The sequence below is a fragment of the Thamnophis elegans genome, unplaced genomic scaffold, assembly GCF_009769535.1.
Source record: "Thamnophis elegans isolate rThaEle1 unplaced genomic scaffold, rThaEle1.pri scaffold_178_arrow_ctg1, whole genome shotgun sequence".
In the NCBI taxonomy this organism is placed as follows: Eukaryota; Metazoa; Chordata; class Lepidosauria; order Squamata; family Colubridae; genus Thamnophis; species Thamnophis elegans.
The window spans coordinates 1-58,844 of record NW_022473648.1 but is presented as its reverse complement, the minus strand read 5'-3'; the positions used below and the strand labels follow the sequence as shown (position 1 = coordinate 58,844).

The window sequence follows — 58,844 nt, the reverse complement described above, 5'->3', positions numbered from 1 at the left end:
TGGGAGATTGGGCCACGGGATGGAGTGGTGGGTGCGGGGGCAAGTTCTTGATCTTTCAGCTGGGGTGGGGGGGAAACCAGAAAGCTTTCAGATTCGGGTTTCCCCAGATGTGCCAACGTGGCTCTCTTCATCAATGGGAACTTTGGGCAATCCTTTGCCTCGGACTCTGATTTACCTTTTGGGTGCTGTTTGGGACCCTGACACCCAAATCTGGGCATCTTCCTTGCAGGAACACCTTTCAGAGATTCCTGCCTTGAGTTTGAATTGCCACACAGTCTTGCAAAACAGCCTTGCTCTTCTTACGGTGACTTCCTTTGCAAGCAGCCCTCTCAGGAACTCAGGAGAAGCTTCTGCAAATGGGGTGTGGAGCCCCAGGGCCACAAGTGGGGCCTTTGCAGGCCACGTGAGCCACAGGGCTGAGTGGGAGCTTCCTGGGATGAGGGTGGCGTGGGTTTTACGGGGGGGGGGGTCTCTGCCCCGGGGAATAATCCATTGAAGCAAAGGGGTGAGTTCAGCTTACCACTCCTATATAGAGTGACCACCAGCAGGAGGGAGGCTCTCTGAGCATATGCAGAGTTATTTCTGCTGCATTGCTGCAGCCAGTGAAAAATTACAGGTACTTCTCAACTTACAGTAGCTGCCCCAACCCTGTGGAATGATCTCCCCGCAGAGATCCGGACCCTTCCCACCCTCTCGGCCTTCCGAAAAGCCACTAAAACCTGGCTGTTCCGGCAGGCCTGGGGCTGTTCACCCTTGAATGAGGTCCAGCCCCCATCTAGGTTTGAGTGCGTGGTGTGTTGTTTTTTAAAAATCTGTTTTTGTTTTTTCCCCTATATTTTATTTTAATTTTACTCTTGTATTTGTAAGCCGCCCGGAGTCCTACGGGATTGGGCGGCGTATAAATTTATTAAATTACTAATTAATTACTAATTACAGAGCCGTGGGGCACAGTGGTTAGATTGCAACATTGGAGGCTGATTCTGCCGACTGCCGGCAGTTTGATTCTGACTGGCTCAAGGTTGACTCAGCCTTCCATGCTTCCGAGGTGGGTAAAATGAGGATCTGGATTTTCGGAGGCGAGAGGCTGACTGCATAGAAAGGGGCTGTAAAGCACCGTAAAGCGGCATCTAAGTCTATTGCTAAGTGCGATTGTTATTACAAGCACAACTGAGCACCGATGAACCTCCAAGCGGCCGCAACGACTGTCAGAGAGAGCACTGAGGACCAGTTGACCAGGCAAGGAATATAAATCCTTCCATGCTCCGCCCTTCAGTCAGAACTGAAGAAGCTTCTTGGGTGAGGAGCGAAACGCCTTCAAAGAGAAACAAGGAAGTCCAGCTGCCTTTTGGAAGAAAGACCTGGTTGATGATGGAGAATCTCCGTGTACATAAACTTATTTTGTTGTTTTAACCATTTCAGTCTCACCGGTCAGTCGTGTCCGATCTTCGGTGACTTTAAGGGGCAGGGGTGTGTGTGTGTGTGGCACCTTGCCCCGCACAGCTTCCTTCCGTTGTGGGCCTCAGCCTTGGCGTTCTCAACCCAGCAGGATCTCATGGTATTGGACCTGGGTACTTGAGAGACCGCCTGCTGCCAATTACCTCCACCAGACCGATTAGATCGCACAGATTAGGCCTCCTCCGAATTCCATCCGCCGGCCAATGCCGACTGGCGACTACCCGGAGGAGAGCCTTCTCGGTGGCTGCTCCGACCCTCTGGAACGAACTCCCCGTGGAGATTCGCACCCTCACCACCCTCCAGGCCTTCTGCAAAGCCCTTAAAACCTGGCTGTTCCGACAGGCCTGGGGCTAAAGATTCTCTGCCCCTATCTCGAATGGTATGATTGTTGCGTTTTTAATTATGTATTGTTTTGTGTTGTTGTCAACGGTCTGTATCCCCCTTCCCTTGTTTGAGTTGTGAGCTGCCCTGAGTCCCTTTAGGGAAAAGGGCGGCATACAAATGAAATAAAACTCTAAACTCTAAACTCTTTCTTCACTTCTTCTTCTGAGAGAGAAAACCTACAACAAACCTTTCAACGGGCTTCTGTGGGTTAATTGCAGAAAGCTTTTCTCAATCTCCCTCAAAGGATTGTGCAACACGGGTTGCTGGCATCTTAACCACAGTTGCCTCACCAAGGGAGGGAGGGAGGCTGTGTGTGTGTGTGTGTGTGTGTGTGTGTATACTACTGGTGCAATTGTGCACCTTGGATGCCAGCTGCATGACTGCTTGCTTCACACCTGAGGGGAGGACATTCTCTCCATCTGGGCTCCTAACTTTTCCCCCACGGAGACTCTTACAGATACAGAAGGGGAGAGTTAGAAGGGACCTTGTAGGTCATCTAGTTCAACCCCCCCCCCGCCGCCTACACCATTTGTGACAGATGGCAGCCTTCACTAGCTCTGCCAGGGAGGTGGGCCAAGGGTCTTTTGTTGGCCAGAGGTGGCCAGAGATGGACAAGCAGCCCTCGACTTCCCTGGTGCCATGTGACCAAACTTCGGTTGCTTGGTAACTGGCATGCGCTGATGATGGTTTTAGTCTCCTGGGGTCCCTTTTGCAACCTTCTGACAAGCAAAGCCAAATTCACTTAACAACCTTAACAATTGCAGTGATTCATCTAACAACTGTGGCAAGAAACGTCATAAAACAGGGCAAGCGTCACTTAACAAGAGTCTCACTTAGCAACAGAACTGTTGGGCTCAGTTGTGGCCATAAATCAAGCAATACCTGTGTTAACTATCCCAGCCATCTTTGCATGCCTTCCCACTATGGCAGTGTTTCTCAACCTTGGCAACTTGAAGATGTCCGGACTTCAACTCCCAGAATTCCCCAGCCAGCGAATGCATAGGCCCAAAAAATTCAGCCATGCAGTCAATGGTCTTTTTGGACCTGAGAAAGCCATTTGTCCCTCTCAAGAAACTTAAACTCCCTCCAAGTACCAAAATATGGGGATCTTGGCACACTCCGAAGTTGGTGGTTTTCTTGCAGACATTTCCAAACAAGGCATCATGTTACTAGTTTCGTAATGAAACTTATGCAAGAAAACCACCAAGCTCAGAGAGCATCGAACCCCACAGTCCTCCTCCTCCTCCTGCTCTTCCTCCCCCCCTCACAAATCCCACTCTCTCCTAGCACTTTCGTAGTTAGATAAGGAAACATCTGGAAGAAAACAACCAAGGTCAGCAATCATTAAGGTTCCCATAGTCCTCCTCTTCCTCCTCCCTGCAAACCCCACTCATTTCTAGCACTGATGACATTCCCTAGTTGGGTAAGGAAACTCTCTATCAAAACCAAGTTCAGAGAGCACCAAGAACCCCACCGTCCTCCTCCTTCCTTCCTTCCTTCCTTCCTTCCTTCCTTCCTTCCTTCCTTCCTTCTTTCCTCCTCCTCCTCCTCCTCCTCCTCCTCCTCCTCTCAGCACACCCCACTCCCTTCCAGCACTGATGAAATTCCCTAGTTGGGTAATGGGTAACATTTCCAACAAAACCGCCAAGCTCTGAGGGCCCCAAGGACCCCACAGTTCACCCCTGAGCTGCAAATGTTCTATTGGTCACTAAATATTTCTTGTTTCTATCTTTCTCAAACTTCATTCCTGCCTCATCATCCTGTTTTCACAATTTCCTCTTGGGACACGTTTCCTCTTGTGGGAGAAGACTTGGCCCAACCATCTGAGCCAGTCTCGCTAATTTCTGGTAGATTTAGACTTCTTAGAGTTGAAGCCCACCAGTCTTAAAGTTCCAAGGCTGGACACCCCTGGTTTATGGTCTCCTGCTTGAGAAAGGGGTTGGACTAGAAGACCTCCAAGGTCCCTTCCAACTCTGTCCTTCTGTATTCTCTGATGGCTCTCTTATCCTTGCTCAGGGCTTCTAAAATCCACATTGTTTCCAATCCAAGAGACCTCTGTTCAGATTTATGTTCCAATAATGTTGGATACATGGGAAAGAATATGGGTAACAAATGTGAAATTTACACAAGCTCAAAACCTGAGAGAAAATTTTTATAAGATGTTCTATAGATGGCATTTAGATCCTAAAAAGTTGGCTTCTATGTATCCGAATTTACAACCCAAATGTTGGAGGTGTGGTTCTCTCGATGCTACCTATTTCCATATATGGTGGACTTGCCAAAAGGTTAAGGCATTCTGGATAAAAATATGGTGGATTATGCAAAATATCTTTAAAAGAAGGATAAAGTTTACTCCTCAGTTATTTTTGCTAGGTATAAGTACTGACTTTACAGCGGTAGAGACTAACTTGGTTCTGCACCTAATAACGGCAGCAAGACTGTTGATGGCGCAATACTGGAAGAAGGAAGACATGCCTACAACTCAAGAATGGACATTGAAAGTCACAAACTTAGCCGAGATGGCTAAAATATCGGCATATCTTAAAGATCACTCAAATGAGAGATATAAACGAGACTGGAAAAAATGGATTGACTATATACAAAATAAATACGGGACCAAGAAATTCCAGTTAGCCTAGGCTTAGGATCAGAAATGATTTAAATTGTTTAAAGTTAGTTCAGCAAGAAGAAGCTAAGGTCAATGTAGAATGTCATTAATTTCTTTATTTCTTTTTTTCAATAGATTTTAGACTGTGTTTATTAAAAATCCATACCGTGTACGGGTTCTGGGAAGTTGGGGGGGGGAAGGAGGAGGGGGGTTGGGGGGGGTGGAGGGAGGGCGGGGTATACATTAGGCTAGACAAGAATTTGGTGGTAAACTAGAACTATTTTGACATACAAAAAATTGTACTTCGATGTCTCACTGATTGAGGAATGATGAAATGTTTGTTTTAAAAGAAATAAAACTTTTGAACAAGATTTATGTTCCTTTAACGTCAAAGCCTCCAGCGTGACCAGGCAGATTTCTCTGACGATTCACTTCCTTAATTCAACCTTCTTTTATCAGTTAGGATCTGGTCAAGGTCAGCTGATTCTCTTGGAAGGAGAAAGTGATCAGCAAAGCAAGCCAAGAACTTCCTGGAGGGGCTTCTTGTGGGTTGAACGTCACTCTTGACCGATGGGCTTCCGGTCACTCTGCCCCCCAAGATATTAAGCTAGCTTTTGGGGAACTCACATATACTGTTTTCCCAGTTCCAGAATTAAAACTCTAAAGACAGAATAATAAGGAACTGGCTACAGCCAGTCTAGAAAAAAGGAGGACTAGGGGTGACATGATATAGCAGCCTTCCAGTATTTGAGGGGCTGCCCCAAAGAAGAGGGGTGTTTGTGTGTCAACCTATTGTCTGAAGTACCTGAAGGGCAGGACAAGAAGCAACGGATGGAAACTAATCAAAGGGAGAAGCCACCTGGAATTAAGGAGAAACTTCCTAACAGTGAGGACAATTAACCAGAGGAACCGAAGTTGCCTCCAAAAATTGTAGCTGCTCCAACACTGGAGGTTTTTAAGAAGAAACCAGACACTTGTCTGGAATGGTCTGGGGTCTCCTCCTTGAGCAGGGGGCTTGGACTAGAAGACTTCCAATGCCCCTTTCAGCTCTATTCTGATTGATTGATTGATTGATTGATTGATTGATTGATTGATTGATTGAATAGAGTGGCTGGTAGAGAGGCCTGCCTGGCCTGGACACCCTCCAACCCAGATCTCAGCCATGGGTGTGAAGCTGCATCTCTGTCCAGAGTCTGAGTTGGCACAATGTGTACATTCCTGCCCAGCACAGATAGTTCTGGACATGCAACTATAATGGAGATCGGAATGTCCGTTGCTAAGTGCTCTGGTTGTTAAGTGAGTCACGCCCATGTTTATGACCCCTTTTAAACCATGGTTGTCAAGTGAATTGCATGGAGTTGTTATCTGTGTTTGACATCCTTCACTGACTTTGCTTGTTTTGCACACACAGACACACACACAAACACACACACACACACACACACACACACAGACAAACTGAGAATTAAACATAGAGATCACATGGCCCTGGGATGCCGCAACCATCCTAACACATGCCGTTGCCCAGTGACTGAATTTGGATCACGTGACTGTGGGGGTGCTGCAAGGGACACGAGTGTGGAAATTGGTTGCACACCCGTTTTTTTTCCCAGGCCCATCACAGTTGCTAATTGCACGGTCGTAAAAGCCGAGGAGTGCCTGTAAGAACCAGAGTTTCTCCTGCCTGAAGAGAATCCACCTGGGGCCCCTTTTCTGGTCCCTGGCAAAGGTTGTTGGCTATGGGAGAAGGGGGGCATGGAATTATGGAAGTCCATAGTCATCCCTCACACTTAACTAGGGCATGTCTGTCTGTCCATCCTTGTATCCAAGCTGTGCATCCATCTATGCACTCATCCATCCATGCCTGCATTCCAACCATGCATCCATGCGTCCATGCGTCCATCCATCCATCCATCCATGCATCCAAGCCAGTGGTAGGATTCAATTTTTTTACTACTGGTTCTGTGGGTGTGGCTTGGTGGGCGTGGCAGGAGGAGGTTACTGCAAAATCCCCATTCCCTCCTGATCAGCTGGGACTCAGGAGGCAGAGAATAGATGGGGCGTGGCCAGCCAGAGGTGGTATTTACCGGTTCTCCGAACTACTCAAAATTTCTGCTGCTGGGTCTTCAGAACTGGTCAGAACCTGCTGAATCCCACCTCTGGTCCAAGCCGTTCATCCACCCACCCACCCAATAACACAAGCCAAATCAAAATGGAGCAGACCCAAATGGCTCTTAACCGGATTGCGCCTTTACAGCCGATCTGAGGCAGTGGATCCAGGAGGGCCCCTTGGTTTACTGAGGAACTCCGGGAGATGAAGCGCCGAAAGAGACGCCTAGAGCAATGATGGAGATCCAGTAAATCCGAGTCAGACCGAGCACTTTTAACATCTAGCATCAGAGCTTACCTCCGGGCAATTAGGACGACTAAAAGAACACACATTGCCTCTCTGATTGCTTCCGCTGAGTCGCGCCCAGCCGCCTTGTTCAGGATAATCCGTTCCCTCCTAAATAGGAGGGATACGAGCGATCCTTTGCAAGGCAGAGCTGAGGATTACGTCCAATTCCTCGCGGATAAAGTTGCTCGGCTTCGGGCGGACCTGGACTCCAATTGCGCAGAACCAGCTGAGGCACCAGGGGATAATCTGGCAGGACATCACTGGATTGATTTTCAAGCTGTTACCCCTGAGGACGTGGACAAGGCCATGGGAGCTGTAAGTACCTCCACATGTGTACTGGACCCGTGCCCCTCCTGGCTGGTTGCTAACAGCAGGGAGGTGACACGGGGCTGGATCCAGGCGGTTGTTACCACCTCCCTTCGGGAGGGGTTCTTTCCCCCCACTCTAAAGGCAGCGGTGGTGAGACCCCTTCTGAAGAAGCCATCTTTGGATCCAGCCATTTTAAACAACTATCGTCCAGTCTCCAACCTCCCCTTTGTGGGGAAGGTTGTTGAGAAGGTGGTAGCCTTTCAGCTCCGGCGGTCCTTGGAGGAAACCGATTATCTAGATCCCTTCCAGTCGGGATTTAGGCCTGGCTACAGCACGGAAACCGCTTTGGTCGCATTGATCGATGATCTCTGGAGAGCCAGGGATGGAGGTTATGCCTCCGTCCTAGTGCTCCTTGACCTCTCAGCGACTTTCGATACCATCGACCATGGTATCCTTCTGCGACGACTGCGGGAGGTGGGGGTGGGAGGCACTGTTCTACGGTGGTTCTCCTCTTACCTCTCAGACAGGTCGCAGTCGGTGTTGGTCGGAGGGCAGAGATTGACCCCTAGGCCCCTGATGTATGGGGTACCGCAGGGTTCAGTCCTGTCCCCCCTCCTGTTTAATATCTACATGAAACCGCTGGGTGAGATCATTCGATGGCACGGGATAAAATACCACCAGTATGAGGACAATACGCAGCTGTATCTGTCCGCCCCGTGCCAACTCAATGAAGCGGTTGACGTGATGTGCCAGGGCCTCGAGGCTGTTAGGGACTGGATGGGGGCTAACAAGCTTGTACTCAATCCAGATAAGACCGAGTGGCTGGTGTGTTTCCCTCCTACTAATTGGCCAAGTGTTCCATCTCTCAGGCTGGGGGGGGTCAAACAGTACGCCCCTCAGACAGGGTCCACAATTTGGGAGTCCTCCTGGACCCACAGCTGACTTTTGAACACCACTTGTCAGCTGTGACCAGGGGGGTATTTGCCCAGGTTCGCCTGGTGCACCAGTTGCGTCCCTACCTGAACAGGGAGGCCCTCACAACAGTCACTCGCGCCCTTGTGACCTCTAGACTGGACTACTGCAACGTGCTCTACATGGGGCAGCCCTTGAAGAGCATTCGGCGACTTCAGCTTGTCCAGAATGCAGCCGCGCGAGCGATCGTGGGTGCACCTCGGTTCATCCACGTAACACCTATCCTCCACGAGCTGCACTGGCTGCCTATTGGTCTCCGGATACGCTTCAAGGTGCTAGTCGTTACTTATAATGCCCTTCATGGTATTGGACCTGGGTACTTGAGAGACCGCCTGCTGCCAATTACCTCCACCAGACCGATTAGATCCCACAGAGTAGGCCTCCTCCGAATTCCATCCACTGGCCAGTGTCGACTGGCGACTACCCGGAGGAGAGCCTTCTCTGTGGCTGCTCCGACCCTCTGGAACGTGGAGATTCGCACCCTCACCACCCTCCAGGCCTTCGCTGGCTGGGGAATTCTGGGAGTTGAAGTCCGGACATCTTCAAGTTGCCAAGGTTGAGAAACACTGGTATAAGGTCTCCTGCCTTGGGGAAAGAGTTGGAGTAGAAGACCTCCAAAGTCCTTTCTGGCCCTAGGAGTCTAGGAGACTGCTGAATTTTCCTTCAAGGTTGGACAGTGGCCGGAGGGGATCCTGGGCTCAGAGCTGGAGCCATCAAACCACAAAGCCAGGAGTGACTCAATGTTTGTTGCCCTGGCAACAGTTAATCTTTACAAGAACCTGGTGACTGCTTCCCCCTCCACTCCCCGGCCCCCTCCTCCTGCTCCTGTCCCACCACATTCCTCAGCCAGCCCCAGGGAGGAGGGGGTCATTGAGGACAAAAGGAGGGGACACTCAATGGGCACCTTTGCTTTCCAAGCAAGCCAGAATCCCAGCCTTTCTCCCTGCAAGTCACTCATGGCTTCTGCAAGAGAATGTGGGACCCAAAGCTGCCACAGGAGAGACTCAGGGAGGCCCCAGGAATAAGCCTGCTTGGACTAGATACTCCAGGAAGCCCTTCTCTAGTGCTCCAGGACCCATGGTGCCCAGCTCCTTCTCTGTCTGGAGTGAGCTTAAATCCCCCTGGTTCCCACCAGCTCAACCTCTTCCACCCACGGAGGCTGTATGCAATGTGGTTCCCCCCTCCCAAAGTTTGAAGATACCAGGTTTGAATCCTAACTTTTAGTGGGACAATGTGGAAGCGATGAGATACTCCTATTATTATTATCAACATTTAGTACAGAGACAACGCATTTTCATTGTCTTGGCTCACCAACTGCTTTCTGCAGGGGGGGGCTTCTGCCAGTGGCCAAGCTGAGCCTCATCCAGTCCAGAAAAGCCCAGATCCCCTTGAGATGGTTCAATTGCTACCACACCAAGGAATTCCATACACTCCCAGTCCTCCCTCTGGCCTCTCTGCTGGTGACCGGATGGATCCTGGAAGCGGAAGGATTTCCCAGCTACTCTACTTCCATCTGAGCAACCATGGAAGGTTGATCCAGGAGGTTTGACTGGCTGCAGTGGTAGATCCCCTGAATCCAGTCCCTGAGACTGCTGGCTGAAAGGATCAGAGGAGCAGGTGATGGGCACAAAGATCGCCCCAGATCCTACATGGGAATGGTGTCTTGCCCTGAAGCCACCAATGTGGTCTTCTGTGGGACTCTAGTTCTCACTGGGGCTGTTGGCCACTGGGGATGGAAAGGATGAGGGTTTGGTCCCTCAAGGCGGCCTGGAAGGGGCCAGGCAGAGAGAGAGAGACCACTCTGGAGCCATTGCTGCCCCCATCCTCAATTTTATAGTTCTCAGGTGGCTTCCAAGGTGCCCTTTGGTGCCACCATCCCCTTGGAGGAGCAGGAAGGGGACTGAGATGGAGAGGAAGAGGAGGACATGCAGAAGCTTCGCCTACAAGCAGCCAAGAAGGACCCAGACGGCCAAGGACTCAGGGACAGACGCTCCTCACCTGAGGGATGGAAGGCTCTGTCCAGAAAATGGTGATCCTGACCGAGTGGCATGGGATAACCCAGGTCTCCTCTGCTTTTGGCAAACCACTGAAACCCCTTTCCCCCCACTCTGTCCTTCAGGCCGTTCCCTGGGTCTCAGGGCAGGGCAGAAGCTCTGGTTAAGGAGCTCAAGAGGAATGAAGCCATGAAGGTGTGATTGGAGGTCCACCTGAGAAACAGCTGGAGCTTTGATCTCCTCCTTCGGACCATCTTCTTCTCTGACCATGTCCTGCAAAGCCTACCCCTGCTGATGCAACGTGGCAGCCAAAGGGGGCTGGCTGTGGGTCAAGCACAGGAAACCCCCCTCCCTTCCCCAGACCAGGTCCCTCATGCCAGATCCCCTGCCTCACCTGCACCCAGAGGGAGGTGGGGGTATCTGCCCTGCACTTCAGTGACCTGACTCTCCATCGGTCAGATGTCCTCCAGATGTTCTGGGGGCTGCGACTCCCAGAATCCACAGACTGAATGGGATGGGGGCCTTGAGTGTGCTGGAACAAGCATGCCCAGACATGGATGGGGAGCCCCTTCCGGCCTTCATTCGTTGCTTGCAGAGGCTCCCCCCGATCCAGGGGCTATTAAAGAGCTTAGAACTTGGTGGTTTTCTTGCAGATTAGGACCCAAACTAAGTAATATCATCATCACCATCAGCTAACACTGTTGATGTTCCCTAGTTGGGTCATGAAATGCCTGCCAGAAAACAGTCCAGCTCAGAGAGCACCAAGGACCCCACAATTCAAACCTGAGCTACAAATGTTCCCCTTCGTTCACAAAGGAGCTCCTGGCAGCTTCGTCCAAGACCCCTGTCCCCCCCTATACTCACCCAGGCCTCTTGCACCCCCTTGGGCATTCTGCACTCACCTTGAGCTGAGACCATGGGCCCCATCATCCCCAGCAGGATCACGCCGAGCAGGAGGAGGAAGAGGCTGGCCTTCATGGTGCTGCTCAAGAATTCAGCTTCTTTCCAGGACTGGCAGAGCAGGAATATAAAGGGCTCCTTCAGGGTGGGGGGGGGAGGGAGGGAGGGGCGAGACCAAGGTGCGCTTTGCTAATGACTCAGGCTTCACCCCCCCCCTCCCAGGAGCAAATGCGTGGGGCTGGCATCCTTGCCCGAGGCATTCAGGCCCCAGACACGCAACCTCCTCCTCCTCCATACACAGCTGCAGCCCAGCCCGTTCTGCGTCCCCCGCCACCTTCGCCACCTGATGGGTCTGCAGAGTTTGTGTCAATAAAGTTCTCCCGCTGGCAGGCTGCCCGTTGCAGGAATCGAGGCACATCCTGCTTCCTCCCTCTGCAGAGAATCCCTGGGGGAGCCTCCCTGCCCCACCTGCCCAGAAGACGGGCTATCTCCCCTGGCTGAGCCCAGCTCGGAGAGCTTTCCCTGGCTTGCATCCTCTCCATTCTGCAGATGGACAGAGTTGGAAGGGACCTTGGAGGTCAACTAGTCCAACCCCCCCCCCAAGCAGGGCTCCAGGGGGGCATCATAGCTGCGTGCCGCAAAAGGGCTTTTCAAAACACAGCTGGACTTTCTTGGTTTTTTCCCCTTGCAGACATTTGGCTTCTCATCCAAGAAGCTTCTCCGGTTGAGAAGTTCTGAAGTGAAGAAGCTTCTTGGATGAGGAGCCAAATGTCTTCAAAAAACCAATTTAGCCTTTGAAAAGCACTTTTGGGGCAACCATGACTGAGAATCCTTAAGAGCCGAGGTGGCGCAGTGGTTAAATGCAGCACTGCAGGCCACTTCAGCTGACTGTTATCTGCAGTTCAGCGGTTCAAATCTCACGGGCTCAGGGTTGACTCAGCCTTCCATCCTTCCGAGGTGGGTAAAATGAGGACCCGGATTGTTGTTGGGGGCAATATGCTGACTCTCTGTAAACCGCTGAGAGAGGGCTGAAAGCCCTATGAAGCGGTATATAAGTCTAACTGCTATTGCTATTGCTATTGGTTGTGTAGTGGAAGTGTTGGGGTGAAGAGAGAGGGAGAGTGGGAGAGAAAGAGAAAGAGAGAGAAAGTCACAGGAAGGCTGAAAGAAAGAAGAAAAGGAAGGGAGGGAGGAGGGAAGGAGGAAACGAGAAGGGAATGAGAAAGGAATAAGAGGAAGGGAGGAAGAGAGCCGAGGTGGTTAAATGCAGCACTGCAGGCTACTTCAGCTGACTGCTAGTTCTGCAGCTCGGCTGTTCAAATCTCACCAGGCTCAGGGTTGACTCAGCCTTCCATCCTTCCGAGGTGGGTAAAATGAGGACCCGGATTGTTGTTGGGGGCGACATGCTGACTCTGTAAACCGCTTAGAGAGGGCTGGAAGCCCTATGAAGCGGTTTATAAGTCTAACTGCTATTGCTATTGCTAATCTCCATGGACACATAGCTGCATGTTGCAAGGATGGCAAGACCAGAGATGGCATAAGGGCACCCCAACATGCCTGTCTCCAGGCAACCCAAGAGGCCGAAAGGCAGCGGAGTCTGCGTGTGGTGGGAGAACTCTGAAAATTGGAAGACCTCAAACCTCGCCCTCTACAAAAACACTTCCTTTGGGCCCCATGCGTCCTTAGGCTGGATTTAGAGCACCACAGCTTGTGGTGGGAACACAGTTTATGAGCCTATGAGAAACCTGGCATGGCAGGTGTGAAATGTCCCTGAATATTTATGATCAGGAAAAGTAGAGGCAGCCCATCCTGGAGGCTGCATGGACATATCCGCACTGGCTTCCGGCAATAAAACCAATGTGGTTTATCGATTCTTTATAAGTCTCCTATAAAAGACCTGGGAAGTGTGCAGTTTACTATTAAGCCTTCTGTGCATGCGCAGAACATGAAAAGATTACTAAAAACCACTGGGGAACTGATTTTGGGGGGGGGGGGGGATTGACCAGCCTGGGTGGCTGCTGGTTCTGCAACCGAGGCCAAATTACTACCACTGGTTCGTCCGAACAGGTGCAAACTGGTAGCAACCCACCTCTGCTTACCATCATTTGTTTAATGCCCATTCGGAGGTACAACGGCACTGAAAAAAAGGACGTTTTTCACACTTACGACCGTAGCAGCTTCCCCCACGGACATGTGGCAAAAATCCAGCCTCTCGGCCACTGGTTGATATTCATGATGGTCAGTGTCCTGGGGTCACGTGATCCCTCTTACGACCTTTGGACAAGCCAAAGTCCACGGGGAAGCAGATTCACTTAATAACCGTGTAGTAACTTCACACTTGCAGGGATTCACTTAACACAGTGTTTCTCAACCTTGGCAACTTTAAGTCCTAGCTGGCTGGGGAATTCTGGGAGTTGAAGTCCACAGGACTTAAAGTCGCCAAGGTTGAGAAACACTGACTTAACAACTGTAGCAAGAGAGGTTTTAAAATGGGGCAAAACTCACTTAACAACCCTCTTGCTTAACCAAGGAACTATTGGGGGACAATTGTTGCCATAACTTGAGGACTGCCTGTAATTGTGACAATCCGAATTCTTAATCCACCGTGATTACGCTTAAAAAGGAAATCTCAAACGGGCAGTTTCTAAAGCTCAAAGAAGGTTTGGGTTTTATGGACTCCTTTAGCCTTTGAAAAGCACTTTTGGGGCAGTGAACCTTTGCAAAATGCTAGCACGAGACACGTTGCTTGTTTCAATGCTCACCTGGAAGAAAGCACAGCGGGAGAGAGAGAGAGAGAGTCTTCCTCGGTGCGCTTGGCTAATCAAATTCCGCTCAGGTCACTCGGTTCGTTGTTATTGTTTACTTTGTGGTTCAGCACCCAGGATCCCGTTGTTTGAGTTGGGCGGCCCCGTAAATCCATTCAGTAAATAAAGTTAATCATTTAACCAATTCCCAGGCTGGCCTCACCTTCTGCCATCTGCGTGCGTGGCCTTTGACGGAGATGCCAGGAGGTCATATCCAGGGGCGGGTTGCGCACATGCACGAATGCACGAGGGCACATGAGCAAACCGGTAGTTTAAAAAAAACATGGAAACCCACCACTGGTCGTATCTCTGGGGCAATGCTAACCGCAGTGGCTCTCTGGGTCCCAAGCAAAGAGGAGAGGCATTTCCTTTTTCTAAAAAAAAAGTTTTTTATTTTTTCATTTTCATAACAAATAACCCCGTGTATACTGTTACATAACCAATATGTTTAATATTATTAAACATTAACATCAATTTGTCTTATCATCAACCCCCAAAAACGATTATTGGCTCCTCTGCTCTCCATACAATGTATTTGTACCCTGTCCATCACTTTCTTCTCCCTCTCTCCTCCTCCCTAACTCCTTTCTTCCCTCTGTCATCCTTCTCTTCTCTACTTCCCCTTCCTCTCTTCTTCTCCAGAAGAGGCATTTCCAGCCCCCGTTAGGGAAGAAAAAGAGGCACGGCTGAGGTCTCCATGGTAGCAAACCCTGCAGAGGAAGGTCAAGAAGCTGAGTAGCCAAGTTTCCATGAGAGTTGGAGGGGACTTTGGAGGTCTTCTATTCGAACCCCTTGGTCAAGCAGGAGAACTTATACCATTTCACACAATCTGTTCTTAAAAACCTCCAGTGATGAAGAGCCCATGATTTCTGAAGGCAACTTCTGTTCCACTGATTAACTGTCCTCACTGTGGGGAAATTTCTCCTTGGTTCTAAGTTGCTTCTCTCCTTGATACGTTGCCATCCATTGTTTCTTGTCCTGCCTTCTGCTGCTTTGGAAAATAAGTTGACACCCTCTTCTTTGGGGCAGTCCCTCAAATACTGGACCACCACTATCTTGTCCCTTCTACTCCTTCTTTTCTCTAGACTGGCCAAACCCAAATCCCCCAACCATTTCCCACTTTTCAGCCTCCAGTCCCCCGATCATCTTTGGTCTTCTCGGCACCCTTTCTAGATAACCACAAGGTCTTCGGGCAAGGGGTCAGGAGAGCCATCTGGCCCAAAGGTGCTTTTCAGAAGGCAGCTGGAGTTTCTTGCTCTGTTTTCTTCTGGAAGACATTTTGCTTCCCACCCAAGAAGCTTCTTCAGGGAACTGAAGGTCCATCTGCCTTTTGAAAAGCTCCTCTGGGACAACCGTGACCTGGATGATGATGGAGACTCTCCATGGACAGAAGGCAAGCTGAATTCTGCTGGGCCTGTCCAGATGCAGCACAGACCAAGGGGGATGGGGAGAAGGGGGCAGGCAAGGAGGCTGCAGGCCTACAAGTCAAGAAATGAAGCCAAGGGCTGATAGCACCTTGGAGAGCTGCTCTCTTTGAGAGATCCCATTCCCCTGGCTCCACCTCTTGAACCCTCTTTGAGAGGTGCCCATGGTTCAACAGAATAAGAGAGTTGGGAGAGACCTTGCAGGTTATCTAGTCCAACCCCACCCCACCCCCCATCCCCACCCAAGCAAGAGACCCTACACCATTTCTTACATATGGCTGTTCAGTCTCTTCTTGAAAGCTTCCAGTGATGAAGCTCCCACAACTTCCAAAGGCAAGTTCTCTTCCATCAGTTGATTGTTCTCACTGTCAGAAAATTCCTCCTTATTTCCAAATTTCTCCTCGGTCAGTTTCCATCCATTATTCCTTGTCTGGCCTTCAGGGGCTTTGGAGAATAGCTTGACCTCCTCCACTCTGGGGCAGCCCCTCAAGATCCTACCTTGTCCTCCCTGGTCCTTCTCATCCGTAGACTAGCCATGCGTAGTTCCTGCAACCGTTCTTCATGTGTTTTATTCTCTAGTCCCCTCATCATCCTGATTTCTCTTCTCTGCGCTCTGCTCTTTGTAGAGTCTCAGCCTCTTTTTTATACTGTAGTGACCAAAACTGGATGCAGGATTCTAGGTGTGGTCTTACTAAGGCTTTTAGAGTGGAATTGGTACCTGGTAGTGGCACTTTGATTGCTCCTATTTAGCTAGTTGTCCACTGAGAATCCTCTCACAGTCCCTGCTACTACTACTGGTTCCAATAGATACATATAGGCCAGTGTTTCTCAACCTTGGCGACTTTAAGTCCTGTGGACTTCAACTCCCAGAATTCCCCAGCCAGCTCCGCTTAAAGTCGCCAAGGTTGAGAAACACTGGTATAGAGAAGGAGAGAAGAAAGGAGGGAAGGAAGGAGGGAAGGAAGGAGAGAAGAAAGGAGGGAAGGAAGGAAGGAGGGAACGTAGGAGAGAAGGAAGGGGGGAAGGAAGGAGGAAAGGAAGGGGGAAAGGAAGGAGAGAAGGAGAAAAGAAAGGAGGGAAGGAAGGAAGGAGGGAAGGAAGGAGGGAAGGAGAGAAGGAGGGAAGGGGAAGGAGGGAGGGAAGGAAGGGGAGTAGGAGAGAAGAAAGGAGGGAAGGAAGGAAGGAGGGAAGGAAGGAGGGAAGGAGAGAAGGAGGGAAGGGGAAGGAGGGAGGGAAGGAAGGGGAGTAGGAGAGAAGAAACGAGGGAAGGAAAGAGGGAGGGAGGGAAGAAGAAGTAGGACCATTGTAAGATAAGATGGATCTATGGGATGTTAAGAAAGCAATCTTCAAGTATATTGTTAACAGTAGGGAAAAATTGTTATAAATACATATTATTAATAACAGTTATGAGATTATATAATTGTGAATGTATATATGAAATTGATAAAATAAATAATAATAATAATAATAATAATAATAATAATAATAATAATAATAATAATAATAAAAAAAAAGAGAAACACTGGTATAGGCCTTGGGTGCAGCCCCAAAACAGATGGAACCAGGCTTAACAGCAGGGACTCGGAGTGGGATCTTGGAGTCTTAGTTAAAGGGGCCAGCCGTGTGTGGCAGCAGCCAAAAGGGACAATGCAAACCTAAATTGCATTAACAGAGGATGGAATCAAGAAGCCCATGTTTTCTTCTATGAGAGTTGTTCTTCAACACCGCTGGCCCCATGCCAGAAGGGTGCGGACGATGCACCAAGGGAGGCCTCCATGTGTGTGAAAGTCTGTGGCTCAGAACTTCCATGCTGGGCATTTTCCTTCCTTCCAGCTGAGCCTGGCTTGTCAAACTGCAGGGGGCATCTCTGGAATCACGCAGGGCTCTTGATTTTTGACCTTGGGGTGGGGGGGTTCTTGTGTCTTGGCTACTTCGAACGCGTCACCTGAGGCCAAGGTCAGGGAGGTCATGTGTCTTGGCAGAGCCGGAGCCCTGGATTGGCCGGGAGTCAAGATTTTGACACGCGGTGCTTCTGTATAAACAGCCTTGTGTACCTGATGCTGAAAGGTGTGTCCCCTTGCGCCCAGGAGGGGAAGGGGGCAAGCAAAGCCCGGGCACTCCCAAGGGAAACAGGAGGTGGGAAATTCCAGGGGAGGAGGAGGAGGAAGAGGAGGAGACCTAAAAATAAAACCTCCCAAGGACACAGAAGGGCACAAGGACACCTTTGCAGCTGGTTCCCCTTCCATGTTTACACAAAGACAAACATCAGCTTATCAAGATGGTAATAATAAATACCAGAGCGCAGCATTCCCAGAAAGTGGGGGAGAAGCCATAGGTCACTCTCACCTCCACAGCCCAGGGGCATCATGTGCCCAGAAGGGCCGGTGTAATATAAACCCAGGTACCCGAACTTTGCAGCTGTTCCCGAACGCAGAATCTATTCCTGAAAGAGCCCCTCCCTCTCCCCCCCCCAGCCAATTCCTCTTTCCTGGCTCCCCCAGACTCTTGCTTGGGGCTGGGGGTGGATGGGAAACACCAATGCAGACGTCCACTTCCTCGTACAGGCAATCCCCGACTTATAAACACGAATGAGTCCCATGTTTCCAAGACAGTCGTTAAATGAGTTTTGTCCCGTTTTTAGGAACTTTTTCACCATAGTTGTTAAGTGAATTACAGCGGTTGTTAAAAGTTATTTGCATGGTAGAAGGCCTCCAACTCTGGAGAACTGCACTCAAAGTCCTCCACACCAAGGCGAGAAATTTACAAAATTAAAGTTACTAGAATAGCGGTTGAAGTTCCTGGTGTTTTCTGGATCTTGCTGGTTTAGTGACGGCACTCAGCACCAGTTGAAATGTGGAGGGAGGGGGGTGGATTCAGATACCCCTACCTCTAGAGCAGTGTTTCTCAACCTTGGCAACTTGAAGATGTCCGGACTTCAACTCCCAGGATTCCCCAGCCAGCGAATGCTGGCTGGGGAATTCTGGGAGTTGAAGTCCGGACATCTTCAAGTTGCCAAGGTTGAGAAACACTGCTCTAGAGATTCACCCCACTCCTGCAGCTGCCCCACCTCCCCCACGTGTCTTTTTGTGGGGGGAGGGCAGCCACCCAGTGCATCCATTCCCTACTGGCTGCGTAGGGACCTCTGGGAGATCAAGAACAGCATCCTAGAGATTCTTCCATTTTTCACCAGAAGTTGCTATGAAACGTTGCCCCAAAACCAAAAACTTTCTTTCCTGGTTGATCTCAAATATTTTGGTCTCAGGACCCCTTCACTTTCTGAAACATTATTGAGGGGTTTGGGGTTTAGGTCAGTTATATCTATCAATATTTAGAATGGAATGGAATGGAATAGAATAGAATAACAGAGTTGGAAGGGTCCTTGGAGGTCTTCTAGTCCAACCCCCTGCCTAGGCAGGAAACCCTTCACCATTTCAGACAAATGGTCGTCCAACATCTTCTTTAAAACTTCCAGTGATGAAGAAGAGAGGGAGAGGAGGGGGGAGAGGAGGAGAGAAAGAAGGAGTGGAGAAAGGAGAGAGGAGAAGGGGAGAGGAAGGGGAAGTAGAGAAGGATGACAGAGGGAAGAAAGGAGGCAGGGAAGGGGAAGAGAGAGGGAGAAGAAAGTGATGGATAAGGTATAAATATGGTGTACGGAGTGCAGAAGAGCCAATAATTATCTTAAAGATCATTCAAATGAGAGATATAAACGAGACTGGAAAAAATGGATTGACTATATACAAAATAAATATGGGACCAAGAAATTCCAGTTAGCCTATGCTTAAGATCAGAAATGATTTAAACTGTTAAAAGTTAGTTCAGCAAGAAGAAGCTAAGGTCAATGTAGAATGTCATTAATTTCTTTATTTCTTTTTTCTCAATAGATTTTAGACTGTGTTAGTTAAAATCCATACCGTGTATGGGTTCTGGGAAGTCGGGGGGGGGGGGAAGGAGGAGGGGGTAGGGGGTGGAGGGAGGGAGGGGCATACAAAAAATTGTACTTCGATGTTTTAATGATTGAGGAATGTTGAAATATTTGTGTTTTTTTTTAAAGAAATAAAACTTTTGAATGTAAGAGCCAATAATTGATTTTGGGAGCTGATGGTAAGATGAATTGACGTAAACATTTAATAATACAATAGGATATTGGCTATGTAATAGGATACATGTGATTATATGTTATGAAAATGGAAAAATAAAAAACTGTAATTAAAAAAAAAGCTATTCGCACGGTTGTTCAGTGAATTCCCCATGGACTTTGCGCGTCAGAAGATCGCCAAAGGGCAGCCCTCAGCCTTAAAGAGTCCCTTCTCTTCCCAAGACCTGGAAAGCCCCCACCCGCCAGCTGACGGATACCTTCCCCTCACCGGGACCCTCCGGCGCACCCTTCCTTCCCTCCCCGGCATGCAGACCCCTGCCCATGGATGCCCTCCTTTCCTTCGCTGGACCCAACCCGTCTCCCCCGCGGCCCCTCCGGAGGTGGAGCCCTCCAGCAGCCCCCGCCCTCCCTGACCCCCTGGGGTGGCTCCAGCAGTGGTGGGGCAGGGGGAAGGGGAGGACGGGACCCTTGTTCCGACCCTTGGGGCGGCCAAGACCCCGTGCTCCGAACTGCTGGCCCGTCTCGAAGGCGCTCGCTCGGGGTGGCCGCCCAGCTGCGGGGTACAAACGGCCCGGCACCTCTTCATCGCGCCCGGCTGGAGCCTCTTGGTGGTCTCTCCCCGTGGGAGGTGGGGGGGGGCAGAGAAAAGGGAGATGGAGGAGACCCCTTAAGGGAGGGGGGGTCAGGGGGAAATCCGCCCGTCTCTGCTCGAGATTCGGAGTCTCCGCCTGCGGGGAAGGACGCAGCACCCGCTCGCCTTGGCACTGCGGCGGAGGGGCTGCGGGGTCCCGGCCGACCCTGCTTCTCTCACCCGGCGTCTGTCACAGCCCGCCTGCAGCCCCCCCCCCCTGCACCCCCTTGGCTGGGAGGTCGGTTCCACGTGTAAGATATTAAAACTTTCTGAGTTTCTGCCACAATTTCCATTCCACATTTCCCATCTTTCATACTTTTTTCCTAAAAGGGCGACAACTTGTGACGCCCCATCAAAGCATTCAAAATGCACTCAAAGACATTTAGGGAAGGGGAAAAATAGGGGAAAGAAAAGCAGCTTCAGAAATAAAGCAAACAATCTAAATGAAATACTTTGGGTCCATGCTCTGAAATATATTTGGATCCAACTTTCGTGTCAGTTCTCTGCTTTTAGTAAAATGCGCGTTAGCATTTCAGATTCCATTCAGATGGAAGCAAATTCTCATTAAGTAGGTTAAAACTTGTACAAATGCAAACAAAATCTTTCAAAACCATTTCTTTTTATATAGGTTTAGTTTAACATCTTAAACCTCAAAGCTTTCCCAGAATAAAAAAAAAAACAAAAACAAAATTATATTCAGAGCAGAAGAAAATATAAGGGAAAGGAGAGGAGGAAGGAAGGAAGGAGAGAAGAAAGAGAAGAAAGGGGGGAAGGAAGGAGGGAGGGAAGCAAGGAGGGAAGGAGAGAAGGAAGGAGAGAAGGAGAGAAGAAAGGAGGGAAGGAAGGAGGGAAGGAAGGAGAGAAGGAGAGAAGGAAGGAGGGAAGGAAGGAGAGAAGGAGAGAAGGAAGGAGAGAAGGAAGGAGAGAAGGAGAGAAGAAAGGAGGGAAGGAAGGAGGGAATGTAGGAGAGAAGGAGGGGGGAAGGAAGGAGGAAAGGAAGGGGGAAAGGAAGGAGAGGAGGAGAGAAGAAAGGAGGGAAGGAAGCAGGGAAGGAGAAGGGAAGGAGAGAAGGAGAGAAGGAGAGAAGAAAGGGGGGAGGGAAGGGGGAAGGAGGGAGGGAAGGAAGGAGGGAAGGAAGGAGAGTAGGAGAGAAGAAAGGAGGGAAGGAAGGAGGGAAGGAAGGAAGAAGAAGTAGGAATGTTGTAAGATAAGATGGAGTTATGGGATGGTAAGAAAGCAATTTTCAAGTATATTGTCAAGTGTAGGGGAAAAATTGTTATAATAAATACATATTATTAATAACAGTTATGAGATCATATAATTGTGAATGTATATATGAAATTAATAAAATTTTCAAAAAAAAAGAAAAGAAAACTAAAACAGCGAAAGGCAAAGCTACGTGAGCAGTTCACCCATTTGCCCCCCCCCTTTCTCAGACAGAAGGGTAAAGGGAAAAAATTGTTAAAGGGAGCAGAAAAGCCGCAAACCTCCTCCCCCCTTTTCCTGCTACTCACTCTTCAAAGAAAAAAAGTCCTTGAGTTAACAACCAGAGAGAACAAGGGGGAAAAATTAATAGCCCACACAGGAATCTCACGCCTTCCCCCCCCCCCCCGGCACTCTGTATTCTCTCAACAAAATAATTTTCTCCATTTCTTTAAGAGAAAGGGAATCACCGTACATTCACACCAACTTTTTACTCCCAACATTTGCACTGCAATCAAACTGAACCAATTTCCCATGTAAAAAATCCCATTTCATGCAAACCAATCATTACAATCATTTCAGGTCTAGAAACAATTACACACAAACATACACACACACATATACAACCCCTACACACACATTTCCAGCCTGTGGAGATGAAATTCCTTGTTCAATCTGCAGATCATTCTTCAAGTAGTGGGAAAATTCTGGAAGTGATTTTAATCAAAAATGTGATTTTGGGCCCTAATCACTGCCTGTTTCACACAGCTTTAAGCCCAAGCTGAGAATATTTTTTCCCCCACAATTTGCCGACGGGCCAAACATATCACACTCAATTCAATCCCATTCAATTCTTCACACTATTATTATAGATGCACATTTAAGAATTTTTAACCGAAATCACATCAAATTGTTAAAAGTCAAATTATCAGAGTCTTTCCATTTAGACAGCCTTTACCCTTTTTTATTCCCGGCTACACCCTGGGTAGGGAAAAACAACAAACTTTTCTTCTTTATTCTTAGTTCTGTCAGAATTTTCTGGCTCTTTTGAGAACTGTAAATTCTCAAGATCTTTATTACACTGCAGTATTTCTTTCCTTCTATTCCTAGGTCTTCACATAACAGCATAAGCTAACCATATCTTCTTTGGTCAGCCCCAACGTATTAGTCTATTTACAATTCAGGATTCTTCCTAATTATTTTAATAACCTCTCAATTTTACTTGAGGTTACACTAAGGTGACCAGACGTCCCGCTTTTGGCGGGACAGTCACGATTTTTAATAATTTGTCCCGTGTCCCGCAGCGTGTTCAAAAAGTCCTGATTTTCCAAAAGAAAGAAAACAATTTTAAAAAGAATGCCGTTAAAAAAAAAGTTTTTATTTCTCTGAAGTGTCATTCCCGATGTGGCCTTTACACCCATTGTTCTATCTCCTCAAGCACTTGATTGTTGTTACATATTTCTACCCCGGGGGTGAAATCCTCTATCTCTCTTGAATCTCCCAGCAGATGCTGGCTTCTCTTTAAAGATGAAGATATATGGAGACCCTCACACATTGTTTGCACCTGCTTTCACGCAGATTTGAACTCCACTTTTCTTTTTAAAGACAACTTTTCAATGTGTCCCAGTGGGCTAACACAGCCCTAGTTTTTCCTCTAGTTTCAAACAGTAGTTCCAAACTACTTAACCCTAGGTTTAACACAACAACTACAATTTATTTATTTATTTATCAGACTTATATACCGCTTCATAGGGCTTTCAGCCCTCTCTAAGCGATTTACAAATTTTTTAGCAAATTGAGTCAGCAACTTGCCCCCACAGTCCGGGTCCTCATTTCACCCACCTCGGAAGGATGGAAGGCTGAGTCGACCTTGAGCCGGTGAGATTTGAACCGCTGAGCTGCAGATCACAGTCAGCTATAGTGGCCTGCAGTACTGCACCCTAACCACTGCGCCACCTCGGCTCTTCAATGATTCCCCATTCTCTTGAGAGTTTCCCTGACTATGGTTTCCTGAGGCTCTCAATTTTACGACCACTCCAAATCCACGCACCAGTCCGCTCCCCTTCAAGCTGGCCTTCCCCCTCGCGGGAGTAAGGAACCACAACCTTTCAGGTCACTTGCTCTGGACTCACTAGTGTTTCCAGAACACAGTCCAGCACACACACACACACACACACTGCCGCTATTGAAAAACCTCCCACAATTGCTCTCCTGACCACCCAGGTACAATTGCATGTTTCCCTCCCTTCCTCGGGGCAAAAGTTTCTTACCTGGGTCTGTGCAGGTCCTGGGGTTTCAGTTGTTGATTCCTTCTCTTTCCTTTTGATATTGCAGACCGGAGCTGTCAATTTAGTTGGCTCGGGGCCCGCAACTGGAAGTTAAAAGTCTCAAATAACTCTAGGCAGTTGAACTCAACAGGCGTGCCCCCAGAATTACTGAGGATCACCCGCAATTGAAGCCCTCAAGCCCCACGTTGGGCACCAAGATCGTGAGATGTTAAAACCCAATTTTTACGCTCACAATTCAAAAGACGAGCCTGGTTCACAATTCGAAAGTTTTTTTTATTGCAAAGAAATTGAAAAAGCGGTTGCAAGCGAGGCCTCCCAGATTCTTCCCCGTGGCTTGAATACTAGGAGCGCAAAGACAGACTTCAAGTAATACAATTTATACCTTTCTGAATCCTTATGCCTGACGCCTAAAGGAGAAGCCCTCCCCATTTCCAAGATCATTCTTTGAGGTTAATTCGCATTTCAAGAGGACCGCATCGGTTTTCCTGCAGACTTCCCCCCCCCCTTTTTTTCCCCTTATCTGTGTTTCTTTTGTTATTTCCATTCAGGCGGATGTTACCATCTCACCAACTGGTCTGCTTGTCTGTATTTCAACGTCAAAGGAATTTTAGCAAGTCACCCTGTGTTGACTTTACGGCTTATATTTCTGCTTAAATTTACAATCAAGAAAAACAGCGCCAAGAGTCTCACACCTTTGTGTTACATTTTGTACTTTATATGAAAGAACAACTTATTATTTATTTCCTTCACACGGAAGCGGTGCCATCCAGTCCCGTCCCCCCCCCCCCCCGGCCTTTTATGCCCGCTTGCCCTCGGCTGCCTTTTCTTTCCGGAACCAAAGGGAGCATGAAACGATGGGGATTGTTGTCGTTACTTTGATCTATAGGTTCTTCCCTCCAACCGTCATGATTCTGGGCAGCTGGCAACAATTCAACAACAACAACAACAACAACAACAGACAGCAGACGGCAGGAGAACAAAGGACGGCAAAGAACAATAAAGCAATTTCCAGAAGAACAGCCATCAAATACGAGGAGTGTTTGTGTGTGTGTGTGTGTGTGTGTGTGTGTGTAATAGGGGAGGCAGGGGCGGGGCACACTGGAGGGACTTTGGAGAACAGGCCCTTCAGAGAAAGGGGGCTGTGTGCCCTTCCTCTCTTTTAAGGGGCACCCAGGGCATCTATAAAGACCACCTAGGGATGCGGTGGCTAAGATGCTGAGCTTGTCGATCAGAAGGTTAGTTCAGCGGTTCGAATCCCTAGCGCCGCATAATGGAGTGAACTTGTGAAAAATGCAAGTAGAAAAATAGGAACCACATTTGGTGGGAAGACCCAACCAAACTCAGAGAACATAAGGACACCCTCCCCCCTTTATCATCCTCCTCTACTTCCTTCTCCATTCCACAACCTCTGCTTCCTTCTAGGATTGATGATGTTCTTTAGGAGCAATGAAACATTAAAAAAAAAACCAACCAAGCTCAGAGAGCACCATGGACCCTACAGCCATAACCCTCCTCTTCCCTCCTCCTCCTCCACCTCCTCTTATCTGCAAACCCCACTCCTTTCTAGCACTGAAGATGCTCCCTAGTTTTGTCATGAAATGTTTGCAAGAAAACAACTAAACACGAAGAAAGTATCAAGGACCCCACAGTCTTCCTCCTCCACCTCCTCATCCTCTTTGCAAACGGCTCCCACTTTTTGAGAAAAAGCCAGTAGCCACACCAGAATTTTCAATGCTAAATTTATTGGAGGAAGCCTCATCTTTGGAGTAATGGACTTTGTCCAGCCCGAAGCAGCTGGTGGGAAGGTGGCCAGGAGTCAGGAGCAGGGAGGCCAGAGAGGAATGGACCTTGCAGCAGGAAGGCTGGGCTGGATGTGAGGATCCAGGACAGGTGAGGGTGGGATGGCGGCTTCCTTCATCAGGTCTTGGGGCTCCTCAGAGAGGTCCTGGGGAAAGAGCAAAGGGGAGATGAGAAGGAGGAACAGAAGATGCATCTCCTCGGGAATGGGGCTTCTTCCCCCGGGTCCACAGAAGGTCCCTGCGAATGGAATGCAATGGCCCAGAGTCCTAGGAAGGAGGAGCCATCCCAGAAGAGTAAGAGGCAGCAGATAGTCTGGGAGAAAGAGGGTGAAGACAGCCTCTTCTTAATAGTTCCCAGAGAATGTTGCGGACTCAGATGGTAGAGTCTTTAATCTGGCAAGATTCTGTCTATAGGTGTTGAACAATACCTGGAAGAATCACCACGTCAACTCCTAAATAGTTCCCAGAGTATATCCTTGGTGTAGATAGGAGGCAATTTTAGCATGGCAAGATTCTGTCTCTAGGTGTGGAACCACAAAAATCTAATTAGAAGAATTGCGACCTGTTTTTCTGGACTTCTGGGAGCCTTCTGGCTTTGAGGAAATAAATAGAGCCCTGTGGCCCCTCCAGTTCCTCTGGGCCCTCCTGGATATTAGGGCCACACCTGGGATGAAGTGTGGTCATTCAGCTTCCCGTTCTGCGAGTTGTGGCCCAAAGTGTCCTCACTGGAGAGGCCCTGCCTGGAGTGAGGGTCCGTTCCAGAGCTCCAGCTGATTATTCTCTGGGTCCTCGGAGGCAGAAGGGGGGGGGAGTGGTGTCTTATTCCTGTTCCAATGCAGGAAGAAGAGGGGTGAAGGACGCCCCTTCTGTCTCCTGGGACGTCCCTTGGGCAGCTGGAGAGGTTGCCCTGCAGGAAGAACGAGGACTGGCTGAGGAGGAAGATTTCCTCTTGGAGGGAGATAAGCCATTCAGAAACGTGAATAAATAAATCAAGGAGAACCCGCTGGGTGAGTTCCTGGTGTGCGGTCAGAGTGTTTGCAGCCGAGAGGAGCTCTGGGATAAGGCCAGGGCTGCCGGTTCTTTTCTGGCTGGAGGCAGACTCTGCCAAACCTCAACACCGGCTGTTGCCAGGAAGGAAAGCCCATAACAAAGGAAGAGGGAGCTCCAGGGGCCATGAAAAGCTACAAAACCAGATGGGAAAGAAAGAAGAAAGAGAAAGAAAGATGGTGGGAGGGAAAGGAAGGAGGGAGGGAGGGAGATATAAAGAAAGAAAGGACAGAAGGAAGGAAACAAAGAGAAAGAAAGAAAGTAAGAAAGAAAGAGGGAGGGAGGGAGGGAGGAGCCGGGGAAGGGAAGGGAGGGAGGGAGAGAGAAACAAATAAAGAAACTAAGAAAGAAAGAAGGAAAGAAAGGACAGAAGGAAAGAAAGAAAAAGATAGAAAGGAAAGAACAAAAGGAAGGAAGAGAGGAAGGAAGGATGTGAAAAAAGGAATGAAGGAACGAAAGGAAAGAAAGAGGGAGGGAGGGAGAGAGAGATAAAAAGGACAGAAGGAAAGAAGGAAAAAAGAAAGAAAGAAAAAGATAGAAAGGAAAGAAACGAAAGAAGAAAGAGAGGAAGGAAGGATGCACAAAAGAAAGAAAGGACAGAAAGAGGAAAGGAAGGAAGAAATAAAGAAAAAGATAGGAAAAGACATAAGGAAGAGAGGAAGGAAGGATGTGAGGACAGAAAGTAAAGAAGGAAAGAAAGGAAGGAAAGAAAAATAAAGAAAGGAAGGAAGGAGGAAAGAAAGAAAAAGTAGAATAGAAAGAACAGAAAGCAGGAAGGATGAGAGGAAAGAAAAGAAGGAAGGAAGGAAAGAAAAAGGCAGGAAGGAGGAAAGAAAAAGTAGAATGGAAAGAAGAGAAAGAAGGAAGGATGAGAGGAAGAAAGAAAGGAAGGAAGGAAAGGAAGGAAGGAAGGAAGAAAGAAAAGAAAGAAAAAAGAAAGAAAAAAAAAAGAAAGAAAAAGAAAGAAAAAAAAGAAAAGAAAAAGAAAGAAAAGAAAGAAAAGAAAGAAAGAAAGTCTCACAGCCTTCCCCTTACCTGGGGAGAAACACTCCATGGCGCATCCCACCGGGCAGCATTTCTTATTCCCTGTGCAGTCGGAGTCGCAGGCGCATTCTTTCTCACAGGGATAGTCAGGCGGGATTTTGACCTTGGGACACTCGCCCGGCTTGACTGCAAAAACAGAAGAGGAACACTGAGAGGGGACCCTTCCATGTGTGTGGAGCTCCATTTACACGAGTGGCGAGCACACAGCCTAGTTTTATATAAATAAATATAGTTTACTTCAATATGTACAGCAGACAAGATAGTCTAACACGAGCAACATGAGGTAAATCAACCAAGGAAAAGCATCATGAGGTAAATCAACCAAGGAAAAGCATCATGAGGTAAATCAACCAAGGAAAAGCATCATGAGGTAAATTACAGAGCACACAGGCGAAAAAGGCGGGAAAAAAAGGGGGAAACTCTCCCTCCACACCCACAGCAAACAATCACGCGGGAGATTGCCTCACGCCGGAGCCAGCCCTCTTCAACCAAGTAACCACAAGTGTGCCTTGTCACTCATTGTACAACCCCACTGCTCCCGCTGCTAAATTTAAGAACATCGTCAGTGCGCTTTGAATTGTGTTTGTCAGTCAGAGCGCCGGCCTTAAATAACTTTTGATGCGATGCAAGTTAGCATTAGTGTTTTTCGTTTGGATACGTTCTGAAGTACGTAATTTGCGTCACGTAAAATGTGCATCACATCAAAAAGTATTTTAAGGCCGGCGCTCTGACAGACAAACCACAACTCGAAGCGCACTGACGACATCTCCTCGAATGGTGGCAAAATGTTTGCAACCAAATTGCCAAGCTTGGAGCTCAAACCAACAGCACAACTGCCAACGCAAGCGACTAATATTCAAATATATTTCATTTGACAACGTTTCTGACCTCATGTCCTACCTTCTGGGTGAGAGGTGTGCACTAGAGATGGGTTCAGGTTCTAGGACAGTGTTTCTCAACCTTGGCAACTTGAAGATGTCCGGACTTCAACTCCCAGAATTCCCCAGCCAGCATTCGCTAGGGTTAGGGTTAGGGTTAGGTTATTCTAGGAACTATTCTGGACCCTTTCTTGATCAATTTTCTTTGCTACCATCTAGTTATTGTGTTTTGTTTCTGCTCAGTAAAGATAATCTGCTTGCTATTAAAAATAATTTTGGTTGCATTGTGAAGTGACCAAAAGTTTCATGATTTCCATTCATCTGGCAAAGGCTTTTGCAGCCGACCTTCTCTGAAATTGATTAACAGAAATTAACAGAATAACAGATTATTATTATTATTTATTACATTTATAGGCCGCCCAATCCCGCAGGACTCTGGGCGGCTTACAAGGCGACGAAAAAATAAAATAAAAATAAAAATGAGATTTGGAATGGACCTTATAGGTCATCTAGTCCAATGTCCCACCCAAGCAGGAAACTTATACCATTTCTGACGGACAGCAGTCCAGTCTGCCCAGCCGTCTTCTGTTCAATTGGTTGATTGTTCTCACTTAGAAAATTCCTCCTTATTTCCAGGTTGAATCTCTCCTTGATCAGTTTCCAACCATTGTTCCTTGTCTGCTCTTCAGGTGCCTTGGAAAACAGCTTGACCCCCTCTTCTCTGTGGCAGTCCCTTAAGTCTTGAAAGACTACTATCATGTCTCCCCTGGTCCTTCTCTTCACTAGACTGGCCCAGTTCTCTCAACTGTTCTTCATATCTTTTAGCCTCCAGTCCCCTCATCATCTTTGTTGCTCTGATGGTGCTTACCTTTTGAAGGACAAAGATTTTGGGTGGTCTTTACTGTTGACAGTTGAGTGGAAAGAATGAGGAGACCAGCTAGGAGCAGAAGAATCCAAGGTTTCATGATGCAGCTGAAGTCCAGTTTGAAGTAGCAAGGATTCTTCGGCTCAACTGTATATTTCTAATCTCACTTGGTCAGGGGTGGTTCTGCAGGGAGGGCCAAGTGATGCAACATCCTATGATGGATTGTTGGCACGTTGTGTGCAAGAATGGGGCGTATCCAGGAGAGGAGATCTTTGCGTGAAGCCAAGTAGAACTTGCCGTTGGTCAATCTGGCCTTGGTCAATCTCTTGACCTTCCTTGTTCTGTGACTTGACCTGCTCTGGGCTTTCCATGCTTTGCGTGTCAAAGTTCTCCAAGGAGATGTAAGACAGAAGGAGAAATTTACAGTGACTTACAGTTATTGCAATAATGGTTGAATTTCCTACACTACTGGATCATGATCATTTGGTGTTGCCCTTCGGTTGAGTTGTGTCCTGAATGAAGCCGGGATGAAGTGAGGAATCCAGAGCAGGTAGATGGCCTCCAACTCTGGAGAACTGCACCCTTTCTGGGCCAAAGATCACCCTCAATTTTTCCTGAAGGGGCCAATTGTTTCATGCCGCCCCATTCTTACTAAGGCCAGAGAGGAGACTCATGTCTTGCAAATGAAGGTCAGCTCCTTGGAACCATAAATGGAAACGTTTGTGTGGAGTCTCGCAAGCAGATATGAGGCTGTCCACCACAAGAGCAGTGTTGGTTCAGCTGCTCTGGTGTTCTCGGGGATAAGAGTTTTTTAAGACAGAGAGGGGGACTGTAGGAGAGGACCAAGCAGAGCTGGAAGGTGGAATTAAATGCATGATCCATGTAGAATCATTGCATTCCCAAAGTCCAGCACTCCTTCAATTTAGTCGAGCCTTATCAAGCACCAACTTAGTGCTGACTGTTAGTTGACTAGATTCTTGTATATAGGCTATAATAATAAAATCTCTGTGCGCCAATTCAACAGATTTAAGTGGCATAATAGCAGCGTTCCAGTATCTCAGGGGCTGCCACAAAGAGGAGGGGTCCATCTATTCTCCAGAGCACCTGAAGGCAGGACTAGAAGCGATGGATGGAAACTAGTTGAGGAGAGAAACAACATGGAACTAAGGAGGAATTTCCTGACAAAGCAGTTAAGATCGATGCTTTGGGGTTTAAAATATCAAAGATTCTCTGAGGTTGTTACAGGGGAAGACATCCCAAAGAAACAAGGGAAGGCTTCATTTCACCTGCTTGCAGATGTGGGCAGACTGGGAAGTCTCCCTACAGATGGCCTGAAGGTCTTCCCTCACCTGTTGGGTTCATCTTTCCCTTGGGCCTCTTAGCAGGAGAAGGTCTTGAGGTTCACATCCTACATTCTTGGTTGAAAAAACAAGTTGGATATTAACCTTTCACTATTTGCACTCATTCCATAAGAACATTCCTTGAGTATTGTCTACCTGGTGTATTTTGTACCTGCTTGAAGTACAAACCTGTTTGCTGAGAAATTAAAAAGGCCAGGAGTGTGTGTTGTTGTCATGCTGTTGACTACCGGGAAGAGTGACCAATAAGCGGAGGCAACTGGAGGGGGTGGTGGTCCAGCTTTGGTAAACATATTGCCCACCCAAAACACGTACAATGGATAGCCCATTTCCTTTGGGGGCAGAAGAAAGAACATATTGGCTCTGGATGGACAGTGGAATGTCCCATAGATAAATTAGAAAGAGGACTGCTCTTGAATGGCTGCGAGAGAGGAACTGGAAAAAGGTTTTCCTCTGTCATTTCACCAAGATGTTTATTTTGCCATGACGGAAAATAGCGCACTAGCTGAAGACACCGGAGAGTTTTCAAGGATAACCTCATGTTTGCAGAATTACAGAGATCCCAGTCAGAAGATGACCAGAGCATGAGTGAAACTCTTCAGTGCCTCCTGCTCCAGGTGAGATGGCCTTAGATAAAAAAGTTGGACCTCAAGGGTCAAGTGGGCTTGCTGTTAACGTACCTGCCTCCCAACAGCGTTGCAGCAGCCCTCCCCTCGCTCCTCGAGTCAGTAGCTGATCTGGCAATTGAGTTTCCCAGGCTTATGGTTCTGGGGGATTTCAATTTGCCTTCGCTCGGTGAACACTCTGATGGAGCGCAGGAGTTCATGGCTTCCATGACAGACGTGGGCTTGACCCAAGTAATTCGCGGCCCGACTCACTCGGCGGGTCACATGCTCGACCTCGTATTTCTCTCGGAGCAGTGGAGTTGTGATCTTGGTTTGAGGGGTAGCGAGATCTTACCCCTGTCATGGTCGGACCACTACCTACTGAGGCTTGACTTTCGGAGACCAAACCCCCACTGTAGGGAGGAGGAACCGATTAGGTGGTTCCACCCCAGGCGACTTATGGACCCTTTGGGGTTCCAGACAGAGCTTGGTGTTGTTCCTGATACCCTCGCCCGCAGTCCGGCGGAGACTCTGGTTGCTGCTACCATCTTTCAGTAGCTCCAGAGGCGAGGAGCCAAGGTGGCGCAGTGGTTAAATGCAGCACTGCAGGCTAACTGCTAGATCAGCAGTTCAGCGGTTCAAATCTCACCGGCTCAGGGTTGACTCAGCCTTCCATCCTTCCGAGGTGGGTAAAATGAGGAGCCGGATTGTTGTTGGGGGCAATATGCTGACTCTGTAACCGCTTAGAGAGGGCTGAAAGCCCTATGAAGCGGTACATAAAAATCTGCTATTGCTATTGCTATTGCTTGGAATTCAGCAATGATTCAGCAAAAATCCTACAATGTCTATAAAGATTCTCAGTCATCCAGGTTGTCCAAAGGAAGTCAGAGACAAAGTCAGGGGGCTGAAGAAGCTTCTTGGATGAGAAGCGAAATGTCTTAAAGAAAAAAAAAAAACAAGGAAGTCCAGTTGCCTCTTGAAAAAGCCCCTTTGGGACAACTTCCTGTAACGTTTCCTAGTTTGGGTTGCGAAACGTCTGCAAGAAAACAAGCAAGTTCAGAGAGAACCAAGAACCCCTCATGTCAACCGCGAGCTGCAAAGATTCTCCTTTATTAGTACAAAAATGTCCACTCTGGTCTTCCAGAAGAGTCCAGGGGTTTTGAGCCAGGCCCTCATAGGCAAGTACCGTAGGTATGTCCAGCCAAAGAAAGGGAAGTATTATTAGAGGTGACATGGGAGCAGTCTTCCAGTACTTGAGGGGCTGTCATAGAGAAGAGAAGGTCAGCCTATTCTCCAGAGCACCTGAAGGCAGGACAAGAAGCAATAGATGGAACGACATCAAGAGAGAGGAAAGAAACTTAGAACTAAGGAGAAATTTCCTAACAGTGAGAACAATTAATCAGTGGAGTGGCTTCCTTCCAGAAGTTGTGGGTACTCCATCAGTGGAGGTTTTCAAGAAGAGATTGGACAGCCATTTGTCCAGAATAGAATAGGGTCTCCTGCTATAGGCAGGAGATTGGACTAGAACAAGGGTTCTCAATCTTTTCTTCACCACAGATGCTCTTTAAATATCTTTTGTGGCCACGGACCTCCAAGACTAAACTCAAGATTTAAATCATAACATTTTTTCCAGCTTTCACAGACCCCCATTTGATGACCCAAAGTGGGACTGCAGACCACAGGTTGAGATCTACTGGACTAGAAGATATCCAAGGTCCCTCCCAACCTTAACTATTCTATCTTCTACAGCCCTATTAGGAGCCAGAGTTGATGCTATCCAACTGAGGCTTTCACAGTGGCGAAGCTGCCGACCACTATGGAATATGATTATAGCCCTGTCTCGTTTGCATGTATGTCGATGTCTAGAGCAGGGCTCTCCAACCTTGGCAACCTTAAGACTTGTGGACTTTAACTTCCAGAATTCCTCAGCCAGTGAAGCTGAGTTGAAGTCCACAAGTCATAAAGTTGCCAAGGTTGGAGACCCTTGACCTTGTTGACCCAAAGTGGAAGGAGTTGCTAACACTGCAACTTGAACATTAGGCCTAATGAAACATGATCCAGTTCTAAGAACTCCAGGATTCTCCAGTACTTTGGGTTTTCTGCATAAGCCGCTCAGAGTCACGTATATGAGATGAGAGGCTCTGGCTACAAATTTATGAAAAGTAGATGTACAAGATAGTTAGTACCTAATTCATCAGTAGTATTAGTGAGAAGGATCTGAGTGTTTTGGTAGACCATTAATTAATTATGAGCCAACAATGGGCAGCATTTGCCAAGGCCAACGCAATCTTGAGATGCATGAACCACAGTCACAATGTGAAGGTCACTATTGTGTTCCCCACAGCTATCCATGGTTGGGAAACTTGGTCCTTAAAATATCAAGACAGGAAGAAAATCGACTCATTTGAGTTGTGGTACTGGAGAAGGCGCATGCGTATTCCTTGGACAGTAGAGCAACAAGTAAGCATGGAAGCGCATAACTCCATACTTGTTACTGGAAGGGAAAATCATTCAACTGCGTCTCACTCATTTTGACCAAGTCGTGCAGTGGAATTCACTGGAGAAGGAACCTGGCCACCAAAGAACTTGGTGTCTAGATACCATCAAAGCTGACAGCAGCTGAGCAGAAAATGACTCAAGGGTTAGGGTAAGAGCAAGATCAGAAGGTATGGAGAGACCACCTGGCCCAGAGAATCACTAAGAGTCAGACATGAATGAAAGGATATCATCATCGTCGTCGTCGTCATCATCATCATCATCATCATCATCATCATCATCATCATCATGAACATTTTCCTCTTGGCTCCATTGCTGGGGCCACCTCTGGATCCTGTGTCCAGCTCTGGTCATCCAACACAAGTGGGATGCAATGGGCCTGGGAAGAGGGCAGTGAAGAGTCACGGGCTTGCTGCTAATCTTTAAACATAGAATAATAGAATAGCAAGGGATCTTGGAGATCTTCTAGTCCAACCCCCTGCTCTAGCAGGAGACCCTCTACCATTCCAGACAAGTGACTGTCCAGTCTCTTCTTGAAAACCTCCAGTGATGGAGCTCCCATAACTTCTGAAGGCGTCTTCTGTTCCAGGGGTTAATTGTCCTCACTGTTTTCTCCTTAGTTCCAGGTTGATTCTCTCCTTCTAAATCTGTTTACATCCTCCATCGCCCAGGAATGTCAAATGTATGTGACCATATCCACATATACAGAGTTCAGGGCAACTGCTATGCTATGCTATGCTAATTATATTACCTTGTGGACTATGAATTCTCAAATAATTTGACCCAGTTCACACACTGTTTAATGGAGGTGAAAGGTATTACAAATAAGATCAATAAAACGTGGTGGGGGAAACCCTCCAGTGATGGAACGCCACAACCACTGAAGGAGAGCAGTTCCACTGGCTCATTGCCCTCGCTGTTAGGAAGTCAGGTGCTGCAACATCTCTATAGTAGTTTACTCACATGTTCTGTGCAAGAAGGGGCCATGAACAGGAGATGAACCGTTTGCCCAGAGGTTGAGCAAACTGGGCATTGCAGCACATCTTGAGGAATCTGCCCTGCAAACACCTCAGTTTCCTCATTCTGCCAAGAATAAAGAATTTGGAAGGGCCCTTGGAGGTCTTCTATTCCAACCCTCTGCCCAAAGGGGGAGACCCTCTACCATTCCAGGCAAATTGCTGTCCAGTCTCTTCTTGAAAACTTCCAGTGATGGAGCACCCACAACTTCATGGGGGAAGCTGTTCCACTGGTTAATTGTCCTCCCTGTTAGGAAGTTTCTCCTTAGTTCCAAGTTGTTTCTCTCCTTGTAAATCTATGTTTACGTCCTCTATGACCCAGGAATGTCAGGTGTAAGTGAACATATCCACATGTGTGGAGTTCATGACAACTGCTACGCTATGCTATGCTATGATTATATTGCATTGCATTGCGTTGTGTTGCATTACATTACATTATATTGTTATATTCTGCCTATAATACCAGAACCTCTGTGCCCGAAATCTCTCTGTAAACCACAGAGGAGAAATCTCCTCACCTCTGCCATCACAACCCCAGGGCAGCCCTGAGAAGGAAGTGACGTCATCCCCCCCCCAGTGGTCCAAACCCCATATTCTACCCTCCACCGTGGACATCCCCCCCCCCGAACTCCTTAACACGGGACTTTCCCAGCTCTGTTGCAGCTCTGGAAAGGCGAGTTTTGCTTGACCAGAGAAATGACCCATTGAGATCAACAGGGACCTGCCTGGCCTCCTGGAAACTGTTCAGCCAATCCAACCCCCAAATTCCCCACCTCTTGTTCCACCATCTTGTGAAGAGGGAAGAATTTGTGTTCTCACTGCATTACGTCCTCCTGCTTCCTGGATGTGAAATTCCCAGTAGGGAGACTATTTAATGCACGGAGGCCAAGTGTGGGGCAGACGGCTTCACCATGTCTTCTGGAGGGCTTCTTCTCCTGCTGGGACTCCTCACCCTCTGGGCAGAGCTGACCCCTGTCTCCGGCCAGGGCCGGCCAGGTAGGGCTTTCTGAATGATCTTGAGACCCTTGGCAGGGAGGGGCTGCAAAGGGAAACCAGAGACCCCGAGTCTGGAACCTCTGGCTTGGTGGGGCTTCTTCTGGGGAGGTTCTGGAGAGGGGGTTGGGGGTCAGCTGAACAGGAGACAGAAATGGGAGTTGACCCCAAGAAAGAGAGATGCAGTTTTAGGGGAAGTCTTTACTCAAGGCAGCTGCAGAATCAGGAGTTTAAGCCACAGGAACAATCCAGTCCATCCATCGATCAAATCCCCAGAGCAGGAAACCAAATGAAAGCATCTTAAAAGGCCCCTGACTGCTTCCACTCTGAACCTGCTAGGAGGGCCCCAGGTTGGGGAAATGTGTTGAAGGTCTTTGTGGTACCTAATGAAAATAACACCTTCCCTTCCATTTGTCACAGATTTTTGTCATCTTCCTGCTGTCACCGGACCATGTAAAGCCCATAGGCCTCGCTTCTACTACAACTCGACTTTCAATAACTGCCAGGAGTTTATTACGGGGATGCCGGGGCAATGCTAACAGGTTTAAGACCAGAGATGAATGCCACTACACCTGTGTTGGTGAGTAGGGAAGGAGTTGTTGGGTGACCCCTTGATAGAATGAGAGCTGCTATCTCCTAAAATTAAGCATAGGGTGGCTTCATGTAATATCCTGGTTCTCACAACAGGCTATGATGGATTCCGTAGAAGGGAATCTTTGTCATTCAGGTTGAACTGTGGGGTCCTTGGTGCTGTCTGAGCTGGGTGGTTTCTTGCACACCGTTTTATGACCCAAATACACTGCTAGAAGGGAGTGGAGTTTGCAGGGAGCAGGAGGAGGAGGAGGAGGAGGAGGAGGAGGAGGAGGAGGAGGAGGAGGAGGAGGAGGAGGAGGAGGAAGAGGAGGACAAGGAGGAGGAGGAGTGTGGGATCCGCGGTTCGCTCTGAGCCTAGTTGTTTTCTTGCAAATGTTTCACTATCCAATTGGGTAACACCAACAGTGCAACTGAGTGTGTGGTTTCCTCCCTGCCAGTGTGGCTGAGGGTTTTCCTCCTTGGTAGCTCCATATGGAGAATGTTATTTTCTACTTGGTTGTTGGTCCTTGTTATCTGGATGTTGGCTTGAACCTCAGTCCATGTTCATGGCTTTGTTTTAACAGAATAAGAGAGTTGGAAGGGACTTTGAAGGTCTTCTAGTCAGCCCCTTTCTCAGGCAGGAGACCCTATATCATTTCAGACACGTGGCTGTCCAGCCTCTTCTTAAAAAGCTCCCATGACGGAGCATTTACAACTTCTGGAGGCAAGCGGTTCCACTGGCTAATTGTCCTCACTGTTGGAAGGTTTCTCCTCAATTCAGACTGATTCTCTCTTGGGGACCTTCAAACAATGGGCAGAAACCAACCAAGGAGAGAAGCAACCGAGGACTCAGGAGGACTCCCCATCCTCTGGGGGGAAGGAGCTGGGAGGGTAGAGTCGTGCTCCAGCCAGCCTCTCTCATCCTGGATGCACGGAGATGTTTTGGCTGCTGAACGGACCAGAGATGGGATCTCCTTTGCTCTGGGATTCTAATTCAAGAGGAAATCTCCAGTGGAATGGGGTGTGTGAAAGACTTTGGGAGACCAGGCGAGGAGATGCTTCCAAAGGAACCGTCAGATAAGAGATGTCGTAGCCCACAGCTGCATGAGAGGAGAGGAGAAGGGAAGGGAAGGGAGCGGGTAGGATGGGGAGAGGAAAAGGGAGGGTAGAGGAGAGGGAAGGGAAGGAAGGGGGAGAGGGAGGAAGGGAAGAGGGGGAAGAGGAGAGACCTTCCCTAGTTTCTTAGGCTGCATAGGAGACAGCAGGAGATTCGTCCTTTCAGACCTGCAAGATTCTGTTAAAGTAGCTGGACAATAAAGCAGAATCGGTTTCCTGCCTGCTCTGCCTGCATAGTCTGACCCTCGGCCTTGGGATCTTCTCTTTTGCAGAAAGCCCGGGGTGTGTCCCAAACCCCCTCCAGACACCGTGACCATTTGTCTCGTAAGGTGTGGAAGCGACTGGGAGTGCGAGGGGAAACAGAAGTGTTGCCCTTATGCTTGCCTGGTTGACTGCATGCATCCTGTGTAAGGTAAGAGCCCTGAGCCCTTATACCTCTCTGTAGGGATTCAGAGACCCCAGAATGGACCTTGGATGAGCCAAGCCCCAAATAGGATGTTGAGGAAAGGAGAAGGTTTCTCTTGAGAACATCAAGGTCCCTGTCCTTCTGAGGGGGGACTCTGTGGAGGACAGAAGGACAGACAGAGGGGGGGAGAGGAAGAGGGGGAAGTTCTCTCTCAGCTGAGCCTGAAGAGAAGGTCCGATTCTGGGATTAAAGGATTGGGGAGGGGGTCTCTTTGAGAGCAGATGAGGCGGAATGTTTGCTTTCGTGGTGTGGAGACCATAACCTGGTCCTTAACCCCAATAAGACCAAGGAGCGTTTATAGTGGACCATAGAAGGAGTAGATCAGACATGGAGGCCAAGTGGAGCGAGGGGCCAGTTCTACGTCTCTGGGTGTTGTCAGGAAAGAGGAGCTGACCTAAGGCAACTCTCAGGGCAGCCCTGGTCAAAAGGGCCCAGCAGAGATGAGGCGACCTGAGATTCTCAGGAAACAACAACGGAAGGGAAAACTGCCGGTGACCTTCTACTGCTGCACCAGGGAGAGTACTTGAACTCTCTGCGCCTGGGTCTGGTTTGCCAATTGCAAAGAGGCAGATAGGACAATAGCAATAGCAATAGCAGTTAGACTTATATACCGCTTCATAGGGCTTTCAGCCCTCTCTAAGCGGTTTTACAGAGTCAGCATATTGCCCCCAACAACAATCCGGGTCCTCATTTCACCCACCTCGGAAGGATGGAAGGCTGAGTCAACCCTGAGCCGGTGAGATTTGAACCGCCGAGCTGCAGAACTGCAGTCAGCTGAAGTAGCCTGCAGTACTGCACCCTAACCACTGCGCCACCTCAGCTCTTCAGTGCTCCAGAGGGTCAAGGTCATCGCCCAGGGGTCATGGGTGCCCCCTCCCCTCCTTGGAAGAGCCTGATAGCCCCCGCTGCCTTAAGAAAGTCCAAAACCTTCTCAAAGGTCCATCTCATCCTGGGCTCCCTTTCTCTTAACTGGGACCATCTGGCAGACGCTGCGGGGCAGTAAAAACGAGGGCAAAGAGGCTGAGAAAGAGGTTCTCTCCCAGGGCAGCAACAACATGAATTCTGGGGTGTGGTGCAAGATCAGGTTTTCAATTTCAGTGATATAGAAAGTAAAGATGTATGTTTGTGTTTTTATAGTTATAGTCTACGCTGAAGAGGGCATTTAATTTTGTTCTACCACGTGCAATGACAATAAAGCAAAGTAAACTAATATGAAGTCCATACAATGACGGCCCATCATCCTTTAACGGAGGCTCTGGCCCATTGAGAGTCCCTGGGAAGAGACAGGTTCCTCTAGCAGCATCAGGGCAGCCAGAGGTTGGGAGAAGAGGCTCCGTGAGGCAGGGCCGGGTCCCTCCTGGGTGCCACAGGTTGGCATCATTTCAGCGAATGGAGCCAGGCCCCTGCTCAAAGCACGTGGGGTGGGCAGGTGGGCCGATAGGGGCCATGAGCTATTCCACATAGAGCTTCAAAGGTTTACCTCTCATTGTACTCTGAATGGGGCCACTGCAGCCCTAAGAGTAGTGGAGGCTTATGGGCATCGTAAGAGCACCTGTCCTCACCTTCTGGAGCAGTTCCTAGGGCAGCCCCACGTAGAGTGGATGGCAATAGTCCACCAGGAAGACATTAAGACATGAGCAAGGTCTCCTGATGTAGGAAGGACAGCTGGTGGAACAGAGGATGAAGTTCTTCCTACCTAGTAGGTAACCCCCTTTCTCTGATGGTAGCAACCTGACTGAGTCTTCCTTCTCCTCCTCCTCCTCCTCCTCCTCCTCCTCCTCCTCCTCCTCCTCCTCCTCCTCCTCCTCCTCCTCCTCTAATCTTTCTGGAATACCCTGACCCCCACTTGAATGCTTTTGAATGGGGACATTTGATAGAAAGAGGACACAGGAGCAAAAGACTCCACCATTTTGTCCACTGTGCAGATCTACAGCTACCTGGCTGTAGACTATCACAGGTTTACACTCAGGTATCACGAACATTTATGGCTTGATCATGCAATTCCTTATTTCGGACTGTCAGAGAAGATCTCTACTTCAATCAAGGATGGTCCTTATTATTTAGTAGCCCCGTGTCTCTTGTGGTGGCCACCTTCCCTCCCACTTGCCTTCTACTTTCTTCTCCAGAAAGCCCTTCCTTTCCCCTGGAAGGGTGGACCTCCAATTAAAATTGCGGGCAAAGGGTTTTTGAGAGAGAAAAAGGCAGACCCCACCCACTGTTATCCACGCTCACCTGCACAGATGAAAGGCCCTTGGGCTCTGGACTGGTGACACTTAGGGGACATAAAGGCCAATGGCTTGGTCGGGTGAGCCTCCTACAAACTCCAGCACTCAGAGAGGTCCTCCAGGCCTGTCACTGACGGTCCACAATCTTTGAATTCCACGTTGTTGTAGATTAGGCAGCGCAAGGCTTGGGGCCTCCTGGTTGTAAGATTTAAGCAGAGTGTAAAAAAATAGATCTGAGCAGAAACCCCTAACGGATTCTCTTTCTACAGGTTCCTGTCAGATTCACCATTCGACTTTTCCGAATTGTGTCTGGTGCTCGACTTGGATTAAAGGCCGACTAGGCGCCATGGGGACCCTTCCCCTCAAATACATGGGGGACCTATTCTTCTTTCCTCAAAATAAATGCATTGGGCCCCTATTTCCCACGAGTGGTGTTTTTTATGTCCCCTGAAGGCTGCCCCCTCCCACTTATGGGTCTCCTCCCCATGTCTGAGGATGACGGGCTGGTCAAATGAGGGATCTCTCAAAGGCTGGGGATTCAGGAATCTTCTGTGTGTCTAATTGACCCAACAAAGCAACCACTTTCAGGAATTTTAATATTCTCAAAAGCAAAACTTTATTGAGTTCATCATTTTGGCACTGAAGAAAGCAAAACCAACTCCCGTGCAACCTTGCATAACTAAACATGAGTTTTCATCCCCTCCTCCCATGGAATGGGTCCACACTGTCCAGTTAGGAACAGTGTGTTTTGATAACACTTCCCTTCTTGGCAGATACCTGCAGCCGTGTCCTTGGCCCCCACAGTTGAAGTTCGTAGCCTCCACATTCCCTCCCACCCTTCCCTCCCCACAGTTCTTTGGCAATTTGAAAAGCAACAATGGCCACAAGAAGCTTAAGCGTTTTTCAATCTTGCCACCATGCATTGGTCTGCAACCCAGCCTCCATGAAGGGAGTCAGGGATAGAGTTGCTCACGCCAGCCAACTCAATGTGGACAACTTGCCACAGGACAATTAAATGCTGATGGGCCCACAGGCTGCTCGGACTCTACACTCAGCCCAGCCTTCAGAACGTTTAAGTTGAGAAAGGTTCAAACTTAATGCAAGACAAGACAGCTGCAATCAACTTGCCCCTCGTTTGCACTGTCCCCTCTTGAATTGTTCCACGGTGAATTGGCCACAGCAAGTTCTCCCATCCTGGCAAGGACAGGGGCACCAGGCTCTGGCCCGCCCCTAAGCAGAGAGGCCCTCCCCCTGAGACTTAATTCAGCATATATCCAGTTGAAAATCAAACCATCTTTAATAAATTCACTGCAAGACACGGTGAGCATAAGCTAAATAAGTGGCCTTGTTTTTTATTTAGCATAGGACAAAAATGTTAAATAGTCCATCACAATTGCCTTCTCAATGAGCAAATATGAAACTATTTAGCCTTCTTACAAATTCAAAGGTCAAGTCTTCATATTGTGAATAGATGATGGAGTTGTATGGAGAAAGTCTCTTTCCCTGACATGCACACAGAGGGCACTGCTCCACAATACGTTGCACTGTCTTCTTTGGATACCACAGCTACCTTCTGAAGAGGATATTTCCCCCCATTTATGGAGGAGGCCAACACACCTGCCATGTTGAGTTCTAAGTCTATTGAGGATTGACCAGGTCTTACGGGAACTGTACCTGAATCAAGTAACAGAGTTGGAAGGGACCTTGGAGGTCGTCTAGTCCAACCCCTGCCAAAGCAGGAGACTCTACACAATTTCCGACAGATGGCCGTCCAGTCTCTTCTTGAAGCTTTCCAGGGATGAAGCTCCCACAACTTCCAAAGGGAACTTCTGTCTCATTTATGATTGTTCTCCCTGTCCGAATTTTCTCCTATTTCCAGGTGAATCTCTCCTTTGGTCAGTTTCCATCCATTATTCCTTGTCTGGCCTTCAGGTGCTTTGGAAAACAGCTGGACCACCTTCCTCCTCTCTGTGGCAGCCTCTCAAATATTGGAAGATGCTCTCCTGCGTCCCCTGTCCTTCTCTTCCCTAGACTAGCCAGGTTCCAGTTCCTGCAATTGTTCATCCTATGTTTGAGCCCCAGCCCCATAATCACCTTGGTTGAATCCTTTGGGTTCTAGCTGTAAAGCAGGGGATGGTTGTGACCCTCTGGAGTTGCTCTGCATGGTGGACTTTCAACTAAGTGGGACAACTGCCAACCAATCATAGTAGCCTGATTTGTCTCCTACCTCAACAGACGGAGGCTCCGGAATTTCATCCGATTCCTTAAGGAGGAGCTTAAAGACTATCATAGCATCCCTGGGCACAGGAGGTAAATACGAAGCCTGTCTCTGTATTCTTCAATCTTCAACCCATCTAATGGCTGCTTTTCCCTTTTAGTTGAGGAAAAGGGAAGTTCTCTAAATACAATAGGTTTACTGTAAAAAAAATAGAAAGAGGTGAAGAGTAATGAGTGATTATAATGCACTCAGTCATATCTGACCCTTGGCATCCTCTGGGTCAGATGGTCCCTCCAGGCCTTCCAATCTTGCCCTTCTTCTTTGTTGTAGGTCCTGGCTGGTGTCAGCTTTGAGGTGTCCAGTCATCAAGTTCTCTGATGGCCTGGTTCCCTTTTAGCAATAGCAATTGACCTTAGACTTACAGCTTCACAGAGCTTCCCAGATCTGTCAAAGCAGTTTACAGAGTCAGCCTCTTGCCCCCAACAATCTGGGTCCTCATTATCCTGATCACGGAAGGATGGAAGGCCGAGTCTAACTTGAGCCTGGTGAGATTCAAACTGCCAAATTGCAGGTCTTCCAGTCGAATCTTTTGTTGCTCTTCTCTGCACTCTTTCTAGAGTCTCCACATCTTTTTTACATCATGGGAACCAAAACTGGATGCAAAATTCCAAGTGTGGCCTTTTCAAGGCTTATAAAGTGATATTAACATAAGGTGACCAGATTTTCAGATTGGTAAAGAGGGACACCTTTGATGGGGGGGGGCTTGATTAAAAATTTTATACGGAGCAACAAAAATTTTTATATAACGCAAAATAGCATTGTAATTTTTTTTTATTTCAACATAACTACAATTTACAAATATAAATTGTAACTGTTGCCAAACATCAAAATTTTGATCATGTGACCATTAGGATGCTGCAATGGTCGCTAAGTGTGAAAATGGTTGCTAAGTGTGAAAATGGTCATCAGTCACTTTTTTCAACGCCATTGTAACTTTGGTCACTAAGCCCATTATACCACCTTTCTTGCCACAGTTCTTAAGTGAATAACTGCAGCTGGTATTTTGCATTTTGGATAGAATCTTTTTTTAAATAGCCTAAGACTTTTAAAAAAGAATCCACACAGAAATTGAAGTAAAACATTTCAAACTATTCTTTCTATGCACATATTTCAAAGTATTGTGCATAGAATTTTTAAACATGGTTTCACTTCAATTTATTTTGGATAGAATCTTTTTTTAAATAGTCTAAGACAATTTAAAAAAAGAATCCACACAGAATTTTAAAAAATCCTGTGCACAATAAATAAATATATTTTAAAATACAAAAAAATAAAAGAAAAAAACCCAGCTCACGTACCAGCAGGCTTGCACTCCAAATCAACCAAGAATGATGTAGATGTTAATACAAAGAACTGAGCAAATTGAAATGGTGAAATTAGTCAGGGAAATATTTTTCAAAGAAACTTTGCCACCATTTTTTTCACAAGAGCCGACCTCCAACCTCCGTGCCCCTCCCCTCTGGAAAATCCAGGAAGTAACACTCGCTACCTCTCTAGCCAAGTATTTCCTGGAGCTCTATGGTACTGGGTCATTTTTTCTTATAAAATGAGGTAAAAGGGGCGCCGGGGGGGGTCTGTTTCTTGCTTTAAAGTTTTAATATCTTCAATGAAAGTACTGAGACAGAGAGAGAGGTTAGTTAGACAGAATGTCTTTTGTCTTGCCCCGGTTAGGATTTTAAAGCAAATCCACTGGGCTTTCAACATGAAGCCAGAAAATCGGGACTTTTTTAAAACGCCCCGGGACACGGGACAAATTGTTATAAATCGTGACTGTCCTGCTGAAATCGGGACGTCTGGTCACCTTATATTAACCCTTCACGTGATCTTGATTCCATCCCTCTGTTCATGCCGTCTAGAATTGTGTTGGCTTTTTTGGCAGCTGCTGCACACGGCTGGCTCCTGTTTAAATGATATGAGTCAAACTAGGATGAGGTAGACATCCTTAATGAGGTTCAGAATCCTGGCTTGAGCACATTTATGGTGACACCAGAATCAGAATAGAGGTGGAAGGGTCCTCGGAGGTCTTCTAGTCCAACATCTTGCTCAAGCAGGAGACACTCTACCATTGCAGACAAGTGACTGTCCAGTCTCTTCTTGAAAACCTCCAGTGATGGAGCTCCCATAACTTCTGAAGGTGTCTTCTGTTCCAGGGGTTAATTGTCCTCACTGTTAGGAACTTAGTTCCAGGCTGATTCTCTCCTTCTAAATCTGTTTACATCCTCCATCGCCCAGGAATGTCAAATGTATGTGACCATATCCACATATACAGAGTTCAGGGCAACTGCTATGCTAGGCTATGCTAATTATATTACCTTGTGGACTATGAATTCTCAAATAATTTGACCCAGTTCACACACTGTTTAATGGAGGTGAAAGGTATTACAAATAAGATCAAAAAACTGGTGGGGGAAACCCTCCAGTGATGGAACGCCACAACCTCTGAAGGAGAGCAGTTCCACTGGCTCATTGCCCTCGCTGTTAGGAAGTCAGGTGCTGCAACATCTCTATAGTAATTTACTCACATGTTCTGTGCAAGAAGGGGCCATGAACAGGAGATGAACTGTTTGCCCAGAGGTTGAGCAAACTGGGCATTGCAGCACATCTTGAGGAATCTGCCCTGCAAACACTTCAGTTTCCCCATTCTGCCAAGAAAAAGAATTTGGAAGGGCCCTTGGAGGTCTTCTAGTCCAACCCTCTGCCCAAAGGAGGAGACCCTCTACCATTCCAGGCAAACGGCTGTCCAGTCTCTTCTTGAAAACCTCCAGTGATGGAGCACCCACAACTTCATGGGGGAAGCTGTTCCACTGGTTAATTGTCCTCACTGCCAGGAAGTTTCTCCTTAGTTCCAAGTTCTTTCTCTCCTTATAAATCTATGTTTACGTCCTCCATGACCCAGGAATGTCAAGAGGGTCCGATTCTGGGATTAAAGGATTGGGGAGGGGGCAGCCCTGACAAGAAGTGACGTCGTTCCCCCCAGGTGTCCAGCCCCCATATTCCACCCTCCACCATGGACACAAACACACACCCTGAACTCCTTAACACTGTTGCAGCTCGGAAAGGGGAGTTTTGCTTGACCAGAGAAATGACCCATTGAGATCAACAGGGACCTGCCTGGCCTTCTGCAAACTGCTCAGCCAATCCAACCCCCAAATTCCCCACCTCTTGTTCCACCATCTTGTGAAAGAGGGAAGAATTTCTGTTCTTACTGCATTACATCCTCCTGCTTCCTGGATGTGAAATTCCCAGTGGGGAGACTATTTAATGCACGGAGGCCAAAGGTGGGGCAGACGGCTTCAGCATGTCTTCTGGAGGTCTTCTTCTCCTGCTGGGACTCCTCACCCTCTGGGCAGAGCTGACCCCCATCTCCGGCCAGGCCCGGCCAGGTAGAGTTTTCTGAATGATCTTGAGACCCTTGGCTGGGAGGGGCTGCAAAGGGAAACCAGAGACCCCCAGTCTGGAACCTCTGGCTTGGTGGGGCTTCTTCTGGGGAGGTTCTGGAGGGGGGTTGGGGGTCAGCTGAACAGGAGACAGAAATGGGAGGGGACCCCAAGAAAGAGAGATGCAGTTTTAGGGGAAGTCTGAGCTCTCTTTACTCAAGGCAGCTGCAGAATCAGGATTTTAAGCCACAGGAACAATCCAGTCCAGCCATCGGATCCAATCCCCAGAGCAGGAAACCAAATTAAAATGTCCCAAGTGGCTCCCGACTGCTTCCACTCTGAGCATGCTAGGAAGGCCCCAGGTTGGGGAAATATGTAAAGGTGTTTATGGTACCTAATGAAATAACACCTTCCCTTCCATTTGTCACAGAGTTGTGTTATCTTCCTGCTAAACCTGGGCAATGTGAAGCTTATATGCCTCACTTCTACTACAACTCGACTTTCAATAACTGCCAGGAGTTTATTTATGGTGGATGCAATGGCAATGCCAATAGGTTTAAGACCAGAGAATGCCACTACACCTGTGTTGGTGAGTAGGGAAGGAGTTGTTGGGTGACCCCTTGATAGAATAGAACTGCTATCCTAAAATTAAGCATAGGGTGGCTTCATGTAATATCCTGGTTCTCACAACAGGCTATGATGGATTCCGTAGAAGGGAATCTTTGTCTCAGGTTGAACTGTGGGGTCCGGTGCTGTCTGAGCTGGGTGGTTTTCTTGCACACCGTTTTATGACCCAAATACACTGCTAGAAGGAGGGAGTGGAGGAGGAGGAGGAGGAAAGGAGGAGAAGAAGGAGAAGGAGGAGGAGAGGAGGAAGGAGGAGGAGGAGGAGGAGGAAGAAGAAGAAGAAGAGGAGGACAAGGAGGAGGAGGAGGCGGGATCCGTGGTTCTCTCTGAGCCTGGTTGTTTTCTTGCAAATGTTTCACTATCCAATTGGGTAACACCAACAGTGCAACTGAGTGTGTTTTCCTCCCTGCCAGTGTGGCTGAGGGTTTTCTCCTTGGTAGCTCCATATGGAGAATATTTTCTACTTGGTTTGTCCTTGTTATCTGGATGTTGGCTTGAACCTCAGTCCATGTTCCTGGCTTTGTTTTAACAGAATAAGAGAGTTGGAAGGGACTTTGAAGGTCTTCTAGTCAGCCCTTTCTCAGCAGGAGACCCCATATCATTTCAGACATGGCTGTCCAGCCTCTTCTTAAAAACCTCCCATGATGGAGCATTTACAACTTCTGGAGGCAAGCGGTTCCACTGGCTAATGTCCTCACTGTTGGAAGGTTTCTTCTCAATTCAGGCTACTTCTCTCCTTGGGACCTTCAAACAATGGGCAGAAACCAACCAAGGAGAGAAGCAACCGAGGACTCAGGAGGAATTCCCATCCTCTGGGGGGAAGGAGCTGGGAGGTAGAGTCGTGCTCCAGCCAGCCTCTCTCATCCTGGATACACGGAGAAGTTTTGGCTGATGAAAGGACCAGAGATGGGACCTCTTTGCTCTGGGATCTAATTCAAGAGGAAATCTCCCAGTGGAATGGGGTGTGTGAAAGACTTTGGGAGACCGGGCGAGGAGATGCTTCCAAATGAACCGTCAGATAAGAGATGGCGTAACCCACAGCTGCATGAGAGGAGAGGAGAGAAGAGAAGAGGGAAGGAGGGAAGGAGGGGGCAGGAGGGGGAGAGGGAGAGGAAAAGGGAGGGTAGAGGAGAAGGGAAGGAAGGAAGGGGGAGAGGGAGGAAGGGAAGAGGGGAAGAGAAGAGACCTTCCCTAGTTTCTTAGGCTGCATAGGAGACAGCAGGAGATTTCTCCTTTCAGACCTGCAAGATTCTGTTAAAGTAGCTGGACAATAAAGCAGAATCGGTTTCCTGCCTGCTCTGCCTGCATAGTCTGACCCTCGGCCTTGGGATCTTCTCTTTTGCAGAAAAGCCCGGGGTGTCCAGGCCCCTCCAGGCACCATCACCCCTTGTCCCGTAATGTGTAGAAGCGACTGGGAGTGCAAGGGGAAACAGAAGTGCTGCCGTTATGGTTGCATGATTGACTGCATGGATCCTGTCTAAGGTAAAGCCCTGTGCCCTTATACTCTCTGTAGGGATTCAGAGACCCCAGAATGGACCTTGGATGAGCCAAGCCCCAAATAGGATGTTGAGGAAAGGAGAAGGTCTTCTCTTGAGAACATCAAGGTCCCTGTCCTTCTGAGGGGGGAGGTGGAGGACAGGAGGACAGACAGAGGGGGGGGAGGAAGAGGGGGAAGTTCTCTCTCAGCTGAGCCTGAAGAGAGGGTCGATCCTTGGATTAAAAGATTGGGGAGGGGGTCTCTTTGAGAGCAGAGGACCCAGTCTCCTTTGCTCCTTGAGGTTAAGAAGGCCCCCATCCTGCCATTTATTTCAAATCTTCTTCTAAATTCCTCCCTTTGACTATTTTGAGGCCACAAAAGTTGCAGGAAGCTCCAGAGCTATGGCTTCCATTCGTTCTCTGGGGCGTTTGGGAAGCCCTGTCACTGTCCTCACCACCTCCTAGGAGGCCAGGAGGAAGGCCTGGGGGTGGGATGGGTGTGAAAGGGCCAGAGAGCTCTGGAGGACAGAGTGCTGACCGATGGCCACTCCATTGGGAGCGCAGGCCCGTGGGAGCATGACCCCCCACCCGTGGGAAGAGTCCTCACACAGTCCCAGCACATGGGGCTGCCCATGTTTCTCGGTGCTGAAAGAAGAGACATTGATGTGCAAATCCATCAGTCGCACCGTGTCACGCTCCACGCCCAAGCACGGATGGATTCCTTTTTCTCAAACGTTGATAGGACCACCCTACTCAACCGGGTGACTCTGGGCGGCTTAGAAAACAAAATGCCAGGAAACCTAACAAAACAATGTAAAAAAAAACCCCATCAGGGCACAGATCAACAGGCAATATTAGATCACTGCCATGACAGCCCATCATCCTTTAACGGAGGCTCTGGCACATCGCGAGTCCAAGGCCCTGGGAAGAGTCAGGTTCCTCTAGGTTGGGAGAAGAATGTCCCATGAGGCAGCGCAAAAGACCCACCCATTTTGTCCACTGTGCAGATCTACAGCTACCTGGCTGTGGACTATCATAGGTCTACACTCAGGTGTCACGAATATTTATGGCTTGATCATGCGAGCCAATTATAAGCCCTTATTTCAGAGAAGATCTATACCTCAATCGAGGATGGTCCTGATTATATAGTAGCCCCGTGTCTCTTGTGGTGGCCACCTTCCCTCTCTCGCCTTCTACTTTCTTCTCCAGAAAGTCCTTCGTTTCCCTGGAAGGGTGGACATCCAATTAAAATTGCGGGCAAAAGGATTTTTGAGAGAGAAGAAAGGCAGACCCCCCCACTATCATCCAGCTCACCTGCACAGATGAACAGCCTTGGGCTCTGGACTGGTGACCCTTAGGGGACATAAAGGCCAATGGTTTGGTTGGGTGAGCCTCCTACAAACTCCAGCACTCAGAGAGGTCCTCCAGGCCTGTCACTGACGGTCCAACAACCTTTTGAATTCCACGTTGTTGTAAGATTAAGCAGGCCAAGGCTTGGGGCCTCCTGGTTGTAAGATTAAGCAGAGCGTGGAAGATAAATCTGAGCAGACACCCCCTAACGGATTCTCTTTCTACAGGTTCCTGTCAGATTCACCATTCGACTTTTCCAAATTGTGTCTGGTGCCTCAACTTGGATTAAAGGCCGACAGGCGCCATTGGGACCCTTCCCCTCAAATACATGGTGGACCTATTCTTCTTTCCTCAAAATAAAGGCATTTGGCCCCTATTTCCCGCTGAGTGGGTTTTTTTTTCTGTCCCTTCAAGGCTCTCCCCCTCCCACTTATGCGTGTCCTCCCCATGTCTGAGGATGAGGGGGGTCAAATGAGGGATCTCTGAAAGGCTGGGGATTCAGGAATCTTCTGTGTGTCATCTGTCCGGCTAACAGACCCAACAAAACACTGAAGAAAGCAAAACCAACTCTAAATTTTCCTGAGCCATTTTCTTATTCTATTCCAATATTGTTTAGCCTTTGGGCATAACCGCCACATGTGGTAATACGTTCCTGGATTTTGCCTACATTTCCAACAGTCCAGTGATAAGCTTGGGTACATTTTAGCCAGTCTCGCTGGATGGAGATTCCTTCTATAGAACATTTTATGCATATTTCCCTTGTAGGCTACTGCCATTGTCAATTTATAACTTTCATTCCAATTTTTTGCCCATTTCCCCAAATCAATACTGTAGCCAAAATGTTTGGCCCAAGTTATCATAGTTTCTTTAACTACCTCCTCCTCCATTCTGTAATTAAATAAGTAGTCGTATCATTTCTTGATCAATTTATCCTCTGTACCTTGTAAAGTTTTATCTAGATCTTGCAGTTCTGTTTGGAATCCATTCTCTTCTTTATCTTTCTTATATCTAGCCTGTATCTGCATATATTGCCACCAATTGAGGTCTATGTCCTGTTCTTTTAGCTCCAATCTTTTTGATTTTCCCTGATCGTTTAATAATATTTATATCTTTTTATTTTATCTAGGTCTAATAATTTGGGTAGATTAATGCTTCCATCGTTGATAGCCAATTCGGAATTTTAATATAGTGTTTTTTTTGCCATACTTATAGCAAAGCCTCCCTGATTAAATGTTTCTGATAATAACTGTGGGTTTTATTTTTGCTGTCCCTTATAAACACGTACCATCCTAATTGTCAGTCATGGCCTCCTAAGATCAGCATTCTTTTATTTTTTAACTCACGTGATCTTGATTCTATCCCTCTGTTGATGCAGCCTAGAACTGTGTTGGCTTTTTTGGCAGCTGCTGCACACGGCTGGCTCTATTTAAATGATATGAATCAAACTAGGATGAGGTAGACTTCCTTAATGAGGTTCAGAATCCTGGCTTGAGCAGATGTATGGTGACACCAGAATCAGAATCAGAATAGAGGTGGAAGGGTCCTTGGAGGTCTTCTAGTCCAACCCTCTGCCCAAAGAGGAGACCCTCTACCATTCCAGGCAAATGGCAGTCCAGTCTCTTCTTGAAAACTTCCAGTGATGAAGCACCCACAACTTCATGGGGGAAGCTGTTCCACTGGTTAATTGTCCTCACTGTCAGGAAGTTTCTCCTTAGTTCCAAGTTCTTTCTCTCCTTGTAAATCTATGTTTACGTCCTCTATGACCCAGGAATGTCAGGTGTAAGTGACCATATCCACATGTGTGGAGTTCATGACAACTGCTACACTATGCTATGCTTTCTCTATATGCTATGCTATGCTATGCTATGCTATGCTATGCTATGCTATGCTATGCCATGCCATACCATGCCATGCTATACTGTTGTGGCTCAGCAGGAGCCTTTGGAGCTGCTACCAGATTCCAACAGCGAGGGGTCATATGAGTCAGCCCTGGAGGATGCGGAGGACCCTGGACAGGGTTCTGACTCTGAGCAGGGCGCAGAGATTAGTTGGTCCCCAGGAGACGAGTGAGCCTGGGATCAGTGGGGAGGAGATAAGAGAGACTGACACAGAAACCTCCTGTGAGTTGTTTAGGGGATGCACGCAGGAGAAGGGCTGACCGGTGTAAAGAGCAACCGAGTACTTATAGGAGATGATAACGAGCAGCTGTTGCTCATTAGGATCTCCTAACAAGCAACAGAGACTGATGGTGCCATGCCCTGGTTGCAGAAGTCAACGTTCCCCGTTTGCGTGCAAACATCGAGAAAAGCCCACTTGGCATCTGGGATACAACTTATACGTAAAATAGAGGAGTACGGTAGGATAGCGGGCTACGTATAAACAAAGAGAAGACAAACTGTTAATTAAAAATATGACTCTGAACCAGAAAAGGGAAGTACAAAGCCTGTTAGGGATCAACATGGCCCACAAAGTACAATATTTGGGAATTTGGCTGACGGAGAGATGTTCCTCTATCAAGGTAGATAACTATATGAAATTGCTACAACAGGTATCCAAAGATATGACTAATTGGAGTAGCAAACAATTGTCTCTGATGGGCAGGATTGCGACAGTCAAGACATATGTATTACCAAAATTTTTGTTTTTGTTTCAAACGGCACCAACTAAATTGGACAATTTTTTTTTTAAATCCTTGGAGACAATAGTGACACAGTTTATATGGCAAGGCAAGAAAGCACGAATCAAAGTCCAAACTTTGCAAAAACGCAGAGAACTGGGAGGCTTCGGAGTACCCAACTGGGAAGCATATTATAACGCAGCAATCATGACATGGGTGAAAGATTGGGTGATGTTGAATAGAAGGCGCCTATTGGCTATAGAGGGACATGACCTCCCCAGGGATGGCATGCCTCCCTCTGGCAAGAAAGAGACACCCCCCATAGGTACTTCATGGGACATTATATTCGGAAGATTTTGATGGGGGTCTGGGAAAAAATGAGGAAAAAATATTCTTAGGGTTCCGTGTTGGTTGGCACCATTAGAGGCCTTAACGCATCCGAGTTTATTTAATTGGACAAGAAACATAACATATAAAGATATCATGACAGAAGAGGGCAACATGAAAACAAAGACGGAATTAGAGCAACAGGGCAGGAATTTGGAATGGTGGGAATATTTACAGGTTAGAAACAGGTTTAAAAGTGATAAGGCACGTTTCGGGATCTACCCAAACCCTCAGGGGCTAGATAAGATCTTGTTTGGTGGAGACAAAAAAATGTTATCGAAGATCTACCAATTTTTGACCTGCCAAGATACTAATGAAGAGATGGACAAAAGCCTTCTAATAGTATGGGAGAGAACCTAGGTTATGAAATTGAAATGGGCAAATGGTGGGATCTATGGAGTAAGACCATTAAACTTACAACATCTACTGCATTCAAAGAAAACATATACAATAGCAGTAGACTTATATACCGCTTCATAGGCCTTTCAGGCCTCTCTAAGCGGTTTACAGAGAGTCAGCATATTGCCCCCAACAATAATCCGGGTCCTCATTTTACCCACCTCGGAAGGATGGAAGGCTGAGTCAACCCTGAGCCGGTGAGATTTGAACCGCTGACCTGCTGATCTAGCAGTAGCCTGCAGTGCTGCATTTAACCACTGCGCCACCAAGATGGTTTATAGGTGGCACTTTCCCCCAACGAGGTTAGCCAAGATGTTTCCTGGGTTATCTCCATTGTGTTGGAAATGTGGAAGAAAGGATGGCACATTCTACCATATTTGGTGGTCCTGTACTGAGGCCACGAAATATTGGAAAAGGATTAAAAATGGCTAAAAGAGGTTACCGGGGCAAACATGGAATGGAGACCCGAGAACCTTTACTAAGCATTAAACCAGAAAACATGAGCAGTTCAATATGGCATTTGAGCCTGCATATAATTGTGGCCGCAAGAATAACTTATGCACAATTTTGGAAATCCACTACTATTCCGTCAGAAGATGCTATAATTAAAAAGATCTATGAATGTGCAGAAATGGACAGAATGACGGGTTGGCTGAGGGACAAAGGAGAAATGGAACATTATCTTAGCTGGAACCTATGGTATAGTGGGCGACTGGGAGAACAGCAGGGACTTAAAATGGGGAAAGTTAACATCATAGGTACCGTAATAGATCCCTGAATCTTGCAATGAGAAGATGTGGCTTAGAGAGCTAACAATGAGGAAAGAAAGAAAAAACTGGGCTGTGAATGACTGTCACCGTGGGGGGGGGAGGGGGGTTGTATGTTTAAAACGGCATTTGTATCTGTAGGTTTTACTTTATATTGTTATGTATGATTTGTTTTGCTTATGTCGTTGTATTTATGTCGCTGTATTTTTCTTCCTGTTTTTAAAGTTAATAATGTTTAATAAAAATTATATTTAAAAAAAAAGAGAAAAGCCCACTTGGATAAGTGACTTGATTTATAGTCCTGTTTTGTAGTAGTTTATGAGTTACAGGACTTTTGCCAGAGCAATTATCTGTGTTTATTTTGGGCTCGCAGCCAGCAAGAGCCGGGACTGATGAAAAGACATTCCTTTGAACGTTCTGTTTGGCTTTCGTTTCTGAACGGACAAGGTCGGGGTCAGAACACTACTATACTATACTATACTATACTAACTATACTATACTATACTATACTATATACTATACTATACTATACACTACTATACTATACTATTCTATTCTATTCCATTCCACTCCACTCCACTCCACTCCATTCCATTCCATTCCATTCCATATCATACCATGGCATTGCATTGCACTGAACTACTACATTATATTATATTGTTATATTCTGCCTATAATACCAGAGCCTCTTTGTCCAAAATCTCTCTGCAAACCACAGAGGAGAAATCTCCTCACCTCTGCCATCACAACCCCAGGGCAGCCCTGAGAAGGAAGTGACATTATCCACCCCAGCCATTCAGCCCCCATATTCCACCCTCCACCATGGACACACACACACAAACCATGAACTCCTTAACACGGGACTTTCCCAGCTCTGTTGCAGCTCTGGAAAGGCGAGTTTTGCTTGACCAGAGAAATGACCTATTGACATCAACAGGGACCTGCCTGGCCTCCAACCCCCAGATTCCCCACCTCTTGTTCCACCATCTTGCGAAAGAGGGAAGAATTTGTGTTCTCAGTGCATTACGTCCTCCTGCTTCCTGGATGTGAAATTCCCAGTGGGGAGACTATTTAATGCACGGAGGCCAAGTGTGGGGCAGAGAGCTTCATCATGTCTTCTGGAGGTCTTCTTCTCCTGCTGGGACTCCTCACCCTCTGGGCAGAGCTGACCCCCGTCTCCGGCCAGGACCAGCCAGGTAGGGCTTTCTGAATGATCTTGAGACCCTTGGCAGGGAGGGGCTGAAGTGGTCAGAGTTCTCCCCCAGGGAAGGGAAAACAGAGACCCCCAGTCTGAAACCTCTGGCTTGGTGGGGCTTCTTCTGGGGAGGTTCTGGAGAGGGGGTTGGGGGACAGCTGAACAGGAGACAGAAATGGGAGGGGACCCCAAGAAAGAGAGATGCAGTTTTAGGGGAAGGCCGAGCTCTCTTTACTCAGGGCAGCTGCAGAATCAGGATTTTAAGCCACAAGAACAATCCAGTACCCATCGGATCCAATCCCCAGAGCAGGAAACCAAATTAAAATGTCCCAAATGGCTCCCGACTGCTTCCACTCTGAGCATGCTAGGAAGGCCCCAGGTTGGGGAAATATGTTGAAGGTGTTTGTGGTACCCAATGAAATAACACCTTCCCTTCCATTTGTCACAGATTTTTGTCATCTTCCTGAGAACATGGGCCATGTAGAGCTGAATTTCTTCGCTTCTACTACAACTCGACTTTCAATAACTGCCAGGAGTTTATTTACGGTGGATGCGATGGCAATGCCAACAATTTTGTGACCAGAGATGAATGCCACTAACCTGTGTTGGTAAGTAGGGAAGGAGTTGTTGGGTGACCCCTTGATAGAATGAGAACTGCTATCTCCTAAAATTAAGCATAGGGTGGCTTCATGTAATATCCTGGTTCTCACAACAGGCTATGATGGATTCCGTAGAAGGGAATCTTTGTCGCTCTGATTGAACTGTGGGGTCCTCGGTGCTGTCTGAGCTGGGTGGTTTTCTTGCACACCGTTTATGACCGAAATACACTGCTAGAAGGGAGTGGAGTTTGCAGGGAGGAGGAGGTGGAGGAGGTGGAGGAGGAGGAGGAGGAGGACAAGGAGGAGGAGGACAAGGAGGAGCAGGAGCAGGAGGAGGAGGAGGAGGAGGAGGAGGAGGAGGAGGACAAGGAAGAGGAGGAGTCTGGGATCCGTGGTTCTCTCTGAGCCTGGTTGTTTTCTTGCAAATGTTTCACTATCCAATTGGGTAACACCAACAGTGCAACTGAGTGTGTCATTTTCTCCCTGCCAGTGTGGCTGAGGGTTTTTCCTTGGTAGCTCCATATGGAGAATGTTATTTTCTACTTGGTTGTTGGTCCTTGTTATCTGGATGTTGGCTTGAACCTCAGTCCATGTTCATGGCTTTGTTTTAACAGAATAAGAGAGTTGGAAGGGACTTTGAAGGTCTTCTAGTCCAGCCCCTTTCTCAGTCAGGAGACCCTATATAATTTCAGACACGTGGCTGTCCAGCCTCTTCTTAAAAACCTCCCATGATGGAGCATTTACAACTTCTGGAGGCAAGCAGTTCCACTGGCTAATTGTCCTCACTGTTAGAAGGTTTCTCCTCAATTCAGGCTGATTCTCTCCTTGGGGACCTTCAAACAATGGGAAGAAACCAACCAAGGAGAGAAGCAACCGAGGACTCAGGAGGACTCCCATCCTCTGGGGGGAAGGAGCTGGGAGGTAGAGTCGTGCTCCAGCCAGCCTCTCTCATCCTGGATGCACGGAGATGTTTTGGCTGCTGAACGGACCAGAGATGGGATCTCCTTTGCTCTGGGATTCTAATTCAAGAGGAAATCTCCCAGTGGAATGGGGTGTGTGAAAGACTTTGGGAGACCAGGCGAGGAGATGCTTCCAAAGGAACCGTCAGATAAGAGATGGCGTAGCCCACAGCTGCATGAGAGGAGAGGAGAAGGGAAGGGAAGGGAAGGGAGGGGGAGAGGGAGGAAGGGAAGAGGGGAAGAGAAGAGACCTTCCCTAGTTTCTTAGGCTGCATAGGAGACAGCAGGAGATTCGTCCTTTCAGACCTGCAAGATTCTGTTAAAGTAGCTGGACAATAAAGCAGAATCGGTTTCCTGCTCTGCCTGCATAGTCTGACCCTCGGCCTTGGGATCTTCTCTTTGCAGAAAAGCCCGGGGTGTGTCCCACGGCCCCTCCAGGCACCATCACCATCACCCCTTGTCCCGTAATGTGTGGAAGCGACTGGGAGTGCAAGGGGAAACAGAAGTGCTGCCATTATGCTTGCATAGTTGACTGCATGGATCCTGTCTAAGGTAAGAGCCCTGAGCCCTTATACTTCTCTGTAGGGATTCAGAGACCCCAGAATGGACCTTGGATGAGCCAAGCCCCAAATAGGATGTTGAGGAAAGGAGAAGGTCTTGAGAACATCAAGGTCTCTGTCCTCCTGAGGGGGGACTGGTGGAGGACAGGAGGACAGACAGAGGGGGGGAGGAAGAGGGGGAAGTTCTCTCTCAGCTGAGCCTGAAGAGAGGGTCCGATCCTTGGATTAAAAGATTGGGGAGGGGGTCTCTTTGAGAGCAGAGGACCCAGTCTCCTTTGCTCCTAGAGGGAAAGAAGGCCCCATCCTGCCATTCATTTCAGATCTTCTTCTAAATTCCTCCCTTTGACTATTTTGAGGCCACAAAGGTTGCAGGAAGCTCCAGAGCCATGGCTTCGTTTTCTGGGGCGTTTGGGAAGCCCTGTCACTGTCCTCACCACCTCCTAGGAGTCCAGGAGGAAGCCCTGGGGGGGGGATGGGTGTGAAAGGGCCAGAGAACTCTGGAGGACAGCAGATGCTGACCGATGGCCACTCCATTGGGAGCGCAGGCCCATGGGAGCATGACCCCCACCCGTGGGAAGAGTCCTCACACAGTCCCAGCACATGGGGCCTGCCCATGTTTTCTCGGTGCTGAAAGGAAGAGACATTGATGTGTAAATCCATCAGTCGCACCGTGTCACGCTCCACGCCCAAGCACGGATGGATTCCTTTCTCTCAAACGTTGATAGGACACCCTACTCAACCCGGGTGACTCTGGGCGTCTTAGAAAAACAAAATGCCAGGAAACCTAACAAAACAATGTTAAAAAAAACCCCACCAGGGCACAGATCAACAGGCAATATTAGATCATCCCATGACAGCCCATCATCCTTTAACGGAGGCTCTGGCACATCGCGAGTCCAAGGCCCTGGGAAGAGTCAGGTTCCTCTAGGTTGGGAGAAGAATGTCCCATGAGGCAGCGCAAAAGACCCCACCCATTTTGTCCACTGTGCAGATCTACAGCTACCTGGCAGTGGACTATCACAGGTCTACACTCAGGTGTCACGAATTTATGGCTTGATCATGCGAGCCAATTATAAGCCCTTATTTCAGAGAAGATCTATACCTCAATCGAGGATGGTCCTGATTATATAGTAGCCCTGTGTCTCTTGTGGTGGCCACCTTCCTCTCACTTGCCTTCTATTTCTCTCCTGAAAGTCCTTCCTTTCCCCTGGAAGGGTGGACATCCAATTAAAATTGCGGGCAAAAGGATTTTTGAGAGAGAAGAAAGGCAGACTCCACCCACTTATCCAGCTCACCTGCACAGATGAACAGCCCTTGGGCTCTGGACTGGTGACCCTTAGGGGACATAAAGGCCAATGGCTTGGTCGGGTGAGCCTCCTACAAACTCCAGCACTCAGAGAGGTCCTCCAGGCCTGTCACTGATGGTCCAACAACCTTTTGAATTCCACGTTGTTGTAAGATTAAGCAGGGCAAGGCTTGGGGCCTCCTGGTTGTAAGATTTAAGCAGAGCGTGGAAGATAAATCTGAGCAGAAACCCCCTAACTGATTCTCTTTCTACAGGTTCCTGTCAGATTCACCATTCGACTTTTCCGAACTCAACTTGGCAAAGGACGGCCGACCAGGCACAATGGGGACCCTTCCCCTCAAATACACAGTGGACCTATTCTTCTTTCCTCAAAATAAAGGCATTGGGCCCCTATTTCCCGCTGAGTGGTGTTTTTTTCTGTCCTCTGGAGGCTGTCCCCCTCCCACTTATGCGTCTCCTCCCCACGTCTGAGGATGAGGGGCTGGTCAAATGAGGGATCTCTCAAAGGGTGGGGATTCAGGAATCTTCTCTGTGTCATCTATCAGAGGGTCGGAGCAGCCACAGAGAAGGCTCTCCTCCGGGTAGTCGCCAGTCGACACTGGCCGGCAGATGGAATTCGGAGGAGGTCTAGTCTGTGATTCCTGAGGAGGAGGAGGAGGAGGAGGATGAGTCAGGTGCTGCAACAACTCCATAGTAGTTTATTCACATGTTCTGTGCAAGGAGGGGCTATGAACAGGAGATGAACCGTTTGCCCAGAGATTGAGCAAACTGGGCATTGAAGCACATCTTGAGGGATCTGCCCTGCTTCCGGGGCGGGAACTTGCTGATGGCGGCAGCTTAACGAGCTGCCCCCGGGTTTCTGGTCGCGTTATCTGCCTAAATACCTGGTAGATAAACTCATTCTTCAGGCAAAGAAGAGTGAGAGAGAGATCCAGGTGGTAAGAGCTTTTCTTTGAAGTTTGCAGCTTTTTTTTTTTGCTGCGAATGGAAGGGGGGGGGC

General features: G+C 48.1%; 3 protein-coding genes and 1 pseudogene across 3 annotated transcripts; 3 read left to right on the top strand and 1 right to left on the bottom strand.

The window, feature by feature from the left end:
* Positions 1-25,188: 25,188 nt before the first annotated feature.
* Positions 25,189-29,233, bottom strand: LOC116523346 (waprin-Phi3-like). Its single transcript, XM_032238446.1, has 3 exons — positions 29,103-29,233; positions 27,348-27,482; positions 25,189-25,411 (listed from the first exon to the last, which is right to left on the bottom strand). The coding sequence occupies exons 1-3, from the start codon at positions 29,197-29,199 to the stop codon at positions 25,401-25,403; spliced, it is 243 nt and encodes an 80-aa protein (XP_032094337.1). The 5' UTR covers positions 29,200-29,233; the 3' UTR covers positions 25,189-25,400.
* Positions 29,234-35,485: 6,252 nt separating this feature from the next.
* Positions 35,486-40,277, top strand: LOC116523345 (annotated as a pseudogene).
* A 5,246-nt stretch (positions 40,278-45,523) lies between these two features.
* LOC116523347 (kunitz-type serine protease inhibitor ki-VN-like) lies at positions 45,524-56,529 on the top strand. Its single transcript, XM_032238447.1, has 3 exons — positions 45,524-45,608; positions 46,033-46,191; positions 56,384-56,529. The coding sequence occupies exons 1-3, from the start codon at positions 45,524-45,526 to the stop codon at positions 56,527-56,529; spliced, it is 390 nt and encodes a 129-aa protein (XP_032094338.1).
* Positions 54,337-55,019, top strand: LOC116523348 (kunitz/BPTI-like toxin). Its single transcript, XM_032238448.1, is given in 3 exon segments — positions 54,337-54,421; positions 54,869-54,883; positions 54,886-55,019. Coding segments are annotated over 3 exon segments (234 nt in total).
* Positions 56,530-58,844: the final 2,315 nt, after the last annotated feature.

Excerpts from the sequence above, each read along its gene's own strand:
- LOC116523347 (XM_032238447.1), top strand. The coding sequence starts at position 45,524 with ATGTCTTCTGGAGGTCTTCTTCTCCTGCTGGGACTCCTCACCCTCTGG. Across the intron at positions 45,609-46,032 it reads CTCCGGCCAGGCCCGGCCAG|AGTTGTGTTATCTTCCTGCT; the intron begins GTAGAGTTTTCT and ends CATTTGTCACAG. Across the intron at positions 46,192-56,383 it reads ATGCCACTACACCTGTGTTG|AAAAGCCCGGGGTGTGTCCC; the intron begins GTGAGTAGGGAA and ends TTCTCTTTGCAG.
- LOC116523346 (XM_032238446.1), bottom strand. The coding sequence starts at position 29,199 with ATGAAACCTTGGATTCTTCTGCTCCTAGCTGGTCTCCTCATTCTTTCC. Across the intron at positions 27,483-29,102 it reads AAATCTTTGTCCTTCAAAAG|TCAAGCCGGGCGAGTGTCCC; the intron begins GTAAGCACCATC and ends CTGTTTTTGCAG.